The 72,089-nt window shown below is 42.7% G+C and overlaps 1 protein-coding gene and 1 pseudogene across 2 annotated transcripts; both read left to right on the top strand.

Annotated features, from left to right (window-relative positions):
* Nucleotides 1–15,683: 15,683 nt before the first annotated feature.
* On the top strand, nucleotides 15,684–38,324 carry LOC110597392 (uncharacterized). Of its 2 annotated transcripts, XM_078031246.1 has the most exons (5): nucleotides 15,684–16,163; nucleotides 17,644–18,638; nucleotides 21,766–22,111; nucleotides 25,564–25,760; nucleotides 31,883–32,811. In XM_078031246.1, exons 3-5 carry the CDS (start codon nucleotides 22,108–22,110, stop codon nucleotides 32,519–32,521), a joined length of 840 nt encoding a protein of 279 aa, XP_077887372.1. In that variant the 5' UTR covers nucleotides 15,684–16,163; nucleotides 17,644–18,638; nucleotides 21,766–22,107; the 3' UTR covers nucleotides 32,522–32,811. The 2 variants fall into 2 exon arrangements, 1 of the variants encoding a protein (XP_077887372.1); XR_013430443.1 differs by lacking the exons at nucleotides 21,766–22,111; nucleotides 25,564–25,760; nucleotides 31,883–32,811 and adding an exon at nucleotides 35,766–38,324 and having other exon boundaries at nucleotides 15,693–16,163.
* Nucleotides 38,325–60,719: 22,395 nt separating this feature from the next.
* LOC144370463 (FUN14 domain-containing protein 2 pseudogene) lies at nucleotides 60,720–61,619 on the top strand (annotated as a pseudogene).
* The last annotated feature ends 10,470 nt before the right edge of the window (nucleotides 61,620–72,089 follow it).

Genomic DNA, 72,089 nt, shown 5'->3' with positions numbered 1-72,089 from the left:
TCAGGATGGGCTGCCCCCACCTGCAAAGCGGCCACTTTTACGTTCAAAAGGCACCCTGAGGAGGGTTCAGAGTGCCAGAAGTAACCGCGTGAAGCCTGAGACACAGGTCGCCCAGGGCGGAAGAGAGGCTCTGGAGGACTGCACCACCACTGTCCATTCATCCTCCCCACCTGCAGGCCCTACCTGGAATGCAGGCCCCCTCCCCCCACCCACTGACCCCTCCCCCATTCCAATGGAACTCGAGCCTGCTGGGCCCCTGAACCTACCCATCCCTCCACCTTCCCCCTCATCTAATATTCCACTGCCTCTTCCCAGGAAACCTCCTTCTCCCATTAGCCCCAGTCCCCATGTTGGAATTACCCCGAATGTGTTTCACCTTCCCACACCTCCTACCCAGGTCCCTTTCCCCTCCAATCCTACCTCTTCCAGAATGGAATCCCCAACCCCCATGTGCATAGATCCTCCTCCTCCTCCTCCTCCTTCTCCTTTTCCTCTTCCTCCCCCTCCCCCTCCTTCTCCTTGTCCTCCTCCTCCTCCTCTTCCATTTCCTTCTCCTCTTCCTTCACTTTTTTCTCCTGCTCCTCCTCCCCCTCCTCCTCCCCCTCCTCCTCCTCCCCCTGCTCCTTCTCCTAGTCCTACTCCCTCTCTTCCTCCTCATTCCCCTTCTCCTTTTCCTCCTGCTCCTCCTGCTCCTCCTCCTCCTCCTGCTCCTCCTCCTTCTCCTCCTCCTCCTCCTCCTTTTCCCTCTCCCCCTTCTCCATTTCCACTTCCTCCTGCTCCTATTCCTCCTCCTCCTCCTCCTCTTCCTGCTCCTCCTCCTAGTGTTCCCTCTCCTTTGGCTGCTCCTCCTGCTGCTCCATTTCCTCCTCCTCCTCATTCCTTCCCAAGACCCACTCCTGTCCCTTCCACCCCAAACCCCAATACCCAGGGCCAGCACTCCACTAGGAGTGTCCCTCCCACCCTAATAGCCATGTCATCGGCTCACCTTCCCCAGAATCCCGCTGTGCTGCCTGAGGACACGGCCATGGACACCACTCCCCCTTCCATGGCGGTCATTTTGTCCTCTCCTGCATCCAGTGGCAGCAATGTCCATGGCCATAGGCAGCACAGGCAGCCAGCAAAGGGACAAGTCCTCCCCAGCCCTGCTGCTCCTCTTCCTCCTCCTCCTCATTCCTTCCCAAGACCCACTCCTGTCCCTTCCACCCCAAACCCCAATACCCAGGGCCAGCACTCCACTAGGAGTGTCCCTCCCACCCTAATAGCCATGTCATCGGCTCACCTTCCCCAGAATCCCGCTGTGCTGCCTGAGGACACGGCCATGGACACCACTTCCCCTTCCATGGCGGTCATTTTGTCCTCTCCTGCATCCAGTGGCAGCAATGTCCATGGCCATAGGCAGCACAGGCAGCCAGCAAAGGGACCAGTCCTCCCCAGCCCTGCTGCTCCTCTTCCTCCTCCTCCTCATTCCTTCCCAAGACCCACTCCTGTCCCTTCCACCCCAAACCCCAATACCCAGGGCCAGCACTCCACTAGGAGTGTCCCTCCCACCCTAATAGCCATGTCATCGGCTCACCTTCCCCAGAATCCCGCTGTGCTGCCTGAGGACACGGCCATGGACACCACTCCCCCTTCCATGGCGGTCATTTTGTCCTCTCCTGCATCCAGTGGCAGCAATGTCCATGGCCATAGGCAGCACAGGCAGCCAGCAAAGGGACCAGTCCTCCCCAGCCCTGCTGCTCCTCTTCCTCCTCCTCCTCATTCCTTCCCAAGACCCACTCCTGTCCCTTCCACCCCAAACCCCAATACCCAGGGCCAGCACTCCACTAGGAGTGTCCCTCCCACCCTAATAGCCATGTCATCGGCTCACCTTCCCCAGAATCCCGCTGTGCTGCCTGAGGACATGGCCATGGACACCACTCCCCCTTCCATGGCGGTCATTTTGTCCTCTCCTGCATCCAGTGACAGCAATGTCCATGGCCATAGGCAGCACAGGCAGCCAGCAAAGGGACCAGTCCTCCCCAGCCCCCCAACCCTTCAGTTCTCCCAACCCAACCCCAATCTGTCCCATTCCATTGTCCCACCACCCGCCCCTCAGCCTGCTTCTAGGCACCCTGCTGGACAGCAAAGAGCCTCTCTTCCCAATGCCCCCACGGTTACCACGCTGCCAGTGCAGGACCACTCACCGGCCTCCACCCTGGCACAGAGGGCATCAGCACCACCAACCTCCCAGGCTGCCAGTGAAGAGCCCATGGATACGACCCCTCCTTCGAAGGCTGTCAAGTTCTAGTCACCTCCTGCCTGCCAAGTTCTTACACTGACTCAATTTGGTAAGCAGGGCAGACACGTCGACAGCTATTTCTATATTGTAGGCCTGGTGCCACATATTTGCGATTTGTTGGCTTTTCACATAATAGCTGAAGACATAATCACCAATGAAGCAGTGCATATGTGTACGTGCACACACACACACACACACACACACACACACACTCACACACACACATACACAGAAATGCCACAGTCTTTGTCTCTAAGTTTCAGAAGTGGGCAAACTTGAAAATTTTCTGAAACTATAAAGGAGACTAAAGAGATGTGATAAGTGTATGAACTGTGGGAGCCTGGACTTAAATCAAGCATGGAGGATGACAACAGGACAACTAAGAAACTGGGCTATAGACTAGAGGAAAGTATTGTGTCAATGTTAGTTTCCTGAATGTAGGAATTTTCCAGGGTTATGGGAGAGAATGTGCTGTCCTGGACAATTCACAGCACAGTAAAGGCATTAAGTGCACAGGGGTAGGAGACACAAATACTCTTCTCAAACTGTTCAGAAAGGTTGAATTAGGGAAAGAGGCAAGATAAAGTACATGTGGCAAAATGTGAAAAGTCTGTGACTCCTCCTAGACATTCCAAAGAACTCTCATGGAGAGACAGGAAATAAAGTTTGTCCAGGCAGTTTCAGTGGTCTTCCCTCCCCCACTAGGAAGAAAAGTTTGGCATTCATTTGCAAACACACTTCAATATTTCACATGTATAGATGAATCTTTCAACTATTATAATATAGACCTGTCTCCCTCATTAATGATGTGTTAAAAATCTGTAAAAGCTGTTTGCTCAGCAAGATTACTTCAACAAGATTGATTAGATCAATTAGGAAAGAATTCCCATATGGAATTCTCTTAACAGTATTTCTAAAGTTTGAAAATCCTGCAGAGTAAAAAATATCTAAAATTACTATAAAGAGTAAATAACAATGGATTGGAACTGATGTAACAATGACTGCAGATTGTGTTTACATAGAAAAACACAATTGGGCTTTACAGGAGGAAATGTGAGCAGGCCAGAAACAGGGCAGCAATGAAGTTACGTAAGTTGTCAAGAGTTTGATAGCACCATGACGTTGATCATAAAACTGTTCCATGATGTGTGTCCTCATGAGAACCCTGAGGTGCCCGTTTCCATGACTCTGTACACTATGCTTTGCTTTGCTTCACATTCTCTATATTGAAGAAGCTGGAGTAGAGCAGCTTTCTATTTCTCAAAAAGATTAAATTTAATCTCAATTCAAGGAAGACCTTTCTAACATGTGGGACATGAGTAGTCACATTGGGTCTGGCCTTGTGATCCTCAGGTGGCGTATTTGTCATCAAATATAGCAGTTGACCTTGTGGGGAGGATCAGTATTCAGGGTCAGTACCAAGCAGCAGAGAACTCAGCCCATCACAGGTCGAAAGCAGAGCACTGCAGCACCAAGGGAATGAGGTTCTTGACTCAGCTAACCATTGGCGAATTAGGCTAAGGCTTGTTGAATATTTGTTGATACTTGCCCTCAACTAGCTTTGAACTATGAATAAATATATCTGAGCCGCTGGCTCCGACAGAGGGCAAGATGGAAGCACCCAATAGAGAATACTATGAACCAATGTTCTTTTCCCTGGAAGTGTCTTTCTTACTCTGATTTTTCTACTCCTTCCCATTTGCAGGCCCCACCTCCTTGGCCATAGGACCCAAGTCACCACCTGGACTGGCCCATCAGGAAACTCAAACTTCCCCAAAGAAACAAAGCCTTCAAGGTGGAGAGGTGTTCCATATGGAGACCACCCAAGTGGAGGAAGGGGAAAAGAAAATCAGACACACTGGCATGCGGACTGGTCCACACTGTTTATTTTTTGCATTAGCTTCAACCAAAGGAGGAACGGTAGTTTTATTGTCTCAGTGAGACCCTCCATCTCATTCATTGTCTTCTGAAGAGACTTCTGGTCACTGCGGAATAGAAGAAAAGATACTCATGCTCAAATTCCATTCCACTGTAAAGTGCACAAAAAGAGTACTACCACATGAAAAATTCATGTGTCAAGAAAAAGAATTCTTGAAAGAATGATCACAATTTTTATTACATGTTTTGGCCATGAGTCATTTATTCCCTTTATGATTTTTTTTTTTAATTTCTGGGGAACTAAAGCAGAACTTGCAAATGAGAAAAGTTAACATTCTTCACTTTTAATAAAATATGGGTGTGTTTTATAAACTAATTCATAGATCTTACATCTTATTAGCTTCATCTCTTTAATTCCAGTCTGACAACAAGAATAACTGCTCAATAAACTTAAGATAATACTACTAAACTGAATAAAAAACAGATTAATAATAAGATTTCATCAGTTCATCTGTCAAATCAATACTTAGGAATTAATTGTGCATTGTCAATTTCATTTTAGTTTACTTCGTACTATATATTTGGGTGCTTCCCTATGATTTGGATCTAAATGTATAAGGAAATAATATTTTTAGATTGCTATAATAAAATCTGTCAAAGTTATGTTTATTTTTATGGTAATTTCTTTCTCTTCCATTTCAAAGTGTGAGGGAAAAGTTAACATTCTTCACTGTTCAAATTCTATTTTATGTTTTGTTTTAACAATTACCAAAAGTCTTTCTTGAATATATATATATATATATATATATATATATATCATTTCTGGAATAGGATGATTATGATAAAATGTGAGGATACAACTAGAGTAGTAGTTACAACACTAACTCCATATGCAATGTGAAGGTCAAGAGTAATTACTCATTCATAAGTATTGATTGAGTATATTCTCTGCATGGTACTACCTATAAATTGGTGATGAGCAAAATAAATATGGCCATTACTTTCAAGTAATTTCAGACTAATGGGAGGGTAATGCTTCTAGGAAACAAAAGTCTGAAAGAATTGCAGTGTTTAAGCACTCTATCATAATTCCCTTGGTGACAGGGACAGAGACTGGAGACAATAAAGATCTTTTTTGTCTTCGTTTGGAGGAAGTAACTAATTTTCATATATAAAAGTGTGGTTATGTTAGGAGACATCAGAGGACAATAAGGTAATAAGGGATATAGAAATACTGTGGTTTTCCTAACTAATGGGGTGATTTCCATCAGGAAGGATAGAAACTATGTAAAGTTTGAGGTGTAACCTAAAAACTTAAGCTGCAGTTATAAAGAATGCTCTGGGAGAGCAGTAAATTGAATGTAACTAAAAGAGATCACTTTAAGGAAAAATACTAGACAATACAAGAAAAGAAAATGCTACAAGGGAGAAAGGAATATAAACAGACATACAAATATCTGAAAACTTCCAAAAGATCAGGAATCATGCCTGTGGACCTTGGGAACCTAAAACTTAGAAAGAATTCAGAAAGAACTTGTTAACACAATTATGGGACGTTAAGAGCGTATGACGAAAGTAGTTTTCACTGTATATATGTTATATTCTCTTAAGTTAACTCCTCCTAAGTGGAGTCATCATTCACTGCATTGTCTATGTTGAGTTTGTGTGTATAAATACAATCCAAACAAAGTGACATAACACATTGAATTAGTGTAACCCACCCAGGAAGCTCAGCCCAGGCTGTGGGCTTGAACTCACCAACCCTTCAACCCTGAATAGCAGCAATGGGCTGCTTGGTCTTGTGGATATGATGTCAACCCAGATGCCCTTGTGCACATCACTCCACAGCTGGCTAGGCTTTCCTATAGTGCAGTGCAGGGGTTTAGAGTCTCCAGGACAGGCTTGGACTTTGTCACAGGTGGGCTGGATATGGGACATCATATCCAGACTTCCCATTTGCCAGTTTCCCTCTCAGGCATGAAGTGGTCTTGAAACCTGCACTGCTGGGCCTGGAGGGAAAGCTGGTTTTGAAGTGCTCATTCAAGTCCTGGGGTCCACACTGAAGCCCAGGGTTAAACACTGTGCATCTAAAACACTCACTGTGGAGCATAGAGGAGATCTGCATGTATGCCTGACCTGACACCATCACGAAACCCACACTCTGGTTTGATGGTAACCTGCTTGATCTGAGCTGGGCAATTTTCCTGACCTTCAACCTGGCTAAGATATTCATTGCTAGCTAAAGGGGCTTCCTAAAAACTCACGTGTTTGCCTCCATGGCCTTGCTCTTGCCCCGCAAATGTATGTAAATTTTATTGTTTCTAGTTTTTCTGACTCTTTTTATGCACCTATCTTGCTTTCTGATTAGATGTCAAAGAAAGGTGTGACATATGTTCATGGTAATGTGTGGAGCTAGACATTATGCAAATTTGGAATAACAACATGTTTTGTGTGTGCAGAAGATTGAGCCAAAGGTGCTCTTCCATTGGGCTTTACAAAAATCTTTTACTTTTTATTCTAAGACAGGGTCTCACTACTTTTGGGATACTACCCTAGAACTCAACAACTTCTTGCCTCAGCCCCTGAATTACTGGGATTATAGGAATGCACCACCACACCTGGATTGACTAATAATTTGTAAGTCCCTTTCCCTTATTTCTTAAATTTGAACCACCTATTTTAGAGGAAAGCCTCATCTTCACCACGGTATGGAATGTAATCTCCCATCGAACAGCATGGTCCAGTGCTGCCTGAGAATCTGGGCTAAGCACTGTGTGTCCTGGGCTCACTAGGTCACTTCTGGTCATCATTACTGGAGGGTGGATGTGGGAACATGTATAGATTGGGACCTGGAAGATAATGTAGCTTTCCATCTCTGTTTAAGACAAGCGAGTGGCCAATGAGCCAGGAGGCCCTTGTGACTCTCAAGATCCTACCTCCGTGGTTAGGTCATTTATCATCCTTTGTGCTCTGTCTATCCCTCCAGTTGCCAGCATAGCACCAGCCCGTGGAGGAGAGCCAGTTGCTACCCAGGAGCCCTGCCTTTCACCTTGAACCCTCCCATCAAGTGCCCCAGGACAGTGTTCAGACAAGCCATTGACCTTCCCTCTCCACAGCCTTTGTAGCACTACTCAGTGGTGAAAATCACCTCCTACAGCACTGGTCAATCTCTTTCCTCCTCTGTGGCTCCAGAACTCCAGGTTCACAGGCAGGTTTCTATCCAAATATGACAGATGAATCCCTTCCCTTCAAGGCAATGGAATGTGTGAGAGGAAGGTGATTCTGGTACCAGGGGGTCAGCCCATATGAGAAGACAGAGAGCCTGATAATGACTTGTCTTCAGACACAAGGAAATGGTAACTGAAACAGTGGGGGAGGTCCTGGGTGTGTGGGAGAAAGAATGCTATGAAACCGTGGCTGCCTCTCCCTGAAATCTGAAAAGTTAGAACAGCAGAGCATCTCCATGCCCAGATAAATAAAGGTTGACCCCAGGTACTTCCCCTATTTAAGGGATACTGGGCTCCTTGGGTGACCCAAAGCCTGAAACTAAGGGACATACAATCCAATTCATGAACCATCACACATGGAACTCCCTGACAGTGCCCAAAAATGACTAGCATAGGAGGGTAGAGGTGCTTTGATCCTCAGACCAGGGCCAGCGGTCCCCCCAAACAGGCCACTATCCCCCAACCCAGCAGGACTGACAATGTATCAGCTAGATTCGAGGAGCCCACTGCCCCTTCTAGCCACACCAGCCCATGATTTCCCAAACACATTCGTACCATCCCCACTACAGCAATCCTATGTACCAAGTGCCCACTGGGATCCTGCCAGCTAAGTGGACCCACCCTTCCTTTCACTGTGACAGGAGCCTGCATCCTTGGAGATACACAGCTTAAAGGCGTAATTGCCATTAATGAATCTCTTGGACAGATGAAGCTAGTGGGGTTGGAGGTTTGGTAGGAAACAACCTGCAGCCCTCCAAGTCCAGACAAGACCAGCAAAGAGACGGACTGCAGCTCACAATACAATCCCTTGTAGATCTTTCAGGCTTTCAGGGTAGCCTGCCCTCCACCACTTCAGCCTCCTATGGTAGGGCATGGGGGTGCAGGTCTGGGAGATGTCTTTGGAGGGACCAGCCTCCTCCATGTGCAGGTTCTCACTAGGCCACCCCTCTCTGCCCTGCCACCAATAGCCAGGCAGTTGATGACAGGGGAGTTGCGATTCTTCCCCTGTCTGGTCCCACTGGTTCTCTTCCTTGTCCCTCCATATCTGATCAGGCTTTGGGCACTAGATGGGGTCACCAGCCTCTTGACCCTGAGACATCTACCTCCTAGTCCAGGTGAGTTCAGTTTGCACCCCCCTGGAGGGCAGATTACTTGGCCAGTGAGGACAGTGTTTGGGTAAGAGGGTGTCACCTGGTCATGCAGGTGACTAGCATACATGGGATGGGGCTCTCCAACAGGGTCATGTTCCATCTTCTACATCCGGCTTGTGGCTTTTGCCAAAGTTGCCATGAATTTAGGCACTGGAGTTGGGTTTTCAAAATAAAAGGAGCTTTCTGTCTGCTCAGGACCCCAGAATGAACAAGGGGAAATGTAGAAATAGCTCACCATGCCCTTTGAGAGCCCTGCATTTTGTCCAGGAGATGTACTCAAAGCTGCTTGCTGTGGCCATTATGCCAGGTGCATGGGGCATGGAGAGGTATGGGGTTGGGGACAGGAACAGAATTCAGGTGCTACCCAGTGGGTGTCCCTTCCCCACCAAGCACCAGTTTCCAATCCTGATGCCTCTTCCTTCCATGCACAGGCTCATCTCCAGGGCTGGTTAGATCCTTTCCTACCTGCAGTTCTCAGCAGCAAGTGCTCATCTGTGCCTGTGGAGGTGAGAGGGCCCCTAGACTTTGGGAGCCACAAAGGCCACTGCCTGGCTGAGTGGTAGTGTTCAGGCCTGTAGGCCTGGAGGGGTCCACAGCTTCCTTGGGAGGCAAGTTCTGGCTTCTGCCCTCCAGGATCCTTGGGCACCAAAGCCATGAGAGTGACTCTAAAGTCTGCAGAGGAGGAGTCCAGCTCCTTACCTGGGTGACCAGGTCCACCACTGGGCAGAAAAGATCACTGTGGCCAGGCTCTTGTACTCTGACTTCTCACACTAAGAGATGCCACCGCAGCTGTCCAACCCTCCAGGAGATTGCAAAGTCTGCACACTTCCTCGGCAAGAGGGTATGTCCCTGCCCTGCTGCAAAGGTCATCAGGGACATTATTGGAGAGCTGGATCCTAACTACTAGAGGGGCATGGGACTGAGTGGGGAAATTTTCCCAAACCAGGAACCTACCCAGAGCGTGGGTACCCAGCCCACAGATGAATTCAGAGTTTAAGCACAGCCAACCCTGGTCAGCAGTCCCCGAACCTCTAGTTGTATGTTTTAATGATGAAAATAGAATATAAACATTAATAACACCCTCATCCTTAAGATGAATAAGCTCTTACTTGATATTCAAAGGAAAAAATAACTTTAGAGAAGTTCAATTCCATAGAATTTATCTGAGCAAGCAGAAATACAAAAATCAACAACTGGAATGACTGGATTCTCTGAAAGCCCTCACAATCACAAAATGTCCATGGAACTAATGTGTGCAGTGCCATGTGGCAGTATTTACCAACTGAAGTGAGGCACAAAATCCTTTCCTTGCTTACAACAATATTACGACTCTGCACTGGCCAAGTTCAGCTGCTGTACTTGCCTGAGCCAAGGCTATTCAAGAAACGAGGCTGTCAGTCAGTCAAACTACTAAATTGTATTGCAGTTTTCAAAAGGACTCAGTTTGAGTCCCTACATAGGTTTGCCACTGATGTCTGCCTGGACAGCTGGACCCTTGGAGACTCTACTGCTGCACAGTCTGAACAGCCAAGCATGAGCCTTGCTTGCAGTGCCTCTGGGCCCCACTGCAAACCTACTGGAGGACCTGCCAGAGAGCGCACCAAATGCATAAACTGTGGCTCCATCTAGACACTACTTGGTGGTAGGAGGGAACTGGCCCCTACCTGTGCAAAGCCTGCAGCCTCTACACTAAGTTGAATGACCTCAGTGTGCCCCGCATCAAGCAGCAGAAGCACGCGCCTTCATCTTGGTGGCTAGGACTATCCCATGACAACTGGCACACCACCATCATGACCTTATGGTGCAGAAACGCTGAAGGCAAACCTGCGTGCAATGCCTGTGGACTCTATCAGAAACTCCATGCAGTGCCTCAACCTCTTCCTAAGAAAAAAACAGGGAATTCAAACCAGAAAACCAAAACCTAAAAACAATGAAGTCAAAGACTTGTTCTCCTAACAGCAATAATTTGGTTCTTGTGACTCCAACTTCTCTATCTTCTAACTCAGAGGATTACAGCAGAACTACTTCCCCTCCAACAGTACCAATAGCCTCAGGGACAGGAGCCCCTGTGAGGTCTGCTGCAGGAGAGGGCACCAACCCTGAATATAGCAAGCTCCATTATTCAGGTCAAATGGGCTCCACATAGGCTTCAGTCTGGCCTTGCCAGCTGAAGTCACGTCCTCAGTGGGACAGGATTCCTATTGTGCTCTGGCCCTGGCCTCAGCCCTTGTGACAACGAGGTGGGGAGGGATCCACCCAAGAAGGCCTTGCACCTCTTGTGTCTGAATTTGTCCAGCAGCCCAGACTGTGGGGACCGTGTAGACAGTGCATCCCACCCATGTGTGATTTCCCCAGGAGGCTTGCTAAAGAGAAAAAGAAGATGAAGCTCCTCTAGGAAAGGGCCAGTGTGTGAAAACATGGCCTGCTCCATTGGGCCAGGGACACTTCCAGCCAGTCTGCCACAGGTTGGCTCCTAAACTGCTTGCAGAAACTGGGACTAGGAACAGGGCCAATTGCCTGCTAAGGAAAATGCAGAGATTCTTTCCAACAAAGTTCTATGTGAATTGCCCCAAATCATGTGTTTCTTCTGATCGATTATTTTGATCAATCAATATTGGTTATTCCAGAATTTCTGCACACCTCTTCCACATGCATATTTCACAAGCATTCGTGGAGAAGATCATTGGAGGCTGTTTGGCACAGTCTTGAAGACTCAGTGAGTTCCTGGCTCTCTTGTCAAAATATTGTTCAGTTTGCAAGACTGAGTAGTGACTCCAACAGACTCTGCGACTGATGTTTCTCAAAGGTCATCTTGCCTGACTAGTCTGAGGTCAGCTGGAATTTGTGCATCGGTAGCAAGCAAGATATTATTCTTCCATGCATATATTTTTTTAAATAAGTGAAATTTCCATTACAGCAATCAGAGTGAAATCATTTGCAGAAGGTGGGACAACATTTTTATAATGAATGTAAAAATTGACCTTAATGTTACTTTAAATAATTTAAAAGAATAATATGAACTTAAACTTTCTTATTCTTCCTTACATTTATTTTGCATTTCTATATTCCTGATTGTTTAAGAGAACTATTTCAAGAAAAACCTTTTTTCAGAAAATTTTGCTTCTTTCCATTTGTTAAGAATTTTTAAACAAGAATTCCAACATATGCCCTTTCTTTTACTGTGGAATATGTACTGGAAAAATAGCAACAGAACTTTACCACCTAGTGAACAACACTTGTAAATATTGTAAGCATCTATGAATGCTCTGATGAAGTCTGTATAGTATGCTAACCCACAGGCTGGTTAACATTAATTTTTTTAAAAATGCAGTGTCATATGGAAACCTATTTTGATAGAATTTTTAAAATAAAAGGATATTGGTTTTTTCTGTAGAAAGTGATATAAATTTTTTTTTATTGTGCTCCCTTTTTTTGTTGTTGTTGTTACTGTGACCCAAATCCCTAACAAGAACATCCATCGTAGAAGAAGAAAAGATATTTTCACAATATCAGAGGTTTCAGTCCATGATCAGTTGGCACCATTGCTTTGGGCCAGAGCGGAGGCAGAATATCATGGTGAAAGCCCATGACAGAGGAAAACTACCCTGTCCCATGGCAGCAGGAATGCAGAGAGACAGAGCAAGCTCCCAGGGAGAAAATGTAACCCACAAGGGCGTGCGCCCACGACCTCCTTCCTGCTGACTCACATCACCTGCTGGCAGTTACCACCAAATACCTAGTCCTCTCAAATCATCCACTCAAAATCTTCAAGATTTGGAGATCTGGGGTTATGGCTCAGTGGTGGTGCACTTGCCTGGCATGTGTGAGGCACTGGGTTCGAATCTCAACACCACATATAATAAAAATAAATATCGATCAACAATTTAAAAAATTAATAAATAAAAATAAAAGTATTTTAAAAACTCAGGATTTGTTAGGTCAACTGTTAGGCCACAGCACTCACAATCTAATCACTTCACTGTGAGCATTTCTGCACTGTCACCCGTGAGCTTTGGGGGACAACTCACACCCAAAGCATAACGCATTTTAATTACCAAACAGAAAGTGGTTTTTGCTCAGTGTCTACGTAGGTTGATCATCACCAGATCATTGATGATGTAATTCTGTCTACCTTGTGGCCTGGTGGAACTCCTTTCCAGTATTCCCATGGAAGTTCCATCAGACCCATCCAGCACACCAACACACTAGCTAATATCTACACCCAATTAGGTCCCATCACACGTCCCATTTCCAAGGCAGCAGCATCAGGCACCACGACTTACTGAACGCAGGAGTTGTTCCTGTGCCCCCTGGAACCTTTGAAGCACAGCTGCCTTTTTGGATGATGCTTCTCTAAATACAAGAGTTGTTTGCTGTTCAAAGCCCCACACTGTTTTTGTCTTAGGGACTGTGGTGCATCTTCATGCCGCAGCGCCCCTTCAACTAATGCTAGAGCAACCCACACTGGAGCCTCCCAAGGCCTTCAGGGCCACAGACAGCAATGAAACAACCAGGTGCTGCATGAAAGGTAATTTTCAAAAGACTTAAGAGCCAAAAAAATCTGTTGGAGGGTGGTGCAACATCAGTAAAAGGCCAATTGAGCACATGGTTGCCTTCTTTCTCCACAAGAGGAGTGTCTAGAGTGGCTTCACATACTCTTACCCTTGGTGTAACTCCAAACCTCTTAAATTCTTCTGCCAATTTGTCTGCATTTGCATTGGCTAGATCCTGTGTAGGAAGGAATCTTCTTTCATACACGTGACATTCATTGGAGAAAAGATAGTTTCTTCAACAAATGATGCTGAGAAAACTGGAAATCCATATGTAGAAAAATAAAATGAAACCCCTATCTCTCACCCTGGTTGAAATTCAACTCAAAGTACATCGAAGACTTAGGCACTAGAACAGAGACCCTGGGTCTAGTAGAAGAAAAAGTAGTCCCATGTTGGCCGAGGACTTCCTTAACAAGACTCCTAATGCACAAGAAGTAAAATCAAGAATCAATAAATGGGATATATTCAAACTAAACTGTCTCCTCAGTAAAGAAAACAATCAATAATGTGAAGATAGAGCCTACAGAATGGGATGAAATCTTTACCACATGCACCTCAGATAGAGAATTTCCAGAATATATAAAGAACTCGAAAAACTCAACACCAAAAAAAAAAAAAACAAATAACTCAATTAATAAATGGGCTAAGGAACAGAACAGACACTTAAGTAAGAAGATATACAATCAACCAACAAATATATGAAAAAATGTTTAACACCTCTAGTGGTTATAAAAATGCAAGTCAAAACTACTCTAATATTTTATCTCACTCCATTCAGAATGACAATTATCAAGAATACAAGCAATATTAAATGTTGATGAGGCTGTGGGAGAACAGGTACAGTCATACATTGCCCGTGGCCTTGCAGATTGGTGCAAACATTACAGAAAGTGGTATTGAGATTCCTCAGAAAACTGGGAATGAAACCACCATTTGACCCAGCTATCCCACTCTTAGGTTTATACTCAAAGCACTTAATATCAGCAGACTACAGTAATGTAATCACATCAAAGTTTATCAATATTTATCAATTCACAATAGATAAACTATTTAACAAGCCTAGGTTCCCTTCAACAGATGAATGGATAAGAACATGAGGCATATGCACACAATGAAATATTACTCAGCTTTAAAGAAGAATGAAATTATGGCTTATGATTTCATGACCAGTATGATTCTACATCACATACAAACCAAAGAATGAGAGGCTATACTCCATTTATGAGTCATGTGTCAAAATGCATTCTATTCTCATGCGTAACTAATTAGAAAAAAAATTAGAAAAAGAAAAAACAAAGAAAAAAACTGACTATGTTTATATTATTTGATTCTCAGTCACAAAAGGGAAAAAAAGGAAGATAAGTAACCACAATCCTGATCTTCCACATGAGTACTGCATTGAAATGAATAGGTATTGGACTTGGTTGAATGTGGCATATGTGCAAAAAGTGATATATATCTTGACACACCACGTCCTTCAATCCTCAGATTGAGAAATGTGTCCCAAGTCCTAGGAGGCTTCACAGCAGCTGAGGGATTCCAGGACTGGGATGTGTCCCACTCGTCCTTGAAGCCATACTGTCCCTGCTTGAGGCCAGGACTGCTTGCCCACAGGGCTGCAAATCTGGGTGCAGTGGGTGGTCCTGCCTGCATGAGGAGCCTGGGAGACTCTGAAGGCCAGGTTTTCCCAGTCCTTCCACACCTAGTGATTCACTGACCATGGCCCTGATGAGTTGGGGTTGGACAGGCAGAGTGGTTGTCAGTCCCTGCAGAGTAAGAGATTGAACCTCTCTAGTGGCATCTCCATCAGGGACATAGTGGGCAGCCCCCCACCCCAGTCACACACCCTGGTGCCAGCAGCACCTGCAGCCTCTGCGTCTGGATAAAGGAGACACGGAGCCTCATCCTGGCAGCAGGAGGAGCAGCTATGGAGTGGTGATGGATTCCCTGGGAGAGTGTTCTGGGGCTGCTTCAATGAAATACGTGGATTGTCCCATGGGACAATTGTCCAATGGGTTAAAACATAATAAACGCACTGTACAATTCAAAGGCAGCATCTCCATCTCGCCACTCCTCCTGCCCATTGTGGAGTCCTGTCAAGTCCCCACTGTTCTTTCTCAATATTTTATGATCATTTGGCTTCCTTGTATCTCCATGTGCTTCTAGAGAGCTTTAAAATTATTTCTTTTTGTAGTTTGCTGATTTATTTTTAAATTAAGTAATTAATTTTAATTAGGTGTATATGACAGCAGAATGCATTGTGATTTACCGTACACAATTGCAGCACAACTTTTCATTTTTCTGGTTGTACACGATGCACCATTTGTGCATTCATACATGGACCTAGGGTAATGATGTCCATCTCATCCCACCATCTTTCCAGCCTCCATTTCCCCCTTCCCACTCCTCCCTCCCTTTGCCCCATCAAAGTTCCTCCATCCCCCCTTCTCCAATTATGGATCAGCATCCACTTATCAGAGAGAACATTCAGCCTTTGATTTGAAATAGCTGCAGAGTCCTGGGCTTTCCTTGGCGGCTTGGCGGCCGAGTGGCCGACCAGCCAGCAGGGGGCGCACTGTCCGCCGCGCTCCCTCCCAGCGCCCGCTTCCGCTAACGGAAGCCTGGACGGCTGGAGGCTGCGGGATGGCGCTGCCGCTCAGGTCCCGCTCTGGTCGCTACCTGCGCTGCCCGGGCGCGGCATCCACTGGTCCGGCCTCACGCTCCGCCCGTCGCCGGCAGGTGTGCAGAGCCGGACCAGCCGAGGCGGCCATTTCCGCGGCCTGAGACCCGCGGCCCGCGGCAGCTGAACCAGAACTTCGGGCGCCTCTTTCCCGCTAGGACGCTGCCTGCCCCGCGCGCCAGGGCGGCCGGGGGGCAGGTGTCCTCCGGGAGGAGCCTCTGGGACCCGCAGCGTGGATGGCGCGCAGCAACCCCTGTCTCTCTTACCTCTATCCCTGTGGTGCCTGCTGATGGGGACTGGGTGCCGCCTGGGGCACCCTGGAGCTGGGGAGGGGCGGCGGTTGAGCGCCTGAGGGAACCCGCACCCACCTGTCCGCCGGCGCGGGGTGGGGGCCAGGTGAGTGGTCAGTGAGCATGCGTGGGCTTCAGGTGGTGCAGAGGGAACACCGCGGGCTGTGCCAGTTGTGCCTCCAGGCAGGAGCACCAGAGGGTGAACCACAGGCCTTGCTTGGCTGCCTCCTAGCTTTCCCTGAGGATGACCACTTGCTCTGAAAGCTCCTTTTTCCACTGCTTCCTTTTGTACCTGGGCAAACACTTTGTCATGAGCCATGCTCTGTGATTTGTGTTTCTAAGTTTGATTATTCACTTTCTATAGATCAATTATGAATCTCTCCAATTAGGACTTTAATGTTTTTCTCAAAACTCAGTTTTTGTTTTTGACCTACAAGCAACCAAAAACTTAGCCTTTAATGCATGCCTTTTTCTTCATGAATTCAGCTAAGAAATATGTATGGAACACCCACTGTGTGCATTGTGCTGGGCACTGTACTGGACACCCTCCATGCATATTTGATTAAGGCCTAGGCTTTTGCATCACATGTCCTTTCAGTTTGGTGGAAAAGAGAAGAGAATCAATTGCTCATTATCTTTCTTGCTTGGCATGATCTCAGCCAATACTCTCAAATTTCACTTTTGTTCAAGGATTCTGATTCTTGCAAGAACATTTTAATTTCTTTGGGGAGTTCATTTAGTATCTGAAATTTTGTGTATATTTTATGCTGCCTTTCTATAATATGCCTTTACTGGCTTTTTAAAGTGCACATATGTAACTTTTCTGGAGACAAAAATGAGGCCTTTACCTATAATGGGGTCCTGTTTGGTTTTTAACACAGTATGCAGTGTGGTTACTGCTGAAGCTGAAAACCTGGTATTCTTTCTCGGTAGTGGTAATGTTTTTCTGGCAATTGCCATACTAGGCCTTTCACATTCTTGGAGTATATTGGAACTTTATGAATATAGAAATGTTTAACAGGCTTCTGACTTTATCCCATGTAACACTTGAATTGAGAGTCTCTTGTTTTCTTTGTATATACTCATACCCCAAATTCACAACTTAATTTTGAAGTTTATCTTTCATTTGATGAACTTTTCCCCCTCACAAAGATTCCAAGTTTTTCTCAACTCATGAAGCCGATGATACATAAACAACTGTAAAGAGAACTGCAAACTGAGATGTGTTTCTTTGCTATCGTCATCTAGACACAGTTATGTCTGTCTCCTATCCTACCCCACCTTGGCCTTATGATAAAAATTCATAACCCAGCAGAATTACAAAGTGTTAAGTCCACAAATAATTGCCAAGTCCTGTTCAAAGTCATTCTTTCTCACCTGCCTTTACCTGTGCTTTGATTTTGAATAGCTTGTGCTGTTTTGGAGCCTTCATTTCTTAAAAGTTAAAATGGACTGGTAGAGAATAAATACAGCACAGGAGGAGTGATTTCAGTGACTTAGTCCCAAACCAACACAAAATATTTTAATGAATGAATGGGATTCAATTGTCCTTTTGTAAATGATCATCTTTCTTCCTTTTCTGGTAGGGTTTTTAGACCCTGAGGAGGAATTGGAGCTGATCCACATTATGGGAATGGAAACCACCGAACCTGAGCCAGACAGTGCAGTGCAGCCTGCCTCTTGTTCTGATGACCTTTGATGCCAAATGAGACTCTGAGAAGATCACTCCATTGAAGACTGTTCTAAGAAAAAGCAGGATCAGAAGAGATTGGGAACTCAAAGAGGTCTTGAGACCAATGTTAAACACTTTGCTAGAATCTGGATCAGTTCATGGGGATTTTAGATCTAGAGACGAGAGTGGTGATGAGAGCAGTTTCCATGAACCTATGGAAATGAAACCTCTGGAAATTAATCCATCATGTCCAGCAGAAGAAAATGATGTATCTGTCCTGATTCCTGTGGGGGACCAACTACCAGAAGCCCGTCTTTCCACTGATGTTCCAGGAAAAAAGGGTTCCAATCCAAATCACAGCTTTCCACCAGAAACCACGGGTGAGACAGTGGTCCATTCGACCGCAGGGCACTTCCAGACTGAACTTTTTAAAAAATTTATTTATTTGTTCTAATTAGTCATACATGACAGCAGAATTCATTTTGATTCATAGTACACAAATGAAGCACAACTTTTTATTTCTCTGGTTGTACACAAAGTAGAGTCACATCATTCGTGTCTTCCCATATGTATCTAGGGTAATGATGTCCATCTCATTCCACCATCTTTCCTACCCCCATGGCCCTCCCTTTCCATCCCTCCCCTTTGCCCTATCCAAAGTTCATCCATTCCTCCCTTGCCCCCTCCCCCATTATGGATCAGTAGCTACTTATCTGAGAAAATATTCACATTCAGTTTCAAGTGATATTCCTACTAGCCCCGACTGCATATACATTGTAATGGATTGATTATATTCCAGGGATTTTTCAAGACAACAGATTTGGACATTTGGACATCAGTGATAAATTGAGTACTGACCTCTTCCAGGACAAAAGTGAGGAGGCTTCCCTTAACCTAGTGTTTGAGCTGGTAAGTCAGCTACAGTGTCACACTCACAAAGAGAATGGAATTGAAATTTGCATGGAGTTTCTCCATGGCACTTGTATTTAAGGCAGGAATTATTTGAAGCAGCACACGGTGTTGCTATATCATGGGCAGATCAAAAGCCCAACTGATCAAAAGTGGCAGAGTATTCTATGATTCTCAGAAATACTCAGAAAGATTTTATTGTAACACAGAAAAAGATAAAATGAGAAAGAAGTGTGGGTATGTATTATAACAACTTGTAAAAACTGTTAAATGCTGTAGAGAAAGTAAAAAGGTAAAAGTAAATTAGTTTCATTAAAAAAAGAAAAAAAATTATTGAAATAGCCATAATGTTACCCACATTAATAATTTGTAAATGCACATGTTAGTGGCATTGAATCCTCATATCTTTGGACATAATCAGCAGCAAGATCATGATATTAATATTTCTCACTGCCACTCATCATTGAATGTGGAAATTCTCTGTAGAGCATTTAGACAAGAACTATAGCAGAGATAGGGGAAGAAATTGCTTTATCACTACTCTCAGAAATCAGGATCCTATACTTCAAATTCCAATAAGATTTCTCAAGAAAACCCAGGGTATTAATAATTAATTTCTGCATAGTTGCTATGAATAAGTTTATATATCGGCAATGACAAATATACAAAGAAATTTAGAAGAGAATTTCCATTTCCAATAGCATTTAAAATGCAAATTTTACCTAGGGAAATTAGGCTTATATAATTAAATGAATACATTACTGCAAAAAAAGAGAAAAGCTCCAAGTAGAGTTTTCTCATAATAGCACAGAATAATACTTATAGAGAGACAAAGTCACCATGAGAGTTGTACAAAAACTCCATAAAATTCAGCAAAACTAGAAAACCAATGGATGAGCAAAGCTGAGGACATGCTGGTATGAATGTGGGAAATGTGAGCAAAAAGTAAGCAGGCAGAGAGCAACACAGGCTGTACTGTACATCCTGAATGAAGAAATACATTACACAAGATCTGGAATGTTACTACCTGTTCTTTGCTTTTGCATTATACTCCAAAATAAAACTACTGTGCTGGCACAGGAGCTTTCTAAATTTCTTATATATGGTTAGGATTTAATCATGAAAATAGATTTTAAAACGTAAGTAAATATTGTAGAATTTCAAGCAAAATCAATTTGTAGAGATGGTAAGCATCATTTAGGGAATTTGCATACTCCTTCAGGAGCCCTGGGTCTCTCTCAATGCCCAAAAGCAACCCTCACTGCTGTCCTTCTCCCTGCTCAGTGCATGCCCAAGGAGATAGAAATTATTCTGGAGCAGCTCCAGAGCATGGATGGCCATGGCTTATGGTGGCTGATTGCAAAATTATTGTAGAGCCAAGGCTGCAGGCGCAGTTGACTTCAGGGTTTTTCCATGGTGAGATCTCTCCACATTGTCTTTCTGTATCCCTTCCTCCTCCTGTTCCTCTTGTTTCCAGAGTGGACCAGGACACCATAGCTCCTCACAAAAGCAGTAACAGGATTCCTGGCCTATTCCTTGCTTCTCAACCCATAAGCCTTGCATTTCTTCTGGGCTCCCCATGGACCTTTGGTGCTAGCATCTTTTTCCCTGGGAGTGCCTTGTCCAGCTGAGAAAACCTATTGCTCTTCACTGAGCTCAACCAGAACAAGACCACCAGCAAGCTGTGACAGTCTAGTTGGGATGCCAAGCTGAGCCAGTTTTTACCCTAACAGCCTGAGGACATTTTCCTGATCCTTGTTGCCCTCTCCAGTTAGGGACATGCCACTTTCAATGGTGCACCTGGCTTCTTCCTACATTTGCAGCCACAGTAGCTGCAGCTGCAGAGATGGCCAGTAACTGGTCTATGTACTTAGCACCCACTGCTGTCTTTCTGGCCTATCTTCAATGGGGACCCTGATTGGCCCCAAGTCTCATCCCACAGTCCCCCATAAGGCAGAAGAATCAATGTAGCCAGTGGTTGGGCCAAAGAGCCTGACTTCCCTAGCTAGGCTGAGGTGCACACCTTGGTTCTTCCCCTACTGGCCAAGCCCTTCCATGGCCAATGGCACAATCCTGGAGGCTAAACTGTGGTGGGAAGCAGGGGCTCTGGCAGCACAAGAGGCAGTGGCAGGTGCACCCTGGCACCCATGAGCAGCCAGGAGCACAAGTACAGCTCAGTGTCTATGGCATAGCTCCTGAACCAGACATACCTCTATTACCACCACCAATACTGAGTCCATACTCACTCTACATGAGTGCACCACTGATACCTGCCTAGCTCCTGGAGCCCTACTCCAGTACCTGAGTAACCCAGTGCAGACCTGCTGGAGAACCTGGCAGAGAGACCCTAGTGTGTGAATTGTAGCTTCTGTGGACATCTGGAGGACACTGGCCATTTACCATGCAAAGTTTGTGGTAGCTAATCCCATACTAAAAGTCTTTACAACTAAATGAATGGCCTCAGCTGACCCCTCATCAGCCAGAAGCATGGGCCTTCACCATGAAGGCTTAGACTGTCTGTGCCAACTGGCACACCACAACCACCTTATGGTGCAGAAAACTTCAGGGTGAAACTCTATGCAATGCTTTTGGACTCTACTTGAAACTAATGGGGTGCTTTGACCACTTGATATGAAAAAAAGAAGTTTAAACCAGGAAACAAAGTAAATAAGTAAATAAGTCAAAGACTTGCTCTGGTAATAACAATAAATGCATTTCTGTGACTCCAACTTCCACCTCTTCTAAAAGGATTGCAGCAAAAATATTTCTTCTCCAATGCATCCAACAGCCTCAGGTGCAGGTGCCCCAGTAATGGCTAGTGCAGGAGGGGCACCAACCCCAGAACAGCAAGCTCAGGTATTCCAGTCAAGATGGGCGGGCTCTACATAGACATCAATCTGGCCTTGCTTGCTGGTGTCGCATCCTCAGAGCAACAGGATTTCAGGTATGCTCTGGCCCTGGCCTGAGCCCCTGCTGCCAGAAGGCAGGGAGAACACCACTGAAGAAGTCCTTGCACCTCTTATGTCTGATTTTGTCTAGTAGCCCCGATAGTGGTGAATGCCAACAGAACATTGCTCCAACATGTGATTTCTGTGCCTTTGAGTCTGAAAGAGATGTATTTCCCCAGGAGGCTTGCTGAAGAGTAAAAGAAGATGAGGCTCCTCTGGAGAAGGGTCAGTGCAGCAGGAACGTGGCAAGCTCCATCCACCCAGGGCCACCTCCAGCCAGTCTACCTCTCGGTTGACTCCTGCACTGCTTGCAGAAACTGGGACTGGGACCAGGGCCTTGCCTGCTAAGGAAGATGGAGAGAGATCCTTTAAAACAAGGTTTCATGTGTATATCCTCAAGTCTTGTGTTTCTTCTGATTGATTCTGGTTATTCCAGAATTTCTGCATATCTGTTCCATAAGCAGATTCACAAGTATTCATGGAGAAGATCATTGAAGGCCACCTGGGACACATCTTAGAAAATGAGTGAGTTCCTGGATCTTTTGTCAAAATATTTCTCAGTTTCCAAAACTGCATAGATACTTTAACATACACTGTGATTGGTGTTTCTCAAAGTTCATCTTGCCTGACTGATCTGAGGTCAGTTGGAATTTGAACACAGATAGCAAACAAGATATTTTTCTTCCATATATACATATTTTTTAAAGGGTAATTTTCATTGCAGAAATATTTTGCATACGTTATATCATTTGCATAAGATTTAAGAGTGGCTTTATAATGAATATAAACCTTTATCTTAATGGTTCTTACAATAATGTAAAAGAAAAATGCTAACTTACACATTGTTATAATTCTTTTATATCTACAGCCTTTTCTATATTCCCAATTGTTTAAGAAAACTATTTCAAGAACAAATCTTCTCTCTGGAAAATTGCCATTTTCCATTTGTTAGGAATTTTTATAGAAGAATACCAATATATGTCCTTTCTTTTACTATGGAATATGTGCTGGAAAAATTACAGCAAACCATTACTACCTAATGAATAATACTTGTATATCTTCTAGAATTTGTAAACATATTGTGCAATTCTGTATAGCTTGAGTAACCCACAGGTTGGTTTACATTAAATTTTTAAATGGGATGTCATATGGAAAACAATTTCAGGACAGTTTTTAAAATAAAATGAGTATTATTTTTTCTGTCTGGAAAAAATGAAGAGTAATTTTCTTGGCAGTCACTTTTTTGTTACTGTGACCCAAATACCTGACAAGAACAATTTAGAGCAGAAAAAGCCATTTTCATAGTTACAGAAGATCCAGTCCATGGTCAGTTGGTGCCATTGCTCTGGGCCTGAGCAGAGGCAGAAGATCATGGCAGAAGGATACATCAAAGGAAAGCTCTCTAGTACATGACAGCAGGAAAGGAGAGAGAGAGAGAGAGAGAGAGAGAGAGAGAGAGAGAGAGAGAGAGAGAGAGAGAGAGAGAGAAACAAACTCATAAGGACATGCCCCCAGTGACCTCTGTCTTCCTGAGTCACATCACCTGCTAGCAGTTACCACATAGTACCTTAGTCATCTCAAATAATTAAGCCATCCGGATTAGTGCCCTGTTAGGACACAGCTCTCATAATCTAATTACTTCACTGTGAGCATTACTGCATTGTCTCCCATGAGCTTTGGGAAAACTTATACCCAAAGCATAACACTTTTAATTGCCAAACAGTAAGAATTATTTGCCCCATATCTAAGTAGGTTGATCATCACCAAAACATACAGGGAGAAATTCTGTCCATCTTTAGCCTGGTGAAACTGCTTTCAATACTCCTTTGCAAACTCCGTCAGATACATCCAGGACAGCAACACTTTGGATAATATTTAAAAACAGTTAGGTCCCATCCCAAGTTACACTCCCAAAGCACCATGACTTACTGAATGCAGCAGTCATTCCTATGCTCACTGGAGCCCTTGAAGCATGGCTGCATTTTTAGTTCATGCTTCTCCAAATATGAGAGTTGCTTGCTATTCAGAGTCCCACACTGCCTTTGTCTTAGGGATGGTGCTGCATCTTCCTACTTCACTCCACCATCAATTAATGCTAAAGCACCCAGCACTGGAGCTCTCCCAAGGTTCAAATGCAACAAGCAGTAATGAAATAGCCATGTGGTTCAGGGAAGTTAATTGTTCAAACTTAATGGGTCAACAATGATCTGGCTGGAGGATGGTACAACATCCTCAACAGTGCAATCAAGCATATTGGTGCCTCCTTTCTCCACAAGAAGAGTGTCCTCAGTGCTTACTCTTAGGGTAACTCCACACTTCTTAACTTCCTCTGGAAATTGGTTCAAGCTCACATTGGCTGGATTGTGTGTAGTAAGGCATTTTCCTTCTTTCATATGACACTCAGAGGAACAAGTCAGTTTTTTTAGATCCATTATAAATAAGGTAAAAAGCACTCAAAGGGGCTAAGAATGAAATTGTAATAACTGAATGAAGAAATGATATCCACTGGAGATCCTCAGTGATTACTTATGAAGGTGGGCATGAAGGGACGTGAAATGCAGTTCCTCTCAAGAGGCAGCAATTCTGCAGTCCAGGGACACTGAGGCAATAGTAAGGAGGAGCAGGCACTGAGGTTCACCCTGTCCAGGCTAGAACTCCTGTGACATGCTCTGTGGGTTCAGTTTGACCCTTCCACATCGAGGTGAAATACTTTTATGGGTCATCCTGTTAGAGTAGAGATGAATTTCTGCAGTTCATTTATCTGCATCGATGTCATTATTTGCCTGGCAATAATGTCCACTGACTTTGAGGCACCCATAAACCTGTGAGGAACTGAGGAATAGGTTTTCCCCTTGAAGACTGTGACATCCTCATGCAGTGGTTTCTTAGGGGAGACCACACAGGTGGTGTTGGTGTTGGTGGCTGCAAGGCAGGGGTTGCTGCATTGTTACTGAGCAGTGGCAGCAGTGATGCAGGTCACAGTGGGGACTAGATTGCCATGCAGTAAGCAGACCCTGGAAAATGCTTCCCAGAGAAGGCCCTCAGCCAAGGATCCAATATACATGCCAAGTCCAAAATTGTGCCTTTAGAAGTTTTGTTAGTTATAAGTTACATGAGCCAGGCAGGGTGGGGTGCATAGCTATTATCAAGCTATTTGTGAGGCTGAGGGAGGAGGGGAATAAGTCTGAGGCCAACTGAAGGCAATTTAGCAAGAATGTGTCTCAAAATAAATAATAAAAAGGGCCAGGCACAAAGAATCGTGGTAAATGTCCCTATGTTCAATCCTCAGTTTTGAAAAAATAAAAAATAATTTTGGGCATGTTGTTACATGCATTTAATCCCAGCTACTGGGGAAACAAGGAGGAGGATTTTGCGAGTTTGAAGTCAGGCTTGGGAATTTAGTAATCAGCAAGATATTGTCTCAAATAAGAAAAAGGCTGTGTATGTACTTCATAGGAAGTTGGTAAGTTTCTAATATAACAAATACTGTCAGGATGGTCACTAATGTCATCCTGAATCACACACAGAGAGTGTGGCATGCATTTCAGGAGCTACAGAGATCCTGATCTCCTATTTGCATCCATGATTGTTGCTAGGGGTCCCATGTGCACGGTGAAATTTCAATACCTTCATTGCTTCTGACGTGGATGTCACAAGGTCATATCTGTGCACATGTATTAGCACAGATTGAGAGTCTCCAGGAGCAGACTGGAGACTTCCTTCACTTCAGCTCAAAGCACAGTGACCATCTATGACTTTTTCCCAAATACAACATTAAATCTCAGAAAACAGGAAGATGCTCTGATGGTGTTTTCCTGGTAAAAACAACATTGGAACACAATAGAACTTGGGCTGTAAAGTATGTGGGCTGAAACACCAGAGGTGGTAGGGGTAACAGAGGGAATACAGGTGGCGTGGCAGCAGAGGGAAGCTGGGTATTGCCATGGGTACCCAAGGTGTAATTTGTGTGTAATTAGTCCCCAGGCTGAGTGTGACTTCCTGTGCCTGGCTGGCTGGCCTGGAGCAGAATTTGAGATCATGGATAGAGCCAGAGCTGCCGGGTCCAAAAGGAGGAAAATGTTGTAAAATGGGGGATCTTTGTGCTGCTTCCTGCCAAGAGCTTCAAATATGGACTGAGCAGTGTCTCCAGGGCACACAAGATGTTACAGACCCGGTGAGATATCATTGCTAACCCTATGCTGAATCCAGTGGGGACTTGACATCCTGGGCCAAGGGTGGGAGAATGCTTCCAATGGAGCCAGGGAAAGACCCCAAAGGAGAGGCAGTGAAGGGGGTGTAGTGTCCATAGGGGTAACTCTCAGAGAAATAAATCCTGCAGATGCGTTGGGTGAGGGGCTGGAACAGATGGCAGATTCATTGCTGAACAGCTGTGGAAAAGCAGGGGATGCAGGATCCATGGTGAGATCCTCTGAGAGAAAGAGAAAGGAGACCTGAGTATCACTCAATGTACCCTTGGTGTGCTAGAGGACTGCTTGCTTCCCTTTGCATGTCTAAGTCTTGATCAGTGACTTGAAATCCCAGTTTGGATATGGTGGCAGCATTAGAATGTTCCATCTCCTATGTGACAGTAGAGGAATCTTGTGATTTCAGGAGCTAGACTGTTAGGTTTAGGTGCTCCATTCCTAGAGGTCCCTGTCTGCTATGGGGTGAAGGGTGTCTGCCAATTTGTCATATGGTGTCTTCCAATGGGAAAGATCTGAAATGGGAATGGATATCTATTGTCCCTACTTGCCCACTCTCTTTGAGGATATGAGGATCAGCTACAGTGGTAAGTGTCTGTTTTCTTCTTCTGCACCAACTGGAAACATCCACTGGAGTTATGTGAGCCTTCAAGGGCATTCTGCTGGGGGCAGGATCTCCGATAGAGGGCCTGGGGTTGACAATGAGATGTTCTGTGGGCCACCATCCCTTGTTGTTACCAGTTCATTTTGCAAGTAGCTCAGCCCTCTCTATCCAAGACAGACATAAATGAGTAGATAATGAAAGCATTTGTTAGAGATTTTATTGGGGCCTCTGCTGCTGCAAAAGTGAGCAGTACAACAGATGGAGGCATCAGACAACTCAAGCAGTGCTTCAAAGAAAATTCCCTAAGAATGAATTAATAAAAAGAATCACTTAATTGTTTGTCCAGTACCAGGGACTTAACACAGGGATGATTTACTACTGAGCTACATCTGCAGCCCTTTTCATTTGTTACTTTTTTTGAGACAGAGTCTTACTAAGCTGCTTAGGGCCTTGCTAAATTGCTGAGGCTGGACGTGAACTTGTAATCATCCCATCTCAGCTTTCCAAGTCACTGGGATTACAGGCCTGCACCTCTATGCTCACCCAAGTACTTTGATTAACAATTAAAAAGAATGAAAACAGTTCAGAGGCATAGGCCTGTAATTCCAGCAGTTTAGGAGGCTAAGGCAGGAGAATCACAAGTTCAAAGCCAGCCTCAGCAATTTAGCGATGCTGTAAGTAACTTAATGAGACTCTGTCTCAAAATAAAAAATTAAAAATTAAAGAGGAAATAAAGAGATGGAGATACAGCTTAGTGGTTAAGCACCCCTGGGTTCAATCCCCATAACAAAAGGAAAAAAAATTAAATAACATTTATGCAAATATATTAGATATAACCAATATGTACCTGAAGTAACCCAAAACAATCTGTAATTAAAATAAAATCAAAAATTAATAAACTAGAAAACTACAAATGGAAGGATTAACATGAGTTAAATGGTTCTTTGTCAAATGCAAAGACTGAAATTAATAAATAGCTAACTCAATGAAGTAAAAAAGAGAAGCAGGATTATTTAAATTAAGAAACTAAAAGAGAAAATAACCGCAAATACATGATATTTTGAAATATATCTGCATTGTGGGATTTCTAAATTTCAGCTAATTAATACATGCATTACCTCACATACGTATCTATCTCTTTGTGGTAAGAACATACACCATCTTCTCTCAGTGGTTTTTCAAATACGTTGTGTATTGTTATTAATCATAATCACCAGATTGTGCAACAGACCTCTGAAACTTATTCCCTGTCTAACCAAACTTTGGTATCCTCTGCTTCACAACCTTCAAACATTGATTCTTGATTTTTTTTAAAAAAAATTAAAAGAACTAGAAATAACATAAACTTAATAATCAATAAAATTTGTATGTTTATATTTATGTATATTCACATATAGTGAACACCAAAGAAACTAGTGTTGAGTGTAATATAGAAATACAACAAGAAATCCTGACAAAGTCAGAAAAAAGCTACTGTGTCTACTATAACCATTCTTATTTAATGTTGTTTTGGGGATGCTGGCTATACAATTCAATGAAAGAAAAAAGAAGTATGTGTTTTCAGTGAAAAGAAGTACAATTGTTATTATCTTCATTTGATTTTACTATATATTTGAAAATGTAAAATAACAAAGTTTAAGGAGTACAAATAAGAATTGATAAAGACAGTTTGTCATATAATCAACATACCAAGCTACATAATTTTACACAAATAAAAAGTTGTTGGACTATATAATAAAATAATAGTAACAATAAACTAATATACTTAGGAAGAGACATTAAAGAAACACATGAAATTATGTGATGAAAAGTATAAAATGCAATTGAGGAAGATTAAAAAACAATATTAATGAATAAAATACCATGTTCTTGAACAAAAATATGCAACATCATAAAGACATCAATTTTCCCTAAGGCAATCTATAAAATAATACAACCTACAATATTTTTAGAGGGAGAGGAAAAAAACACACTGATTCCTTGATTCAAAATAAAAAACAAACAAGTCAAGAGTGGCCAGGAATTTTTTTTTTAAGTAGAGTCTCAACAGCTATTAAAATACATTGCAAAGTAAGAGAATTCAAATTATGCTGTGCTGTTTTTTTGAATTCACAGACATAATGAAGGCTTCCAAAGAACAGGACAGAAGTACATTCAAATTCATGTAATAAAGGTAGTTTTTCAAATAAGTGAGGAAAACTTTGATTATTTCATACATGGTTTTGGAAGAGCTGAATAACGGTCTGAAAAAATAAAGCTATATTTTTTAGTTCATATTTTACATAAAATAAATTTTAGATGCATCAAAAATTTAAGTCCAATAAAGGGAATATTAAAAGTACATGGAGTATATCATAAGGATATTTTGTACTATAGTCTTTAATAGAGAAATGCTAGAACAACCCAAATGCAAATAAAGAGAAATATCCAAATATCTGATTGCACTCTAAAAAAATAAATAAATAAATTCTGCATAGTCAGTAGGATTAAAAAACAAAAACAAGGGGCTGTGGTTGTGGCTCAGTGGTAGAGTGCTCGCCCAGCATGCGTGAAGCACTGGGTTCGATCCTCAGCACCACATAACAATAAAATGAAGATATTGTGTCCACCTAAAACTACAATAAATAAATAAATATTTTTAAAAAAACAAGGACAAGTAACAAAATGGAGACAATATTTGCAATAATCTATACATCTGCTAATATTTGATGGTTGTCTAACTAATTTTCTGCCATATAAAGTTTTCTTATAAGTCAATAATATAAAAACCAGTAACTAGTGGGAAAATGAGCAAAAGAAAGAAAAATGTAGAATATGGATGCACTCCTGTAATCCCAGCAGCTTAAAAGGCTGAGGCAGGAGGATCCCAAGTTCAGCCTCATCAACAAGCAAGGCCCTAAGCAACTTATTGAGACACTATGTGTCAGCCATAGTGTGGGGAAATAGGCATTAATTCCTGGCTTGTGTTATAGAAAGTTGGCAATATCAACCACAATGTAAGATGCATTCCCTGTAATTTTGTTTCCAGGAATTTACACTACAGTTATATTCCCACGCGTGTGAAATGATGTATGTACAAAGATATTCATCACAACATTGTTTGAAATGGCAAAAAAGAGGACATGACCCAAATGTGTTAAATAAATTACAGAACTTCCAGACAATGCAATAGTACATAGCCATTTAAAAGGAAAGAGGTCACTAGATAGGACCTGTTATGTCAGCAGTCCGCAAGGTACATTACCACATAATAAAAGCAAGATGAAGAACAGTGTGAAGATTGTACTAACAGCTGTGTAGAAATGGAAAGGAAAAGAGGAGTACATATCTGTCTAGGTGCTTTGCATGCATGAGATGTTCTGGAAGAACACTCCCAATCTGTTACCAGTGAGTGGCCCCTCTAGGAGGCAGCAGTGGGAGCTAGATGGTTTTCTAAATATACCTGTTACAAATTTTTGATTTTGTTTTAGGTGCATGTATTGTTTAAAATTAAACAAAATATTGCTTAAAGTTCTGGACTGTATTCATTTCTTAATGAGAACTCATTGTTTATAAAAGCTCAATAGAGGGAGAAAACAAGATTTAGAATGCAAAACAGTATTAGGGAGAAATAGCCAAGACTAGAAAAACAATCTTTCTCAACTTTTCTGCTTCTCATCCACACAACTATACAAAAAAAAATAGTATTTCAGTGGATTTTGTGGCTAACAACTGAATCTCTGCAACTGTTGGGGAAGTCATCCCTCCTCTGCCAGTCTTAGTTTCTGCATTTTCTTAATGAGATCATTGGACTAGATGCTCTCCAAGGTGCCTCTAGCTCCAGAATTCTGTAAAACATTACTTTGATCTTTCCCTAAGGTCATTTTATTAACTTGCTTCAACATTAGCCCACAAATTAGGGATTACCAGCTTCTAACTATTGCTTGAAGCTTCTTGTTCATTTAAACAAAACGGTTCCCTTATCAACCTTTCTGTTAAAGCCAAGTTTATGATATGAACAGACTTTCTATGATTCTCTTTTTTGTTGTTGTTAAAAAAAGGAAGGAAGAAAGAAAAAAGGCTTGGATTTATATACATCTCAATTTGTAGCATTTGTGGTTTTCTGCAAGTATCTTTTCTAATTTAAACTATTCCAAGCTAAAATTTAAAACATAACATATATGTCTAAACTATAGGTATAAAGTAGTTTTCTCATACAAGGTATTTTAAGGCAATGCAGTGTTCAGGAAAGAAATGTCCTACTTCCTGCTAACTTAAGTGGTTTGAGGAAGAGTCAGTTCTTTGTTCTATTTTTCTGCAAGGCACCTGGGGCTCCAGATGTGCTTCCCTTTTGGACCCAGGCCCATCCCTCACCAGGGAGACTTCTGAACAATGATTCAGCTTTCAGAATGTTATTAGCCAGTAGGTCTATTACTAACTCCCCAGCCCTTTTTGTGGATGCTGCCTTTGTTAACTTCCAATATCAAATTGTATCTTATCATGTGTCTTATCATATGCTTATTGACCTGCTTGGGTCACTTTAACAAAATAATATGTTTGAGATCATGGAAATAGAAAAAGCATAGACCTTTCTTTCTTTTCCCCCCAAAAAGAAAAGGGTCCCTGAGTCAAATCCTGCTCAATAACTTGTGAGTAGTGACTCAGTGGCATTTTATAAATTTCTCAGGCTGTTGTAGCTTCTGCTTGCTTAACCATAAAACAACAACTACCTTGTAAGAATTTTATAAACATTTTTAAAATATTCAATACATATGCTATGTGTCAGGTGTAATGTATCATATGTAATATAATACATAAATATTATATGATATTATATATTATACATTATATATTATATGATGTATATTCATGTAGGACTTAAAAGAATAAACTTTTGTTAGTGAACCACTCTGAATGTCAGTTGCCACTGCAGTAAAATGGGCATATCAGTAAGTTCTAACCCCCACAGTGTTGCTGGAAGGGTTAAGTAAGTGAAAACACACACACACACACACACACACACACACAAATGCACTATCTGGCTAAAAGTAAGAGCTCGACAAATGCTGTCTATTATCACTATATAGCTAGGTCCCCTTCACAACAACAGTCTTCAATAAGTGATGGGCATCCTGTTCATTTCTTATAGGAAGTGCAGATGCAGGTGTTTGGTGGAATTTCAGGGTGTCACAGGAATGGATCTGGTGCCATGCACCCATGCAGCAGGGGCTCATGAAGGATGGCAGCAGTGTTACCTCCACCTGCTCTCTCAACTGAGATTCTCTCAATGCTTAGTTTTTATTTTCAAAGATAGCACAAGCCTTCTTCAGAGAAAAGGAGGCAGTGGTGCTATGGGGTGATGAGGGTGTTGGACTGGGAGAGAAATTTTTGTACTCCACCAATGCCTCGCTCTCTGCCTTCTCACCTGTTTAATGAGGACCTATCTACTTCCAGAACAATTATGAAGTACAATTGTTCTCCGAAAGTCTCACCTTTAGGTCTGATTCACAGGTCCTGAAAATGGAGATGGAGGAAGGAAGAATAAAGAAAATAGAGAATGAGATAGGGGACCATGGAAATGAGACCTTCGTAGAGGAACTTTCTTCTGGGCCTCAAGAAGAGAATTATATCAGTCCTGGAGAAAATTCCTTGAAGTTCCCTGCAGGAAAACTTCAAGACTCAATTCAGCGCATGCGGGCAAGCGGGTCCACGAGCGCGGCGCGCGGGCACCGGCAGCGGGCCCTGGAGGTTCCCCCCGAGGGTGGAGGGCCCTCGCGGGAGGAGGAGGCCGAGCCGCAGGGCACCGCCTGGAGCGGGGACAGCGGTAACGTGTCCCAGAGCCACAGCAGCGCCTCGGGGCCGTGGGAGGACGAGAGCCCGGAGGACGGCGCTCCCGGCCGCGACCTGCCACTCCTGCGCCTCACCGCCGCGGGCTACGCCACCTGCCTGCTGCCCGGGGCCGGGACGCGGCCCGAGGTGGAGGCCTTCGTGCGGATGATCGGCAGCAGCGTGGCTAGGATGGAGCAGGTCACCAGGGCTGAAGCCGAGCTGGAGGCCTTCCCCTGGGCCTTCCAGAAGCTCCTGCACACCATCAGTGTGCCCTCCTTCTTCACCAAGCCTGCCCCCGCGAGGCCGCCGAGCGCCGCCTAGGAGCCGTCGGTCCTGTTCTGCACTGAAGACCACTTCCCCTGCTGCCCTGACAGACCCCAGCTCTGAGTCCCGCGGCCCCTGCGCAGGAGGACCCCAAGCGAGACACTTATCCCAAGTATTAAGTTAATTAAAGGGCCTACTCATAGGCGTTTAGGATGTGGAGCATGGAGTTTTGAAGTTTATTTTCTGCAAACAAATTCTCAGTATATTCATTATTCCACGTAGAAGTGCAGTTTTCCTGTGTCTTCCAGTTCTCATCTAGCTGCTTGGTGGGGGATGGGGAAGCAAAATGAATGAACTTAATCTGTGCACTGTGGCAAAACTGTTATTTTTACGGATTTTACTACTCAACAGTATTACCTTTTCAAGATTTATATATTTATATGATCATAAGAAAAACTACTGAGCCAGTAAAGCTTTGTTATTAATTAATCCTAAAAAAAAAAGACTCAGTTCAGACTGCAGTATTGCTGCATGATATACCTGCAAAATTCCATGAATGGACCTCAGGGCTCATGCTAGAATCTGCAAGCTTCAAGACAAAACAATGGCCCCACTTTTGAAGACAAACAGCTCACTCCAAAGAATCGATTCAACGCCCACAGGAATGGACATTCTGCTTAAAAAGAAAAAAGTCTGTTTGTGTTTACAATCGCACCCTATCCAGAAGAAGGAGATGGATGGTAGCGAGGCTGGACAGAGGAACCATACCAAGCTAGCCCCAGTACCCAACCAGGAGCCCTTTATTGCCTGAAACTTTTAAAGCATTTGGAGGAAGGTTTTCAACTCAATTAGCATTTAACAACCCTGATGTTTAATCTCAGGATCAGTGGTGAAGTTACTAAAGCCATTACCAGAGGGCTAGAGCAGTCAGTGTGTTTGAAATGTCAATGCATTTCATATGACACTGTGGTCCCCCTCCACACAGTCCCTCCCCATCTGAGGCCATGATATTTAGGAACATTTCACAAGGGCAGGGAATTATCCTGCAGTCTTAGAATCATAAACCTCAAAGGACCCATGGAGTCTACTCTAGCTACACACTGTCCTTGGAAAAACAAGTCAACATTAGAGATACAGGACGGGTTGTGAAGCTGGCAACACAATGTGTGAGAGCTTCTTCTCCCAGACTATCTCCTCTCTATTCAGCCTGCATTCCACCAGAGAAGACAACAGGGCTAACAAGGGAAGAGGCTGGAAAGAGGTTGTAGAAGGATTTAAATTTAATAAGCAAAAGAAAATATAAAATGGTAATTATCTGGGATTGACCAGTAGTTTTAGGGATGTAACCCTTCATATTCTGAACATCTGAGAGAAAAATGGTTGCACTTTGACTAATTATGAATGGATAAGCATTGTCCCTTCCCACTTTGCATGTGCTAGACAACTCTGGTCCACAGCCCCCTCTTAGCTGGGTGGAGCCATGTGACTAGTTCTTGCCAATGGCATGTGTGCAGAAGGATGTGTGCTGCCCACAGGCGGGAGTAGCCAGGAGCAGGTGTGGGCTCTCAAGATCTGAAAAACCTCTCTAGATCTGAAAACCCAGGGAAAGGTTAACAGAGGACCTAAGAAGAGTGGAGTCACAGCAGGGAAAGGAGCCTGGGTCTCTGATGCTTGCAAAGAACAGCCCCCCCCAACACCAGGCAGTAAATCAAACCACAGATAAACCCTAGACATGCTAAACCACTGAGATTTTAGATTGTTAAAGCAGCAATGATCAATTACGTAACTGAAAAAAACGACATCATCAGACTTATAGACCAAAGCACTCCCAATAGAAATATTTATCGACAACAAAATAATTGAAAATTAACTGTCCAAAAGTAGAGAATTGGGTAAATAAATTATGGCACCTGATTTATTCATTAAAATTACACAGAGATATGATAAAAAGTTAAATAAACAAGTTTTTTTTTTAGCTGCAGAGTCTAGCAGCCAAAAAGTAATTATAAAATAACTCATGTGTTTTTACTTACATCTTTGAAGAAGATTTATAAATCACAGAATTTTTTAAAGGCCCTTCTGTATTCTATCCATTTCTTTTTACCAAAGTAACTATTCCTATGCTTTTCAAAATTCTTGCACAAATTGTCAATCACTTGCCACTAGTCTTCCTCTCTGCCTCTTGCCCAAATTGTCAATCACTTGCCACTAGTATTCTTCTCTGCCTCTTGCCCCAGTCTTGCCCTCAAAACCTAAAGGAAGAATTTGCAGGAGGAGGGCAAAGATGCTAAGAGTTCTCCATCGGCAACTTGCAGACATTGCCACACTTATGGCAGAAGGAACTTCATTTTTCTACATCTTTTTGCCATCAGAACCTTGCTCACCTCTGCCCCAGAGTCAAGGGAAATTTTGTTTTCAGAGAAAAACTAAGAAGTTCTCCATTTCCAGAGAAAGATGGGTGGTTTTTCAAAGCATTGCAAGCAGGGAGAAGAATGTGTGGTCTAATAAAGGCCCAAGTCATGAGATGGAAATGAAAGGGATTAAACTTGTATTAAACTGAAAGTCAGAGTTGTCTTAGAGAAAAATAATTTTCATGGGGACAAGCTAGTTTTTATTTCTGATACCATAAAAGAAAATTAACTACAACCTGGATTGGGTTTCTCTCCTGGCACCACATCCAGGCACCCTATTTCCCAACCCATGGAACTATAATCTCTCCTACCTCCTGTGGGAGGGTACCCTGGGCTTGGGCTATTCCAACCTCTGGATCAGCAATAAGTGGAAGAATCATATATTGCTTAATAGACGGCTTAAACTTGTAAAGACACAAGAGAGGACTTGAGGAATGACTGAGTTATTTTGCAGGGAAGGGGAAAGGTCAGAGAAAATGAGTTTGGAAAGTGAGAGAGTAAGAAAAAAGTTCAGAAAACAGCATACCCTTTATCACCAAAGGGAAAAAAAAGAAAGAAAGAAAAGGAAAATATGTTTAGATAATGTTGGTTGATTCAAGGAGAGTAAAATAGTTTAATCAGGGCACAATACTCCTTAATTAAAGAGTTTAGGGCCAACCACCTAAACTCTTTTAGTAAAGAATGGCATTAACTTTCATTGGGTCTCATGTACTTGGGTTTGGGAAAATGGAAACTGGTTTGTATTCATTGGCAGAAAATGTTCATCTTGGGCTTGGGGTGTAGTTCAATGGTAGAGCGTGCCCTTAGCACTCGGTGAAGACATAGGCCTGATCTTCAGGACCCCCTCCCCTCAAAAAAATAGTAACCTCTTTGTTTTGAATTCTGTACAGCAAGAACTATTTTCTGGAAAACAACCCATTCAACTAAAGAAAGCCACCCTTTCTTCATGAGCCTACACAGCATCTCTGTATGGCAGGAGTTGACAAATCATCCCCTCTCTGAAAAGAATGAGTGGGGTCAGAAGAGCACCTCATTTTTCAGTGAAAGGGTCACAACACGGAACCCAGAGGACCAGCTTGGAGCTTCAGTTTCAGAACATCCTGGAGGTAGAAAGTGAGGAAGCATCCCCAACCGCAACTTGCACACATGCCCACAAATTCTTGTGTGCACAAACTTCCTACTCCCACCTGAATCTGGGCTGATGCAGGAGTAAAGAGGGGATCGGCATCCCCAACCATGATATTCACACCCCTCTCTGCCTCCTCTTGTTTCCTTTCCATGAGGGGTAAATGAGGTAGTTAGTAGAACCAGAGCTATCTCATCTTGGGATGGTCAGTGCCAGAGGCCCTGAATGAGCCACCTTGCCCATTAGCTGTTTCATTATATTAGTGGCACTACATTTTTATAAGACAGCATGCCTTGTAAAATCAGGAGCTCATATTCACATATGGATAAATAGTAAAATGACTCCCACTATAGTTTTCTTCCTCTGCAGCCTCCACATTTTTCTAATCACTTTGGCAGGTGAAAATAATTTTTTTCCCCTCTAAATGAGCTAGATGGGCTGGGAATGTGTCACTTTGGAAAGAAGATGTCTTCATACATGTACAAGGCAGAGTGCCAGTTCTCTCAGCCTTACCAGCTGTTCTGGGCACAAATTCAGAGCTCTAAAATGATCCCATTAGCTTAGCCTTCATAGTTAATAGGTGAGAATTAGTTAACTAACACATCTCTAGGCTATGTTAACCCGAGAGGGTAGTTAATTGTGTCTCAAAGGACATGTATTTTGCTTGTTTCTTGTTTTTATATGAGGAGTATCCTTTTAATTCTGACCTCATCTGGAATTCATTTTTTCCCATCTAAGTGTTCAGAATATAAATCTCAGCCTCAAGAGAACTTGGGCACCAGAGCAGACACAGAGAGACATAAGAGAGAAAGAAGAGAGCTGAAAAACTTCCTCCTAGAGAGGAAAGCAACAGGCATTTTGCAGCGAGGATTAAGAGAAAGACAGTGTTTCAATATCATTGAAGGTGACTCTACTTAAAACAGAACTTTGAGCCACTGCAGCTGTGGGGACTAGAAGTCTCTGCAATTAGTAATTGTAACACTTTCATCATCCTGACACAAAAGAAATAGAGTGATAAGGTACTGGAGATATACAGAACCTGGATTTTGAATGAGAAAAATTCTAAAATGGCAAAAATGGAGATGATTGCTCTAGACACACAAAAAGGTGGGTTTTATAGTTTTGTCCCTCAAAGTTTCATGTGTTAAAGGCTTGGTTCCCAGTTGGTGGCAATACTGGGAGGCGGTGGGAACTTTAGGAAGGGGGACCTAGTTGAAGGGAGTGGGTTCTAAGAGGCCCTTAGGAACTTGTTTCACTTTCCTTCTGTTTCCTGGCTGCCAGGAGACAAGCAGCTTTCCTCAACCACACCCTTCCACTATAATGTTTCTACCTCCCCAGAGGCATAAAAACAATGGAACCATGCAACCATGAACTGAAACCTTTGAAACCATAGGCCAACATAAACATTTACTCTCTTAAGTTGTTTTCCTCAGATATTCTGTCACAGTAACAGAAAGCTGTTTCTCAATCCTTGTGAGGAAGAACATAAAATTAATATTAGAACCTCAGTAAAGAGAACTTTTTTCAGTCATTCCTTTTGTTATCTTAAAATAAAGCCAGGTGGGATTTATTATGGTTTTAAAATGCAATTTGTTCCCCAAAATTTCATGTGCTAGAAACTCAGTTCCCAGTGTGGTGGTGTCAAAATGGTGGAACTTAAAAGTGGGGCTGACTTCAAGGTAGTTAGGTCATAGAGGTTCCACTGTCATGAGTACATTAATGCTGTCTCTTGAAGTGGATGGTGTCTCACAGGAGGGTAGGTCCTGCAAGAGCAAGTTGTTATAAAAGCATGAGTGCGGCCCTCCCCACTCTCTTTCTGCATCTCTCATCTTGCCACCTCTCTCTCTTGCACTCCTGCCACATGGAGCCTTGTGTCATCATATAATACAGCCAGAAGGCCCTCACGAAAGGCCAACCAGATGGAGCCGCCCAACCTTAGACTTTCCAAAACAGTGAGGTACATTAAACCTCCTTCCTTTATAAAGGACCTAACTCAGGAACTTTGTTATAGCAACACCAAAATGGACTAAGACAGGTGTGGGACAACTTTAATAATTCTTATCAGCCAATATCTGGATGAGCTGTGCTTCACTGGTAACTGTGAGTAATGATATTATAAATCATTCATTGAATATTATAATGTGTTGTTCTCTGCACAAGTTACTTTACAAATATTGGGATTGTTCTGCCCAACATCATGTATGTAGGCATCATGAGGCCCCTTTAACGGAAGAGTAAACTGTAACTCAGAGAGGAGAAGAGATTCACTGTTGTAAACACTAAATAATAAAAATATAAGGGGGAAAATGCTCCCATAATCACATTCCTGTCGCTTTTTAATAACTTTTTTTCTGTATTTGTATTATAAAAATTTTAACAAAATTGAAATACTCCGTCTAGCATTTTGTGCCCTGTTTATTCACTATGTCTTCCTATCATCAAATATTCTTTGAAAAAAATCATTTTTAAGGAATGAACTGTTTTCCATTCTTCATTTGTACCATTAATTATTTATCCAGCCTCCTGTTGTGGGACTTTTAGGTAGTTTCTAATATTTTTTCTATTACACTAATGGCTGAGATGAATATTCTTGAACATAAATCTTGTACATAAATTTGATTATTGCCTTAGGATAAAGCCCTAAAACTAAAATTACCGACTCAAAGTGTATGAACATTTTAAGATTGTTCTTACCCAAATTGACAAATTAGTCTACAAAAAGTGTGCACCAATTTATATTCTCTCCGGCAACAATGGATGAGAACATCCTTTTCTCCATATTCTCAGGGGCATTTTTTTTAACTTTCTATCAATTGGATAAGCAAACAAAATACAGATTTACATTTTGCATTTCCTTGATGGCCAGAGTGGTGAAACATCTTTCTGCATTTATTGGACATAAGGTTCTGTTCCACCATGAGTTTCCACCACATCTGGTCCCCATTTCTCTATCATTACATTTGAGGATGCTTGTTCAGAAGCCCACGGAGCTTCCACCAGACCGTTTCAGCACTTAGTGCAGTTCTGCTTGTGATGAGGCAGAGTCTTTTCACACCAAAGATGGTTGTTTCTTGATACTTATCAAATGTTTATCTCCACCAGAATCTGGCCAGGGGACTGGAGGTAATACCTACTCGAGGTAATCACAATAGTTCCATAGGTATCATCAAGTATCTGGATTTAGAAACTCACTAGGAACCAGGACTGAACTTTAAGACTAAAGAACTCCGCGATGTGCAACTTCTCCGGAACTTGACCTTCTCCCTACCTTCAGTCAGTGACTGAATCAGGCCAAGTTGCCATAGAGGCACAGCTGCAGCTCTCTCCTCCCAGGAGTAAAGCTGAAAGACCAGCATGCAGCAGACAGCCCTACAGATGGCGGAGATACCCTCTGAGTGACCCTGAGACACAGAGGGGGAAGGAAGGGCAGCCATCGTCACACTTCTGGAGAGCGAAAAGTTCTGTCCAGAAAGATGAGGCAGTCCCTGCAGGGATAAACACAAGGTACATGGCTATTGTTGTGAGCTTGATCTCAGAGGCTGGAGTCCCCTTTTCTCAGGTTCCCTAGCACCATCTTGCCCTGTGGTCCATTTCCATTGGTAAACAATTTTTCCACGTGATGATCAGCGAACCAGGTTTGGGGCATCTAGTACTTAAGACAGGTTAAACCCTTTGTTATTGTTTCTGGTGAAGAATGAGTGAATATAAATGGATGAGGCCAGGCAGGACGATGCACCAATCATCTCAGCTACCCAGGAGGCTGAGGCAGGAGGAAGGCTTAAGCCCAGGAGTCCAGGCAGTCAGGGCAACATAGTGAGATACCATTTCTTAAAAAGAAAAATAAATAAACAAACCAACAAACAAACAAATAAAAGACTGAATTAAGAAACAAAGTAATTCTTTTCTAGCATTTTCATGATATTTTAAAATAATTTATAACGCTGCTCTAGCCACACAACCGCAGACCCTCTGAAGACATTTTTCTTTCTCCTTATATGCCTGGCACATAGTAGGATTGATGCACACTGAAGGAATGAATGAATCACACCACATTTCAACCACAATAACCCAACTCCTACTTGAGCTCATCTTTTTAGAAGGTTTTCCTTAGGAGTCATAAAAAATGTGGCAGGATTCTCAACCCATCCCTATTGTCACTCGTGTTAGATGGACCGTTCAGATCGCATTGTTCTGTGCTGGCCTTGGGCAGCTGGAGTAATGCTGTGTGACAGCTGTCCCTACAGGACTCTCCAAATAATGAAATGTGTCTCCCCAGCCTGATGCTACTGAAAACCACACTTGCCCGAGAAAGAGAAAGATCCAACCAATATACCTGTGTACACATTTGTTTAGGTGTGAAGATAATGATGAGCTCTGTTGGAACAAAAACCACCTGAAATTCACAGAACTCATAGTACCAGACTCTGAAGGCGGTTGAAAGGAATGCTTGCAATAGGCACCTTCCTCAAAGCAAACCCTGGGCTGATCAGACATACATCTGTAGGAAGAAATAGGTGGTTGTTGCATTTGGGCGGGGGGCAGGGGGTGTGGGCAACCAGGGATTGAACACAAGAGGCTCGACCACTGAGCCACCCCAGCCCTGTTTTGTATTTTATTTAGAGATAGGGTCTCACTGAGTCACTTAGCACCTCATCATTGCTAAGGCTATCTTTGAACTTGTGATCCTCCTGCCTCAACCTCCCAAGGTATGGGACTACAGGCATGCTCCACAGAACCTGGCTGTGGTTGTTGAATTTTAATTACAAGTATTTTCAGGGTTGGGGAAGGGAAGCACCTCAGAGCTCTGGGAAGAACCTCTAGTCACCTGCCCAACAGAGCAAATGACAGAGCTGAGTTGGCAAATCCCTCAGGCCGACTTCCTGGGGCTCATCATCTGGAGGCTTCATTACCTTAAGAAAAGTTGGCCTCCCTATGTTGTGTTTTCCTGGACAATAGAGAGCTCTCACTTTCCTGAATAATTCAACTCCCATTCAAAATAGGTTCTGCTCCATCCTCAAACAAACACAGTGCTTCTAAATATTTCAGATTCCTGGGTTGCATAGGGTCACATAGCTCACCCCTTGGACAATGTAAAGCCAATGTCCACTGCTTTAGGGATAGCCTGGACAAAGGGTAAAGGTTTGCACCCTTCCTCCTCTATATTCTTGGCCAGGTCCCTTTTCTGTTCTACTCAGTACCTGTCTGATTTGTGAGAAGTTACTAAGTGAGTGAAGTTTTGTGGTTCTTACCAAAAAGAGAGATAGTGAAGCAGGGTGTGGGAAGACAGATTACTTGATTTCTCTCCTGGGCCCACCTGCAGCTGGTTGATCCCTGCTGTGGTGAGAAGCCTCAGTGAACCCCCATGACTCAGGCCCCTCCATCCACTTCCCTCAGATGTTTTGATGGTGACTCCTCCACAGACTCATCAACCTCAGGAGGACTTGCAGACCCACCTATTCTCCAATGACGGTCACTTAGGCCTGTCTCAGAGCACTCAGAGTAGTACAAATCTGTACGACTCTGTAAGTACTCTGTAAATATCTAGCGTACCATATTTGAAAACATTGTATTTCCACTAACTCCATTTATACCCTGTTAGCTAGCTTTGCAATCAACCTTAAAAGTGCAAAGGTTTACTTTGGCTCACAATGTTGGAAGTTCCAGCATGTGGTTGGTTGGCCTGGTTGCTTTGAGGCCTGTAGTAAGGGAGCACATCATGGGAAGAGCAGGTGACAGAGGAAGTGGCTCCTCTCATGGCAGCCAGGACGGGAAGATAACAAGGCTGAGTCCCACTATCCACCTCAAGGGCACACTCCCAATGTCCTAAGACTTCCCAGTTGGCCCCACCTCTTAAAGGTTCTATAACCTCCCCATAGTGCCAAGCCTTGGGAACCAACCCTTTAACACAAGGGGGACTTTCCATATCTAAACTACTTCACACACTTATTTGTTTCCCCCAGAAAGAGCCTCCAAGGAACTGTGGAAAGGGGCTGTGCCTTACTGCCCTGCTACCTTCAGGGCAGAACCTGCCCACTACTCATCCACAGCAGGGCAGCCCTGTGCAGCTTCCACTCCCACAACTGACCATCCTCTCCCAGGGTCTAAGTCAGCCCACAGTGGCTTCTTCCCTTACCAGGGCCATCACCTTTGCTAGCAGCCTGGCCACCTGCTTGCCTCTCGCTCTGGGTTCTCCCACTGTGTCCCACATAACTCTCCCTGTGCCGAGAGAACACTGCCATGGAAGGTGAACACAGTCACTCACAAAGGAGGCCTGTGTTTTGAGAGACAGGAGGTCATTGCTCTAAGCTCCACTTCATCAGAGAGTCCTAATACTCTTGTCTGCTTCCCACTCAAGGAGCTAACAAGACCCCCCCCACGAAAGGATTCCCAGCAGTTCTCCTTGTCTGAGTGCAAAGACTAACTTGACTGAGCTAAGGCATGCCCAGATAGCTGGTAAAACATTGTTTCTAGATGAATGTGTGGATAGTGTTTACAGAAGATATTTGCATATGAAACAGTCAAGAAAATTTAATCTCCTGAAGTAGCCATTTCCTTGAGGGATCCACTGAACAAAATGTAGAAGAAAGGCAAATTTTCTCTCTTGTTGAATTGGGACACCTCTCTTCTTATTGGAGCACTGACATTTCTGGTTTTTAGTCTTCTGATTCCAGGACTTGCACCAGTGACAACTGTGTATACCATCACCACCTGGTTCTCAGGCCTTCAGAGTCAGACTGGGACTTATACCAGAGGTTTCACTGTTCTCAGGCCTTTGGACTCATGCTGAATTTTATCACTGGTTTTCCTGGTTCTCTAGCTTGCAGAGAGCAGACTGTGAGACTTCCTATCGTCCATAATTATGTTAGTCAATCCCATGATAGAGAAATGATAAATAGGAGATAGATAGATAGATAGACAGACAGACAGACAGACAAATAGATAGAAGATACATAGATAGATAATTTTATAGATAGAGAACTTCACCAATACAGGGTTCTGCCTCTAGAGAGAAGAGGGCAGAAGATGCCCCTATGTTTTATACTCCCTAGTGCTTGTTCCATCAATGCAGGGAATCAGTAATCTTTCTATCTCACCTGCCTTCAGCTACCTGTCTCGAGAACTACCTCTCCTGTCCCCTCTGGAGATACAGATTAAACCTTCCTCTGGGGCATGAACTGGAGAGAGGGGCTCTGCCAGAATCCAAGCACTTTTCTCTATGTCTTCTTGTCCCTAAAGTTGTAGGGCTAAGGCCATGATTCAGCAGCTAATCTCATGATACCTATTTTCTCAAGTCCACCAAAGATGAGAAATAGATATGTAGGAACTTTACCAAAGATGCTTAATCTCCCACCCCCAAAGATAACATAGTCCTGAAGGATTTTCTTCAATAGCCACTTAGTGTAAACCCTCATAATACATTTTCCCCATTCCCATCACCCTCATTTCTGTTCTCAAATTATAGTGTCGTCTGATAGGAGAGAATGAGCTGTCCTGGGTATTTTTATTTCCAAAGGCTCCCAAATACAGAAAAATCTCTAAGGGTCAAAAGAGTAAAATTATACATGGTCTGGTAAACGTTTAGAGCTACAGAACCTCTTAAGCATTCCCTTATCTCACCACATGAACATATGCCCATCTAAAAACCGCTCAGACTGACTTAGGCAGGCCCCTTTTGTTCTCTTAAATGTTCTTGAGCTATGACTGCCTGGCAAGAGATGTAGCTTTAAGAATAAGGTGAAACCCAGATCATCAGTCAATCGTATTTACCCATTGACCTACCATCTTCTTCCCTTCTTCCTCCTCACTTTGGAAGCTTTAGCAAAACATATTTCAATTTCCACTTTAAGGTAAGACTATTAGCTTCTAAATAATTAACCTTGCATCAATAAGAAGGCAAGCATTCTACACACACACACACACACACACACACACACACCTATACTGGTCAATAGGCCCAGTGAAGAGATAAGCAAGCTGTTTCTATAGGACTTTCTTACAGCCTCAGAGACTGAAATTTGGGGATTGATAGGGCATATGCATTTGGAAGTGAAAGGAGGAGACTCTTCCTATGGGGGAGAAGAAAGGGCAACTCAGTACCTGACCTAGGTCACAAGCTCCCATAACAATTGGCATCACTCCCATTGCTACCACAAAGCGTTAATTTAGCAAACTTACTGCCATCTTCTTTTCTTAGTACTACATTATTTATTAAGATTTTAACTTTGTATGTTATTTTATGGAAGGTCCTGAATGATGTATTTGAAATTAATATCTGATACAGAAAGAATTCAAGTACTCAGCAACCACCCTGCCCTGGTGAGCCCCACAGCCCTGGCTCTGTTAAGGCCCGCATACCCCTCCTCTCTGTGTCTGGCCATTCCTCAACCCATGGTGCTGGTCCGACTGAGCATGAAGCATGAGCATGACTCTTCTGCTGGGTACATAGAAGACTAACCCCAAGAGATGGAACCCAAGTAAGATTTTTTGGCCAATGAAATGGAGTGAGAAATCTGTGTAGTTTATTCCTTTTCTAGGGATTCGCAATAATTTTTTGTTGTTGTTGTTGGTAAAGCCTCAGACAATCTTCAGGAAAGACATTTTTTCCCAAACTTAATAATATTTCCCCATAATGAAATTTTAACTCATATTCTGCAGACTTGTGCTCCACAGAACAAACTTGAAAAAGGCTTTTTGAGACTGGTACAGGATGGTGCCTACAACAATAGTTCTGCTAATGTAGCAGCGAACTTCCCATGACTATTTCAAGGATGTTTAATTAAAGCCAAGGGCATGATTCTTAAAATGCAATCCAATGAAGGTAATTATGTAAGGGAATAAATGAATATGGTTCAAGAAATTGCTCTTCTGGTGGTTCGATGAGATCACAGGTTTCACAGTGCCTATGGAATAGATAGGGTGTGGGACCTGGGTCTGGCACTTCTCCCAATATACTCCGGTAACAAAAGTGGACAACATTACCAGGCTAGACACTCAGAGGAAAAGCAAGAGAATTATTAGCTTACACCAATTATGAAGATAGGCTCCAGATGTTTTAGAAGCCAGAAAAACAAATGGCAGAAATGTCACGTGGATTCTGTGGTAAGTATTCTTACCTGAATGGCAGTATCCGCTCTCCTCAAGGCTTTAAATAACCTGCCTGAGGTCACACCGAGAACTGGTAAGGAGTGGAAGCCACACCCGGCCCTGCTGACCCTCCCAGTTATTGTCCTACTCTGGGATTACTCTACCAACTTCTCAAAGTCACTGGCTTTTCTTAAACAGAGTCATGAGATCGATATTTTATCCTACAGACTTTTCATCTTCTCTAACCTCACTCTCTCCTTGAGGATCTCATGCTGTCCCAAGATTTAAAAAGTTGTCTGCTAGCTGATGAGTCCCAACTTTGTCTCCTAGCCTCCGCCTCTCCCTGGGGGCCCCAGGCTCTCACCTCCAGCTGACTGCTAAACATTGTGTGCATCCAGTAGACAGCTGCTATGTAGTGCGTCTGGAGCCACACTCTTTATTGATCTCAGCCCCTGTCACAACCAAAACTCCCTCCTCCCACCATGTTCTCTATTCTAGTCTTTGGCAGCTCCATTTTGCCGGTTGCTAAGGACAAGGTTTTAAAGACATTCTCTGTGCCTCAGTATTCATAGACCACACCCATCCATCAGCAAATCCTACAGGTCCTGACTACTTCTTACCAGGACACCACTGCCCTAATCCAGGCTATCACCATCTCTTACCAGAAGACCTCCCAACAGGTCTTTGCACTTCTCCTCCAGCATCTTAAAGTCTATTTTCTACCCAGAAGTCAAGGTAATCCTTCTGAAATGCAGGTCAGGCCATGTCATTCTCTGATCAAAGCCTCTGATGGCTTTCCTCCTCTCTTTGGTGCCACATGATCTGACCATCCCTAAACACACACTCATGCAGACATCTTTTTACCTTCTTCTCCTCCACTTTCCCTTATTCTCACCAATCTAGACACACTGAATATCTTACTCTGTTTGGGCTGCTGCGTCAGAATTGCATAGACTGGATGGCTTATAAGTAACAGAAATTTATTCCTCATAGTTCTAGATGCTGGGAAGTCCAATATTAAGGCCTGTGCTGGTTCAGTACTCGGAGAGGGCCCCCTTCCTGAGGTCACAGCCAGCTGTCCACTGTAATCTCGAATGGCAGAAGGGGATAGGGATCTCTCTGGGATCTGTTTCATATGGGTATTAATCCCATTCTTAACCACCCCCCAAGGTCCCACCTCCTACAATCACCTTGAAAATTTTGACTTCAACATAACTTTTGAGACGACATAATTCCTCAGCCCATCACAAAGAGTACCATTGTGTTTAGTTGAACTTTCAGGCACTGCCCCCCTCCGGTGCCGGCTGCTCCCCCCCTCCCCCCATACCTTTGAACTTGCTCTTGCCTGTTTTCAAATCTCTATATGAGATCTCCTTTTCTGTCGCCTATGGAATATTCCATCCTTGAACATCCTTTAAGAAAAAAGTCAACCCCCACATACATTTTTTGGGGGGTGGGGGGGTTACTATGATTGAACCCAGGTGCACTTAACTACTGAATCACATCTCCAGCCTTTTTAATATTTTATTTTTGAGACAGGGTCTCTCCAAGTTGCTGAGGGCTTTACTTAGATATTGAGGCTGCTCTCAAATTTGCAACCCCCTGCCTCAGCCTCTCAGATTATCCTCAGCCACTGGGATTACAAACCTGTGCCACCACGCCTGGCTCGCCCACACACCCATGCATTGTCACTCCCTATCCACTTATCCTGGCTTAATTTTTCATAGTATTACTATTTCCTGACGTATTGTGCAGTTTTCCCACAAATCTGCAAGATACTTGTTCCAGGACTTCCTACAGACACTAAAATTTATGGTTGTTCAAGTCCCTTACGTAGAATGGCATAGTATTTGCATATAACCTATGCACATCCTCCCATGTGTTTTAAATTATCTCTGGAGTACTTGTAATACCTAGTACAATGTAAATGCTATGTAAATAGTTGCTATACTGCAGAACCCATGGATACACAAGACCGACTGTATATTTATTTGTTGAGTTTTCCATCCTCCTGCATTAGCATGTAAACATCCTAAGAAGATATTTTGTGTCTCGTTCACTGCTTTAATTCTGGCACATAGAATACACCTTGGTATGCATTTAAATATATTCATGTTATTTGTTCAATGAGTGCAAGTATCAGCATCCAATTTTACAGTTTAAAAAACAAAAATTTATAGTACCTGCTAAAAACTGGTACATGGTACACCTAAGATTTGAACCTAACCTATCAGGCTCTGAAGCCAACATTAGTTTCCACTATGTCCTTTTCCCTGGGATCCAGTCTTCTACTGGGTCTTCACATGCCTCATGTTCACAGCAATAAGGCATTTCTTTGTCAGGGGTCTCCCTTCTCCTGCCCTTGGGAAACAGACAACTAACTATCAGGGGCTGCTGTGGGGAAAGTCAGAAGCAGGTGCAACAGGCAGGGGAGAGAGACACTGATTGTTTAAGGTTTTATTTGTGCCATGCAACCCGCCTCTTCTGTCTCTCCTAATCAAGCAACTGAAATGTCTGCAGCTGGCACAAATTCCAAAGCACCTACCTGAGAGGACTAGCAAGGCATTCAAAGGAGCCTGGGCTTCCCACAGTGGCTTCTCTGTGTCTCCTTTGGACCTGCTCACCATGCACGCTGTTCAGGGCTTCTGTATTAATTATGAAATAAAGGAAAGAGCAGGAAATCTATCTCCCTAATTGCAACTCAGCTGGATTCCTGATGACCTTTTCCACCTTGGCAATTTGATCCCTGCTTTGCCAGCACTGCAGTCCCACGGGGGAGCAAAGGATACCTGGCCTCCCATGACAACAGTGCTGCTGCGGCTGCAGGTGGAAAGCCAGCAGGGTTTCCCTGATTGAGATCTGCACCAGGACCAACCCAACGGCTGGCCACACTGTCCCCACTGGCTGCCCACCAGGATGGGGGCTGGGAGGCAAGAGGGCAGCATGCATGGAGCCTGTGCCCTCTCCCAGTGGAACCCAGGCTTTCCCCCATTCTCTCCCAAGAGCCACAGACGACACACTGTGCATATGGGGGCGGGGGGACAGGTAGTCTGCCAGCAGCTGAGGACTCAAGCTGTTTGCTTTTCTCCACCTCTTGGGCTCTTCCTTGAGGCCACGGGAGGAAATTTCATCAGAAGAATATCAATCTATTGATATGGGTCCCGACAGCATTTCTGACAGAATACCAAAGCCCCGGCTTCCTGTCTGTGGCCCACTGCATTCTACGTCACCCTCAGTGCTGCCCTGGGGGGCTCTTGTTTCTTTGATTGCATTGACCTCAGCTCTGAGCTGAGCTGTAAGATTTCAGGCCTCTACTTGATGGAGAGGACTGTGTGTGGGGTGAGGGAGATGGGGAGACAGGAGAAGGGCAGGGAGGACAGACGGCAGATGCCACCCACAGCCCAGCTGTTGCTGCACTGCCAGGACCACTCCTCCCCAGGTCTCCGCATTCAACACTCCAAGGAACCCTGGCCTGGGCCCTGCCATGCAGTGCTGTGGCCACAGTTGCTGTGGACGGTGTCACAGAGTCCCTTCTGATATTTCCCCTCTCCTCACTCAGTCACATTGTGCTTGTTGCCCTGCTAGTCACCCATGAGTCCCAAATGATTCCCCAGGGTACTCAAATGTGTGCTGTGGAGGAGGAGGGATTCGAAGGGAAAGCGTGGAATACCATCAGAAACAGAGGAGACTGAATTAAGGAAAGTAAACAGATTTCTCTGTTGTGGGCTTTCTCGGTGTCTTTAATATATGTGTTTAAATTATGACCTCTCAAGAGGAAAACAGAGCAAGGATGTCCTCCTAACTTGTTTTCCCAGAGATGCGTTTGTCAAGGCACTCCTCTGGACAAGGGTTTTATGAAATGGCATCTTTTATGAAATGGCATCTGAGGCATTAGATGGCCACCCATAGCACAAAACTTGGCATATGACATGGCAAAGAATTGGGGCAAAGTTAGGTAATGCCACAGCCTGTTTAGGACAGAGAATCTTGCTTTCAAAGAGGCAAGACACCTGTCATTTACTTTTTAAAAAATCAATAAAAAAGAAAAAGACTCCTGGTCTTTATGGAATCCCTGTCACCATGGCCCTGCCCTGGAAAGAGCTACCATGTGACTAGGAAGAACAGGGGAGAGAGACAGGATGTACACCACTCGTGAAGCTACGTGCATGAGGTGGGGACAGAGAGAAGAGGGGTGGCAAAAGAAGGTGGGTAAGCCGGAGAAATGGCAGAGGGGGAGAGCCCCTCCTGAGCTGTGCCTGAAACCGTCCCCACACCCTCTCAGTCCTGTAGGACAGGAGAGAGGGAGGAATTCTGAGAAGGGCAGGAGGAAAAGACTGAGGACTTAATCCCCAAGTCGAGTATGCTTTTTCCCCTTTATTCCGTAGAGTAAGTCTAGGGATAGAGGCCTTTCTGCTTTCCGGTTCATTTCTGTATTTGCTGAGCATCTCAGTGGGCCCAGCTCTGAGTCAAGGTCTATGAGGAATAATACATGTGAGATCTGGTGACGGTGACTGCTTTTATGGAGCTGGCAGTGTCCCTGGAATGACAAGACCACACATGGCAAACCTTTAGGGAACTAGAGGAGACGCATAAGAACAAAATGGAGGAGGGAGGCTCAACAGGGTGGTCAGGAAGGGGAAGGGCCGCATCCCTGGCAAGGGGAAGAGCACGTTGGAGGGAGGAGTTCCACTTAGAAGATCTTTAGAGGAGGGTGGGATACTCACCTCAGCAAGGGCAGGCAGAGAGGGACCTGGGCATAACTCGGGGGGAGTCTTGGGCCTTCTAAGGAGGCTGGAGGGATGGTGATGACTAAGGCCACCTCCCTTTCTGGGTCCCCTGGGGCCTATTATAAAAGCCAAGTGGTGGGAATGGTGAGGGCTCCACCTGGATGAAAGCTCACAGAAGTGGCCTGGTCACCCACTGGACCTCCATGACTTCCACTTCTGCCAAATGGGAACATTTTAGGATGATTCTTGTCATCTCTAAAATTCATATATTGAAGCCCTAACCCCCTGTGCCTTGGAACAAAATTTTATCTGGAGATGAAGTCTAAAGAAGAGTGATTTTAATGAAAATGAGTTTATCTAATCAAACACAACTTGGCTCCTTATAAAAGATTAGGACACAGACACACACAGGAAAAATTCCACCAGATCCACAAGAAGATAAATTTCTATTGTTTAAGCCCAAACTATAGTGCTTTGTTACAACTACCTAAGCAAACTGATACAGGACAATTGTCCTAGCTTTCCCTGGTGGGGCACACTGTCTTTTTTTTTCCTGTATTCATGTCCCTTCTATTATTTAGAACCCTCCTCTTCTCCAGTCTTAATGTTGAGATCAAATACAATAATCTCTGTGAACAAACTCTGAATGAATTTTACGCAAGCATCTCTAACATTACGGTGGCATTTTGCTGAGCACGGAGATTAAACAGTGGGTAAGGCAGAGTCACCACTTGCAAGAAGCTCACAACAGGGTAGGAATAACATATGCATTCAGAAGTTCTGGGAGAAAAGGAGGAACATGGTGGAAGTGGGGAAGCACAAAGGAAGACTATCCAAAGAGGAAGCAAAGATGCTGGAATTTGAGGAGTTAAAAGGAATCTGGGGGATGGGGTGAGCAGAGGCAGAGCATTTTCTGTAGAGAGAAAAGCTTGTGAAAAATTCAAAGGCACAGAAGTGCACGATGTGTTCATGGTAGAGTGAGGTGTCTGACTCACTCAGGGTTTCTGCAGGGACCACATAGTGAGCAGAGACAGTGGGGCTGGGAGGGCGATGAGGACAGATGGCTGGGCCCAGAGCTGCTGGGAAGGCAGCTGGCCACACCATCAGAGTGCAGAGGCACAAGAGGGTACCAACAAAGACTGCAGTGTCAGCATGGAGGATGGGTCAGACAGGGCTGAGCCCACTGGAACAGGCAGATCAGGAGCCTCTTTTTGAACTATCTGGAAACCTGTGGCACATCTGTGTGCCAGGCAATGGAGAAATAGGATGCAACTGAGGAGAAGAATTGGAAATGGGGCAGAGGGATAGAAGTAAGGTGGTGTAAGGAACAAAAGGAGAAGGCTGAGGGGGCTGGAAATACTTCTAAACCATTGTTCGTTCATTTGTAAAATGGGGGGGAAATAGTTTTTACCGAACATGACCAACCTAAGGATGCAATAAAATGATTGGTCAAAAGCCCACAGGCTGGCCTGGCAGCTACGTTCTAGAGGTCAGACCTTACTGCTGTCACTGGTCCTGGAGGGATAGGGTGGAGGGCTGGTCACATGGACAAACTGCAATCTCATCTCAGATGAAGGAAACATCAAAGTTTGTTGACAGCCGGGGTTTGCCTGGATGCCACATTTCTCAAAGTATGGATTAACACTAATTAAATCATTTCTAATGCAGGAAAGCATTGAGGCTGAAGGTGGAAGGAGAGCACAAAGCAGTTTCAATTATGCAAAGCACAGGAAAGTGGGAGCAGGGGGCCAAGTAGATTATTATAATGGCATGACTCTCAGGAACACAAGGAGAGCAGGGAGGAGAAGGAGAGACTTTGGGAATGTCAGCACTGGAGATGAGGAAGAAAGAGGAAGCTGGGCTGGGGTTGTGGCTCAGCAGTAGAGTACTCGCCTAGCATGTGAGGAGGGTTCAATCCTCAGCACCACATTAAAAATAAATAAATAAAATAAAGGTATTGTGTCTAACTACAACTAAAAAATATTTAAAACAAAAATAAAGAGGAAGACAAGGGAGTTAAAAGAGTTGTCAGAAGAAAGAAAGAAAGAAAGAAAGAAAGAAAGAAAGAAAGAAAGAAAGAAAGAAAGAAAGAAAGAAAGAAAGAATTTGAAAAAAATACTTTAATAAAAAGCAAGAGGAGAGAGTTTCAATAAGAATCAGAAATTTTAAATCCTATACAGATAGCAGAAAGACAACCAAATTGAGAGGCCATGGAGATTGCAATCCAGTTTCACTGGTGCCCACCAAGGAGGTGGGGTAGGGAGACAGAAGCAAACCCATGTGGACTTGGGAAGTCTCTGGTTATGGCAACAGTGGAACTCGAAGTATGCTGACCTCACTTTATGGGAAAGTGGTTTAGGTGTTGCTGAACAAAAGAAAGAATTACTTCAAAGAAATGGGAGGTCTTTCCATCTTCTGAGGTCCTCTTAAATTTCTTTCTTCAGTGTTTTTTGTAATTTTCATTATAAAGGTTTTTCACTTTCTTGGATAGATTTATTTTCCAAGCCTTTTTTTAAACACTATTGTGAGTAGAATATTTTTACTTGTTTCTTTGTAAGTAGATTTCTTTATTAGAGGATAGGAAATACATTGATTTCAATTCATAATAGAGTTAGGGTACTAGCCCAGGTGCCCACCAATATATGAATGCTGATAAAGAAAATGTAGCTCATATACATGATGGAGTTTTACTCAGCCATAAAAAATGAAACTTTCCTTTGCTAGTTAGTGACTGAGCTGCAGAATGTTAAGCTAAGTGAAATAAGCCAGATTCAGAAGTCAAAGGTCAAATGTTTTCTCTCACATATGAAATCTGGGGAGATATAAGGAATTTTATAAAATGGGGAATCTGATGAAAATAGAAGGAAGATTAGGGGGATAGAAGAAGGGGATTGAGGGGGAGAAAGGAGGGATGGAAAAGGAGGAACTGAATGAAATTGACCAGATTATACTATGTGCATGCACGAATATATATCACAATAAATTCCACTTCTATGTCTATCTATAATGCACCAATTTAAAAACAGTTAATGAAGAAAACACTAACAGAGTAGAAGAAGCGGATCAGGGAGAAGGAAAGGGGAAGTACTGGGGATTGAAATGGAACAAATTACATTATATATGCATGTATTTCTATCTTGGTCAGATTTTTTGCTGCTGTGACTAAAAGAACTGACCAACACAATTGTAGGGGAGGAAAAGTTTATTTGGGGGCTCACAGTTTTAGAGATCTTAAATCCATAGACAGCAGGCTCCATTTCTCAGGGCATGTGGCAGAAGGAAGTAGCTCACATGATGATCAGGAAGCAGAGAGAGTCTCCACTTGCCAAATATAAATCTATACCCCAAAGCCATGGCCCCAGTGCCCCACCTCCTCCAGCCACACTCCACCTGCCTTCAATTACCATTCAACTAATCCCATTAGGTGATTAATTCATTGATTGTACTAAGGCTCTCATAACCCAATCATTTCTCCTCTAAACCTTCTTATATTGTCTCACACATGAGCTTTTTGTGGACCACCTCACATCCAATCCACAATAATGTCTATGGTAAAATGAACCACACTATTATTTATTAGTATGTATTATACACTGATAAAATTTTTTAAAAATAAAGAACTACTTTAGAGAAGACCTGAGTCTTTGTATTGGAGTAAGAAGAAGAGCTAATAGTTTGAAAGGCAACCAGGAGAAGATCCTACAGAAGACAAAAGGGATGGAATCTAAAACTTGTCTGAGAAAGGAGCCCTCTTCTGTCTGCACACCAGGAAGAGGAAACACAAGTAATGGGTGAGGAAGAAAATACCAAGGGAGAAGCAGGGATTGGAAGTTGCCTCCATCTTCTGGGTTTGGTCAACAGGTTGGGTCATTTTCCAAAGAGGGCCAGGATGGGGTACAGTATCTGAGGCTGAAGAGAATGAAAATGTTTTAGCAAGGTTGCTGTTGGAAAGGCAAAATGGATCCATGGAATGAAGTTCAAGATCAACTTGATATGGGATTCTCCAATAGCAGATCCTGAGGTAATGATTTGGGTGCATGTAGTATTTAGGAAGTGTGGTGTGGAATGGAGAACTTAAGAGGTGAGGGAGAAAAGCTAATAAAAAATCTTAATGGGTAGGTTCTTGCTTTAGGAACTCGAATCCAATTCTTCTAAGCATCCTTCGTTAGACAGAGTAAAACACCTTAAATGTCTCAGGAAAGGACCAGGAAGTTATGCACCAATTCCTTCCCTCACTGGGTGAGAGCGCCCCAGTGGCATTAAACTTCTGATATTAAAGTCTGCAATCAGTGTGTGATCCCAGAAGTCCTTCAAGCAGATACCTCAAGTTTAAGGTAAGAAATTCTGGTAATCAGAATTCTAAGATAGCATCCAAGATCACCACTTCTTAGTGTACATACTGTCCCTTGAGTATGGCCTAGACTGTGAATGTGATAGGATATCATTTTAAAAATATATATTACTATGTGATCAAAGAGACCTTATAGATGTAATTAAGGTTCCTAATCAATTGACTTAGAGTTTATCAAAAAGAGATTATTATGGGTGGTGTCATCCTAATCAGATGAGCCCTTCAAAGTAGCAATAACAGATGCCCTTCTATAGGCATGATGCAGAAAGACCACATTCAAGGTCCTAAGTGCAGCCAACCACCAGCAAGAATATGAGGACCTCAGTCTTATAGCAGGAAACTGGCATCTGTCAACAACCAGAAAATTTGGAAGAAGACCACAAGCCTCAGGTAAGATCACAATCCCAATTAACACTGTGACTTCAGTCTGTGATCCTAAACAGAAGACCCCATTAAGCAGTGTACCATAGAAACTGACTGATACACAGCAACTAGGATACAATTAACATGGATTTATTTAAATTGCTGCATCCTTGGTAATCTGCTCTGCACCAATGGGAAATGAATATGGAAGTTATCAGCGCATAGAAGACATGTCTACCAAAGCTGCAGGGGAACTTTGGGGTGGATTGAAGGGAAACAGAGCACCAACAGCTTCCTTTCCCATCCTGAGACCACCTTTAAACCTAGAGGTTCAAATTCAAGTTCAAGCAAGGGAAGATGCAGACTGAGTCCCTCCTTTCCAAGCACTGCAAAGATCAGCCAGTCTTCAAGATGCTAACATCATGTGCTGGGCCCCTGGGCTGTGTGAGATGGAGGCTGGAGCAGACTCAGCAATCAAAGCTGGAGGCCCTGCCAGGCTTGTTGATGGAGATGTTCTGGTGTTGCCACAGTTTCCAAGCAGGAGGTGGGGTACTTTGCTTCTCTCTTTCCTAAATTTCTCCCATCACTCTTTTGAGCAATGAGTTGATGCACCTCTTTGCAGGGGGACAGACTGCATTTCTCCTTAAATGGCAGATACTCTCCTTTGAAACTTTGCCTGTTCATCCCTCACCCTTTCTATTCCTGAGCAGAGTGGAAATTGAAGCCAACAGAGCAAATATTATAGCAAGACTGAGAAAAGGTACCTGATATTTGATGCAAAGCCACATTTATATGTCTGGGATCCCCTGCCTAGCTAGACTCTGCACTTAATAATTTTGAAATGTAGCATTGAACACATTATCACAGACTTTCCTCATCAAATTGTGGTACTTGCATTTAGTGCAAAAGCTCTGGGGAAGATTGCAGTTCAGAAGGTTAGCTACAGGCATTATTGTTTTAGGCTGCGCCTTGTCTGTGTGTTTATGTGGTAGGCTTAACAAAGTCTAGGGTCTATCTGGGTCTCCATTTTGCAGACTAATACATAAAATTGTATTGGTTCATCTAAGAATGAATGCAAGTGTAAGGATGAATGCATAATCATTAAATTCACAGAGCAATGAAAGAAAATCCTTGCATTGAGAAAGGCATGCCCGGATGGATGACCCATTCAAGTCATTACCCAGGTTTAATTTTCTATGCCTTATGTGGCTGAGAGCCTGGATTACATTGGCTGCAGGTCACCAACACAGAAATTGCAAACTGGAAAGTAATGTGACATACCAGAAAATAAATTAAAATAAAATTAAAATTAAAATTAAATTAAAAATCTTTCTCAGCAAATGTCTTCTGAGTATTTATGTATCCACGAGGCACAGCAGGATGCCATGGTAGGTCCAGTGATAACTTAAATATAGGTCACACAATTGAGAAGATTTCATGCACATAAATACAATGCAGATGAGACGTACAATAAAAAAATGCATAAAAATTGCTAACAGAGTGCAGGGGGAGGAAAGATCCTTCTAGCAAGTACTATGTAGAGAGAGAGTCAAGAGCAAGCACTGAGTGGGTGGTGAGTGGCCATTCCAAAGAGAGCAGTAGCTGATCAAAGACACAAGAGATGGGAAATGAGTGAAGCACTGTGATGCAGCAAAGGGGAGGGATGTTACAAAAAAAGGAGGTACCAGATTGTGTCTCGGAGTCACAGAACAAATACAGCAGAGAGCTCTTAAGGGACGTTTCAATCAAGCAAGAAAATCTTGATGAAGCTGTGTTTTCCAGGGCACAGAAAAGAGCCTTCTATCTACGCAATCCTTTCTGGCTACTTAAAATTTTCAACTTCCAAGTATTGTGGGAAAGACCCTGACATGCCATAGTATCTTCTGTTGGGTCCCTTCGTTTTTACCCGTCATTACGTCTTCTGCCATTGCAACAGGACTTGGTGATGGATGTCAGATAGCTCACTTGATTGTAACTTACCTTGTATTACTCCTCTGTGCATCAGTGTCTTCCTGACACCATTCTACACAGCCCTCTATGTCCCATGTGGAAGCCAAGGGACCCTCTGCTTTTATCAGCACTGCAGAGACAAATTGATCCTTAGGATGGTTTCCTTTCTCACATAGTTGATCTCCTCCATCTTTGGCAGAACCGAATTTATTTTCATAGCAAAATGTGGCATTTCCTGAGTTTCTTCCATCCTTGAAGTCCACCCTACCTGGATTTCCAAACACCTGCTGTCTGCAGTGGGGCTGGAAGTAGAAATGGGCATTGGGAAAACTGATCACAGCAGTCTGGCTCCTGGGGTCATCTCATAGTCCTAGTCATACACAACCAGAAATAAGACATGGAAAAGGACATGTTCACTTTACCTGATTACCCAGAGTTCCATAAAGGACTAGATCTGTGTCAGAATCAACTTCAAGTTCAAGGTCTAGCTCTTAACCAACTATGTAGCATTGACATGTAATGTCTTTCTAGCCTAAGTTTCCTTCTATTTAAAGGAAAAATAAAGATCATGCTTAATACCTAGGACTATTGTGGAGACTAATCAGTGACAATGTACAGCACAGGTTTCCCTGCCATGATGATAGCCAACATCACTGTATGCCTCTGCAGGCATCCTCAAGTGAAATCAGAAACCTCCCAGCCCGCGAGAAGAGCTGCAGTCTATCCCTGGTACGAGTAGAACTCAGTCAGTCACCTGCAAAGTGACCTCCTCCCCTTTGTTTCTAAGCTGACTGCAGTGGTTTCCTCCCTGTCCCTCCATTCTTGCATCTGACTGTGCCATGATATTAGGTAGTAGTGCCACACAGCAGGCAGGGAGCCCATGGAAACTCTGGTATGTCACATTACTTTCCAGTTTGCAATTTCTGTGTTGGTGATCTGCAGCCAATGTAATCCAGGCTCTCAGCGACACAAGGTACAGAAAGATGTGAAACTCACTGTGGTTGAGAGTAAAAGGCATGTTCACCACTCAAGTTTCTAAACTTCCAGAAGCAGCTAGACCAGTAAAGTTAGAGAAGCTCCTAACAGCTTACGTGAGTCTATTGTTAAATTTCTAGAAATTCTACCAGCCACTTAGCAGCCACAGAGGAACTGTTGGCACCACAGAAATCAACAACTTCACAAATCAAGGTTCCCCTCACCCCACCTCCCACCCCCTACTCCGAAGACCTGGCTGTTAAACATTTTTCAGCACATCACCAGGAGAGAACTTTCTCAGTCTCTCCCCTCTTTTAACCATTTCCCTCACCCAGCATACCTCACTTCCAAATAGCTAAATCTTAGGTGGTTCAGAAATAAAGTACCAGAGGCAGGCAGATGAGAAACAGCTTGAGCTGCAGACAGTGTGCTCCTCACAGAGTCTCTAATGCTCAGACTCTAGCTCTGGTTTCCCTTTTGGAAGGAAGTTAGTCCTCAGGTATTTGAAAGCAATCTCATTGCTGCCTGGTCGTGGAGACAGATTGCTGCTCCAGTTCTCTGAGGTGCAGGTGGATCAAACAAGGAAAGAGAACAACTGCTCAGAGCATTCCTCCAGGGGAACTCCACAGGGTCACAGGGAATTCTGACATCATCCCAAAGCACAGAACAAAAGCCCTTGTATAGAGAGGGTCCCTGAGGAAGAGCCTGTGGAGCTGACAGAAGGAAAAGGGAAAAGATCTAGTGTCAGCAAAGGCTCAGTGAGCCCAGCAGACGCCAAACCTGTATTTCCCCTCCCCGCAGCTGAAGGCAAGACAGAGCCACAACCTGGGGCTAGAGGTGAAGCGCGCCCAGCACCACCAAGTGGACAGTGTCCACCTGGAATTTAGGAGCGCTCCAGATCAGCACCATTCCTAAACCATGGAGTGGCACCACAGAGCCACCATCTCCCCAGCAGGAGCTCCCTTTCTTCTGAGACAGTGGGAAAAACTCCTTGCACTTCGTCTTTAGTGTACCCGGTACATTCACTCCTACAATATTTATGACTCACATCAATTTTTTATCCGTCCCATCACTCAGCTTCTTAGGCAAGTTCAGAAGCTTTGTCGTCTTTGAGATCTCATCCTCCTTAGCACGAATGGAAACTGGAGAAAAGGCACCAGGTAGCCCCTGTACCAAACTCACTGTGCCGGTCTCCTGGTTGGAGAGCCAGAGTCTCCCTGTTATGCAGACTGCCAGCTTTCTGCGTTTCACTTTCTAAGCTCTTCCCTCATACTTCCTTCCACCTTTACTTGCTGCTCTTTGGTGTAGCCTCTTTTCCTCCATCTCGCCCTTCCTCCCACAGGGCTCTGCAATCACAAGTCTTCTACTTCCCTCCGGGATGGGCTCCTGCTGCCTCTGCATCCTCCAGTCATCTGTGACTGCTTCTTCCTCCAAACTCAGACCCAGATTCCACATTTCCATGTAGCCATGTTTTCCCTAACCTAGCCCTTACATCTTTCTCTTTCCAGTCTTTATTTAACTTCATGGTTTAGTATTCAGCTCTTCTTTAATAGTATTTCTAGCTGTAGTAAATCTCTCTATCTTTAGAGAGTCTGCATCTTAATATTTCAGTGTTCCCCCACAGAGCTTAGCATAACACTGTGGTATGTAGTCGATGCTTAATAAATAACTTATGTGGTTATGTGAAATCATTGGGGACTCTTTTTTTTTATTATGCATTTTTTCTTACTGGGCCTAATCTCAGATGTAATAATGGTAATACTTGTAAAGATATCCTTATCACTGGGAAATAAATATAATAACTATATTAACAATAATAATTGTTCCAATTTATTGAGCACTTATTCTGAGCTCAAAACAGTGAAGTTGTTTGCAAGTATGATCATATTTACCTCTAGGGTAAAATTTATTATAATCCCCATTTTGCACATGAGGAAACTAAAGCACAAAGAGCGTGTAACTCCTCCAAGGACATACAGCTAATAAGTTTGTAGAGCAAACATTGAAATGCAGGATTTCAGTCCAGAGCTGATGTCTTAAAAATTTCCTTATTCTTGCTATCACTCGCATCCCTGCATACTTTCTACAGAAGGGTAAGCTGAAGGGCATTAACTTGTAGAGGCCACTGATTGTCAGTGCAGGTCAGCCTGGCAGAATCTTCAGTTAAATATGTGCAATGAGCATAAGAATTTATATACTCTCCACTCTGAAGCAGTAATGTAAAGTAATAAAAATGAAACAGGAGTCAATCCACAAAGATGAGAAGGAGAATCTACAGCAGAAGAAAAATACTGACAAAATGCTAGATGCCAGACTGGGGTGGGAAATGGTCTGTCATTTGCAGGACAGAGGAAACTGAGCAGCCTACCTGTTCCCCTGAAGAACACTGGGAGTCCTGGGGAGGAAGGTAATGAATTCTGGGGAAGGTGGGCAAAAGGAAAGACTGTGAGTGGGACTGTCTAAAAGCCTTATAAGAAAGAGTCAGGCTCTTAAACCCCTTCCCCATCCCTGCACAGCCAAGGAATGGCCCCTCCTCATCATGCAGGATGGACTTCAGAAAAGGGCACTTAGGGTGTGTTGGCAACCACAAGGGAGCTGAAGAAAGGAAATAAATGGTGTTTACATGCAGAAAAAGAAGGCTTCATCCCTCCTCACTTCCTGCTACTCCTTCATTCACAGTGCCCAGTGCTCGTAGCCAGATGTATATATCTCAAGGCTGGAAGGAGGGAAATCTTCCCTCAGGAAAGCAGGATTCTATATTAACCAACATGTGTCTAAGAGATGGATATAGATAGATTTGAGGATGTCTCTGAAAAATCCAACTTGCAGCCCCACTCCCCAGCAGCCAAGCTGGGAGTCAGTCGGTGCCCTGTCACCATCAGATAGCTTCATACCAGCAATTAAGTCCTCACCCCAAAATATGCACAGAGAGCAGTGTAGCAATAGATATTAAGCAAAGAATCTACCACCAACATCAAAGCAAAATATATAATTTTTTAAATCAGGAAATAGAGACAATATGGAAAACAGAAGAAAATTTCTAAAGAATGTCAATATCTTTAGATAGGAAATGCAAATAACATCCAGGAAACGAGAACAGAATACAAATACCAAACTGGAAGAATTAGAGAATAAGAAAGCTCTCTAAAAAGAAAATAAAACAGAATTATCAAAATAAAACATAAAAAATTGAAATCTATAGAAGATTCAGAAGCTTGCTAACCACACCAGCGAGGTACTCCGTGTCCTGCCGCACAGATCCTCTGCGAGTGGCCTCGTGAGAAGTGCTCGCCGAAATGGCTGCGTCCAGTAAAGGTAGCTTTGAGGGAAACTTTGAGTCGCTGGACCTTGAAGAATTTGCTAAGAAGCAACCATGGTGGTGCAAACTGTTTGGGCAGGAATCTGGGCCTTCAGCTGAAAAGTATAGCGTGGCAACCCAGCTGTTAATTGGAGGTGTCACTGGATGGTGCACTGGTTTCATCTTCCAGAAGGTTGGAAAATTGGCTGCAACAGCTGTGGGAGGCGGATTTTTTCCCCCTTCAGCTTGGAAACCATACTGGGAATATTAAAGTTGATTGGCAGCGAGTAGAAAAGGACATGAAAAAAGCCAAAGAACAGCTGAAGATTCGTAAGAGCAACCAAATACCAACTGAGGTCAAGAGTAAAGCTGAAGAGGTTGTGTCATTTGTGAAGAATGTTCTAGTGACTGGAGGATTTTTTGGAGGCTTTTTGCTTGGCATGGCATCCTAAGGAGGACAACTTCCATTGTTCTGATTTTTTTCTAATTAGCAGCCTCTACACTCCATCATAGGACATCAAGTCTCTCCTGTTCTCCCATGCCTTCCTCCCTGTTGTGTCAAACCTGAATTGGCTTCTATAGGCATCTGTTGGTACAAATAATACAGGCCCTGCCTGCTGTGAGCTTGATGATGATGGAAGAGACATTAGACATTAGCTCTCTTCCCAGTATACTCCCCACTTGGTCAATCTGTAGGTCAGCAAAAATGTCCTTTCCCTTATAAAATACTTACCAGAATACATTGCAAGATCATTTGCCATGAATGAGTCCTCAAAGGTTGTCCCACACTTGATTTGGAAAAGAAGCAGATAGTTAACTTATGTGCTGCATGGGAAGGAACTGAATACATTTGCCTTTAAGCATGAAAAATTTTGGTATCTTGGTGTGTATTTTATTTCTAGTTGGTTTTAGATCACAGAAAGAGAATCTATTTAAACCTGTTATAGTTATTCCGACAAAAAAAATGGCAGTCTAAGAACGATAAATGACAGAAATCTGAATATGAAATGAACTTATGCTAAAGGGTATATGCTGTACTGAAGGTATTGTATTTGGTAGGAAGATCTCTTAGGGAAACTAGCTGTTAGAAATACATTGTTGGGTGGTCAGAGAAATCATTTAAGAACATTAAGATACTATTCAGGAATGTTTTCCACCGTATCAGATAATGTGTTTCATGGCTATTTCCAAAGATTTGATTTATGGTAAAATGAATGATTTAGATAGGAGAAGGAAGAAGCTCTTTGATTTTTATTTCATAGAAAAGGCTTTGTGCTTTGAAATGTGAAGTATTATTCCTGTGTCACAGCATTAGGGGTAGTCATAGATCCTCGTTGTCAATTCTAATTCTTTATCCAGTTTGTATGAAATGCAGCATTTAATCCAGAATTTTATTTTATTTATTTATTTTTTGTTGATTTTTTAAAAATAAATGACAGTGGAATGCATTACAATTCTTATTACATGTATACAGTACAAATTTTCATCTCTTAAACCAAAATTTTAAATAAGCAACATTTCCAGACATTCAGAATTAAGAAAAATAATGATAGCACACATGAAATGAATTATTTCTGTCATCAAGTGAAGTCTGCGTCACTTGATGACACCCCTCCATTTCTCAGAATTATTCTTGAAAAATTTACACATACTTAACACATTTTGTTGTAATTCCAAATAAAATATCAGCTTTGGATAGTAAGTGAAAACTCCTTGTCCCAGGCCTTGAGAGCCCTTTCCCCATTTGTGCCCTTCAGTACCTGTCAGCATGTTCTTCTTCTCCATTGTCTTCATCTTTATGTCACAGGGCCAAGCACTTAATAAGTTCTGAGTATTTGCTGAATATATGAATTTTAACCTTCTAGAACAAAAACTTACTATTAAAGGTTAGTTTTACTCAGATGTAAATCTTAAAACTTGCAGTCAATCCATGTAAAATGAGGATATAGCTCATTTGGTAGAGTGCTCACCTAGCATGTACAAGGCCCTGGGTTCAATCCTCAGCACCACTACAAAAAAAAAGTTTTTAACTATCTTGAGAATGATGTATTGAATCTGAAAATTGAAACTACCAGCGAATGTGTAGAACTTTATAGAATTCACCTATTTGCATTTTCCTCATTAAATTACAGTAACATTTAAGGCAACAAAGTTATTTTGCTTACAATATGTGTGAATCATCGAATCATAATGGTATGAGCACCACTCTGCTACATATTTTTTCCATGAACTTAAAAATTATTTTCACTTTTTATTATGGAAATTTTCAAACACACATAAAATTAGAGAATACACTGACTTCCCCATGTATCTATCACCCATGTAAAACCACCATGAAATTTTAACTAACCAATTATTGTAAAACAAATACCAAATAATCATTTTATTGTATTTCAGTATATATTGTTAAAAGGTAAGTACTTTTTAAAATCATAAGTACAATACCTTATTATCAAGTCGAAAATCAATAATTCTCTAATGTCAAATATCTGGTTCAATATTTCCTCATCTCAAAAGTGTTTCACATTTAGTTCAAATCAAAATTTAAGGTCCATATTGCAATTGGATGGTATAAGTCTCTTTTAATTTATAGGTCCTCCTTTATTTTTGCTTGGAGTGTATTTATTGGTAACAGTTCCAATAATATATGTATATATATATATTCTTCCCTTGTTCCCTACATCTGTTTTCTGATGCCAGGGTCTCTGGTTTTGGTATTTATGGTGAGCATTGTCTACATGTATGGCCAGATAAACTTGTTTTGGATGTGTTTGGGGTTTTGGCACCTCCTGCTGGTGGGTATGTCAGAACATTATCCTTGAATCTTCAAGTTTGTGGACCCTTGTCCTGGGGCTTGAGAGAGCCCTTTCCCCATTTGTGCCCCTTCAGCACCTCCAGCACGTTCTGTCCTCTCCCAGGTCACTACAGCTCTGCACTGCATTTTCACTGCTCTGGCAGCCCTCCAACCCAGTGCCCCTCCCAGGATGGGACAGGGTAGGATGAAAACTTGAGACCTGTTAGATCAGAGCTGTAACATTTGTCTCTTTGCTGAGGTTGTGCCCAGAGTCAAAGGAGTGAGGTTAGCGGTCAGGGGCAGTTTCTGGCAGCTGCCTGCTTGGGCTCAAAAGGTTTGACTCTTAAGCTTCTAGTCTCCCCAAGCTCTGATTCTCTTTGCTGACCTTGAGCTCAAAGGAAACCTGCTTGACCAACCCCACTGTCATAAGTGTTACTGGCATTCTGATAATATGGTAACAAGACTATCCTTCATCCAAATGGCCATTGTTTGCTTGGACCTCCCACCACTCAGCTTCTGGATCTGAACAGTTACTATCTTGTGGATTCTGGAAGAAGACCAGACATATTCAAGATGGAGGAGTTTAACATAATTCTAGCTAACACTCCCTTAGGGCTGGTGCTTGTGGTTTGAAAGGCAGAGTTCCTGTGTGGTTAACTATTAATGTGCTTTTTGTTCATTCTTTTGATCAATGTTTGCCAGAAAGATAGGCATAAAAAATGGTTGAATTTTTATTTGCATCTTGTACTTTTTTTTACAGTTTGGGAAAATACCATGAGTCCCTGCTTCAAAAAATAGTACAGAGATGGATTTAGAATTTTTCAGTATCAGTGTTTTGGATGATCTGTTTCTTCCATGAGGGAAACTCCTACACGCAATCCTGTAGGAAAATTAGACTGTTCCCCTTTCTGATTCCCTGTCATGCATGTCCAGTATGATTTCTTGGAAATTAGGTCCAGAACTAAAAAGGGTTCTCTGCCCAATAGTCACTTACACAGTGTTAGTGTGAACTCTTGGAAAACAGGATGGAAACCTAATTTAGTTCTTGACCTGATTTCCCAGAAATCTTACAGTGTGGCTTATATCTGTGATGCCTTTATTCTGAAGGAATCATGAATTTACAAACTATTTTTCTAAAGAAAACAGTGTTGCACTTTTTTCAAATTTTTGACTTGCTAAAACTTTTTACAATTTTTAAATGTTAAGAAATGACATGATTATTGAGAACAGTACTTCTCAACCTTCTTTGCACATGGGTGTATCATCTGTAGAATTGTAAAATCTACTGATGCCTGGCTTTCATCCAAGAGATTCTGACTTCAGTGGTCTAGGGTACTGTTGTGGCAGCCTGAGGTTTCAAAATGTTGCAGATGTTTCTAATGAGCAGCCAGGACTGAGAGCCACTGAAGTAAAAGAGTTGGTAGCTGGTACTAATAAAAATATAGTTCTGCTATTAATGTGACTACTTAATAGGACTTCAATATCATTATAAATTAAGTGCCCTACAACTTGAGATAACTGCTACATACTGAACAAAAGTACGATATTACAGTTGACAAAATTTGAGTAGATGCAAGGAAGGGAATTTTACTGTGGCGCTTTTTTTTAAATCTCTAAAATAGAGGAGATCATAGTTTCCAACTTCCCTGAAGACTGAGTTTCATTGTTAATATCAACTCCTATCACATAAAAAGCATTTGAATGTTAAACCTTCTCTAATGGCTATTGTATTTTTATCTACATCATAATAATGGCTGAAGAGAATGAGATTGATTAAACCAATGGCTTCCAATAGATCTGTTTAAAGGAAGGAAAATTGTTTTGAATCTTTCAAAACTCTAAATACCTGGCAGCAGGGGGGGGCATTGTTAAGAAGGCCACAACTAAAACACAGAAAAGCCATCTATTTGATTTGTAATGGTAATGTAAATCTTGGCACCATGATCTATTGATAATTTTAAATGTAATTTAGATCCATAGATGATGTAAACATTATAGTTGTAAAATGCTTTATTAAATTGTTTTACTATTAAAAAAAGAAGATCCAATAAAAAAAGAAATATTCCAGGGATGGAGAAGGAGAAGAGAGAAGAAAGAGAAGAAGAAGAAGAAAAAGACATGAGCTACTGATTGGCAGATAGGAAAATTCAATAACAAATGCAGGAAATCCAATGCTTAACTAATAGAGGTGACATGAAGAGAGAAGAACAGAGAAAAATAGCAAGATATTAACAAAGAAATAAACTAGGATTATCCCAATAGGCAGATTATGAAGGCCCACTTAATAATCAATGCAATGTATAAAAAATTGTCTATAGCCAGGAGTCCTAATTATAAAATTTTACAATATGAGGGTAAAAATGAAAGAAGGAAGAAAATGAAGGAAGGAGGAAGAAGAGGAAGAAAGAGAGAGGGAGAAAAAAGTTACATGAAGTCCACTGGGGATGTGAATACCACTGGATTTCTCAACACCACCACCAGAAGTTAGAAGGCAGTAGAACAATGCTTCCAAAGTTCTGAGGGGGGAAAAATTGACTGTCAATCTAAAATTAAGTATTGAGATTATCCATCAAGAAAATTTGAGGGTAGAGCAAGATGTTTTAAGATACAGAAGAACACAATGATATATTTCTCATGCTCTCATTCCTAGGAACTATTAGAAGATGAGCTTTAGCAATAAATATATACTTCCATGCATATATATATATATATATATATATATATATACATGCATGTACATACACACAGACTGACACACATATGTGCATACACATGCAGAATACACACCTACAGAGAGACATTATAGACATAATGAATATGTACTGTGCATGTATACTTAATACACAGATACATAAACACATTCATATGCATATATACTTAGTCATACACACATACATTATGCAGAGACACAAACGTGCATGAATTATACATATGCACACAAATATATACACATTTGTAAATCATATATACATGCATTCATGCACTTATGCATACACATACGCACAATACACATAGACACATATACATACAGGCATACACAAAAATAAGGGGGAAAAGGAAAGTAAAGTAGGACTAGGAAGAGGAAACCAGAATAAATGGAAGGAAAAGTGAAGTAAAATCCTAAGAGAGAAGGGAGTAAAAAATACCAGACAGTTTCAGGAGGAAAATATTCAAGAAAAAAATAGAACTAAAAACAAAGTAAATGAAAACAAAAGACCCTAGTGGTTCTGCTTCTCAGGTTAAATCCTGCTCAATAATAAATTAAGCAAGTGAAAAAAATTCTAACTCTAGGAAAAGTAAAACATTTTTTTTTTTTTGGTACAAAAGCAAAAATATAACCGTGCTACACTGGGTGGATTTGAATTAAACAATATTTTCCTGAGACTAATAATGTAATAACCAACTATCAATTTATCCTAAATGTGTGCTGTGATTGAGAAGGTTACACCAGTAGGTAGTTGGCATCAGAATGCTAATACCTCACCCAGGTGTACTCCCTCTTCACCCCTGGACTACAGTTACCTCTGCCCAGAACTCCCTTCTCAACAGAGCAAGGTCTGCTCCCCTATCTCACTCAAGTCTCTGCTTAAGAGTCACACTTCAATGTGGCATATATACACAGTGGAATTTTACTCAACAATAAAAGAGAATAAAATCATGGCGTTTGCAGGATGGAGTTGGGGAAGATAATGCTAAGTGAAGTTAGCCAATCCCCAAAAGACAAAGGCCGAAAGTTTGCTCTGATATAAGGTGACTGACTCATAGTGGGGTAGAGAGGGGGAGCACGGGAGAAATAGACGAACTTTAAATAGGGCAGAGGGGTGGGAGGGGAAGGGAGGGGACAGGGGTTAGCAATGATGGTGGAAGGAGATGGACATCATTATCCAAAGTACATGTATGAAGATATGACTGGTGTGAACATACTTTACATACAGAGATATGAAAAATTGCGCTCTATATGTGAAATAAGAATTGAAATGCATTCTGTTGTCATGTATTTAAAAAATAAAATCAATATTTAAAAAATAAATAGATAGGTAGATAAAATTTCATAGAAACCTGGAAAAAAAAAGAGTTACACTTAACTACACCTTTGCCCTCAACCTACAGGACTATCAACCTATTCTGCTTTATTTTGACTCATAATATTTTCTAACCATAAGTAATATAAACTTACAGAGCATTGCTTGTCACATAGATGATTCTTAATAAATATTGATTGTATAAAGTAATGAATGAATTTCTGTGGCAAGGAATTAATAATGAATGTCTTAGCTTGGGTTTTCCCAAGAAGCAGACTGAGAGTAGAATTAAGGAAAAGAAAAAAAATAAAAAGCCTTATTCCCAGCCCTTCTGGACAACTCTATTCACTGGTAGAACAGACTTTGAGAAAAGTCCTTGGACAAAGAAATGCAGATATTGACAGTGAACTGAAGGGTAAGGCCACAGGACTGGCTGTGGCACTGACAAGTCAGGCACAATGTCTAAAACTGATGATCCAAGGAATGGCAATGTGCATAGTATGCTTGGAAACCCAGAGCAAAACACCACGAGACCTTGCTGGAGGAGTTCCGAGGCATAGCATCTGCAGAGCAGAACTGGGAAACAATGGCTACATTTTGTTATAACTTTTTCTAATTTGCAGAGTATTATTTCACTTTTAAACAATGACCATGTCTTATTTTGATAAAAAAAATCCAAAATGAATATGAATATCACCAGGAAGTCATCCCACACTGATGCAATTGTAATTTTTCATGGGAAAAATGTCACAAAATGATTAGCCCGTCTGAAGAAAAAAGGAAATCTATGAATATTAATTGAAGAGAACTGAAGTCAAACACACTGGAAACCTGAAATCAGTTGTATCCAATTCTGAAAAAAAAACTAGGCTTCTAATCTATGCCTGACACTGCCTCACATTGCACATAGAAGAGGTAAAACCCAGGTGTAGGATTGAATAGTACCCCCCCCCAAAAAAAATGTCCACCTAGAACCTCAGAATATGGCATTATTAGGAAATAGTGTCTTTGCAGGTATCATTTGTTAAGATGAAGTCATAATGGACTAGAATGGTCCTTAAATCCAATGACTGGTGTCCTGAAAAAGGCCATGTGAAGACACACAGAGGGAAGCCATATAAAGACAGAAGCAGAGACTGGAGTGAGGGATTGACAAGCCAAGGAACACCAAGAATAGTCAGCAAGTCCAGAAAGGCACCAGAGAATGAGTTTCTGTTGTGAGAAGCCACCACCTGGGGTGATGCACCACGGCAGCCCTAGGAAACTAATACGACTCTGATCCCACAGGTTTGTGGCCCTGGTCTGAGGAGGTGTGCCCTTGGCCTCCCACTTCCCCATCCTGCTGGCTGAGTTGGGAACCCAGAAGCCCATACAGTGGCCCATATGGAAGCTGTGCATTGAGGGAAGTGACCCATCAGGGTAGAGCCCCGAGCTCCCTGGCCCAGAGCAGTCCTGGAACTGGACTGGAACTGCAAACTCATGTGTGACACGTGTGGAGACTCACACTGACGTTGTTTATGCTACTGTCCTTTTAGATTTCCTGTCACTTGCTGCTAAATCTAATCCCGACTCCTATCTGGAGCCAGACTCGCCATTCAATGGTAACTAATGTGAGGAATGAATGATTAACCTGCAGGGATCGGGGGTGGCTTCTCAGAAAAAGCAGTGGCAGCTGGGTGTGAGAGCACAGAGGAGTTTACCAGGATGGCAGAGAGGCATTTCAGAGGGGGGCACGATTTACAGATGGGGATGGTGGGAAGAAAACAAATCTGTGGAACCATTTGTAGTTCTACATGGCTGAGGTGTGGGGTTCAAGCAGGCAATGAAGAGACTGAAGAGAGAGACACAGTGATGAAAAACTCAGATTGCCATCCTGTGTGCTTGCACCTTATCAGGTCACAAAGAAGAATCTTAAATGGGTGTGCTACATTATCAGGGAGCGATATCACCAAGTTCAAAAGATCACTTTGGCTAAGGTCTGTGGATAGCTTGAAAAGAATGAAAACAACAAAAGGTCCAATATAGCCATATCAATATTTATAGCAGCTCAATCCACAATAGCCAAGCTATGGAGCCAACCTAGATGCCCTTCAACAGATAAATGGACAAAAAAAAATGTGGTATACATACACAATGGAACATTACTCAGCCATAAAGAAGAATGAAATTATGTCATTTGCTGGTAAATGGATGGAACTGGAGAACATCATGTTAAGTGAAATAAGCCAATCTCAACAAACTGAAGGCTAAATGTTCTTTCTGATATGCAGATGATGACACACAATTACGGGGGTGGGCTCAGTAGTTCATGGTTAGACAAAGGGGAATGAAGAGAAAGGAGAGGGGAGGGGAATAGGAAAGTTAGTAGAATGAATAGGAAATAATTTTCCCTTGTCATATCTGAATCTACTACCTGTGAAATTCCACATCACCTACAACCACAAGAATTGAATCCTAATTAGAGTAAGTTATACTCTATGTATGTGTAATATGTCAAAATACACTCTACTGTCATGTATATCTAAAAACCAAAAACAAGTCCAAGATATCAGGTAAAGGGCCATTGCAGTGCTTGCTTTGTGTGATGACAATGATCAAATATTGTGTTGACGCATCCGAGACAGAAAGCAAGGTACAACTTCAAAATATAGCTTAGATGATAAATTGATTGGCTGGAGGATGGGAGAGAAGACACAGTTCCTGGTGAGTCCACTTTCTGGCTTGGAGCAGGAGCAGATAAATCAGACATAAGACAAGATGCAGAGTAAAAGGAACCAGCTTGGAAGTGAATGATGGGGATGCTAATCTTCAACTTGGCTCCAAATTCATCCTTCTCGATTCTGAAGACCCCATTACTCTTTTTCTGGAATAAATCCCTGTTCTACCATCAGGGCCACCAGACGGAGACAGAGGGGCTGGAGGAGGGAGAGGCCAATCTTGTCTCCTCAGTGAGAAAGGATCTCTATTCTGGTCACACAGTAATGATAATTTCCACCTCCTAGAATGAGTGTCAAGTATCCCCCAGACACAGCAGCAAACTCCAGGCTGTGCACCTCCTCAGCCACGAGTCTCTGCTCTGTGGTTTCTGCCTCACTCTCCCTAAAGTTTCAGCACGAGAAGGGGTGTGCCCTCTTCCTGGCCTGAGCGTCAGCTCCGCCAGCGCTCCTCAACACCAACCCTTCTGCCTTGATGGGGACAGCTGCTTCTCATAGCTGTCTGAGTGCTTACTCTGCTTTTTCAGTACTCTAGTGCCCTTTACCCCATTTCCTATATTAAATTCACTTCAAAAAATGTACCAGATTCCAACAGTCGTTGGTACCCAGGTAGTCTCAGAAAATAGAATCACTGAAAGTTGGGATTCTGGGGTTGGATCGATCACATCTCTGAGTGTCCTGGGAAGCATTGATGGCGATGTCTAGATAGGGCTGATTTGTAGTTTGGAAGAGAAATGATGCTGGTGATGAACACTGATACATTATCATCATGTGGGTCATAGTTAGTCCCTCCAGGAGCAAAGGAATGGAGACCAAAGGAATCCCAAAGTTTTGGGAGAAGTCAGAAGAAATTGAGGATGGGGCTAGAATAAGGCACTAAAAATTAGGATAAAAATCACTAAAGGTTGTTTCCTCTCTCAAGAGAAAGGCTTTGAGAAGAAAGCGACCCTTCTACAAAAGTTAAGGTAATGCATGAAAAGCAAGCAGTGGAGCAGGCAGGAGTCACTCATGACCTTGGGGAGGCTTCTTCCTGTGGAGCAGAGAGGCAGAGGGGATTTGAGTTTGAGAAATAAATGGAAAATGAGACAAGGTAATCAGAATATTAGCAAGAGTGTCAGAGGAGACTGTTTCTATTTTTACACGAGGGAGATTTGAGTCCCTTTGTAAGCTGTGGGAGGTAGCCAATTGAAAGCGGGAATGAGGTACCGAAGAAAGAGAGAAAAACAAGGTGAACCGGGAACACACCGAGGGATAAGCCTGCAGCAGAGAGTGTAGACCTTTCACTGAGGCTGCTCATTCATTCAACAAATACTTCAGTGTCAAAGATGCGTCAGGAATATTCTAGATTCTGGGGATAGCCGTAAAGAAGAAGAGAAAAAAATCAGAGGCTAGAAGCAAGGTGGCAAACAGGAGCTTTAGCACAGGAAACAAAGCAAAAAGTTGACAAATGGGATTATATCACACTAGAACAGCCAAGGAAACAATCAATAGAGTGAAGAGAAGACCTACAGAGTGGAAAAAATATCTGCTAACTATTCATCTGAAAAAGGATTGATATACAAAATACCTAAGAATTTAAAAAAAACATTTAATAAAAAGTAAAGTCATCTAATTTAAAATGAACAAATGACTAGAATCGACACTTCTCAAAAGAGGAAATACAATGGTCAACGAATGCATGAAACGCTGCTCAATATCATTAGCGTTCAGGGAAAGTAACTCAAAGCTACAATGAGAAACCATCTCACCCCAGGATGTAGAGAAAATGGAACTTTTATACACTGTTGGTGGGTGTGTACATTAGTATAGC

This window comes from Ictidomys tridecemlineatus, chromosome 14 (assembly GCF_052094955.1).
Source record: "Ictidomys tridecemlineatus isolate mIctTri1 chromosome 14, mIctTri1.hap1, whole genome shotgun sequence".
In the NCBI taxonomy this organism is placed as follows: Eukaryota; Metazoa; Chordata; class Mammalia; order Rodentia; family Sciuridae; genus Ictidomys; species Ictidomys tridecemlineatus.
This window is presented reverse-complemented; position numbering and strand designations above follow the sequence as displayed.

Bases quoted from the DNA above. Each gene is read 5' to 3' on its own strand.
- LOC110597392 (XM_078031246.1), top strand. The intron at 25,761-31,882 runs GTGAGATATCAT...TCTGATTCACAG, and splicing joins CACAAGATGTTACAGACCCG to GTCCTGAAAATGGAGATGGA.